Source organism: Nicotiana tabacum, chromosome 22, assembly GCF_000715075.1.
Source record: "Nicotiana tabacum cultivar K326 chromosome 22, ASM71507v2, whole genome shotgun sequence".
Classification (NCBI taxonomy): Eukaryota; Viridiplantae; Streptophyta; class Magnoliopsida; order Solanales; family Solanaceae; genus Nicotiana; species Nicotiana tabacum.
Window position 1 is genome coordinate 224,363,910 of NC_134101.1, and position 72,089 is coordinate 224,435,998.

The window sequence follows — 72,089 nt, forward strand, 5'->3', positions numbered from 1 at the left end:
GGTTAGACTCGTGAGAGTGTGAGGATTCTGAAAATATAAAAATCACCCGATTCTAAGATGTGGGCCCGAGGGGCATTTTGGTCATTTTACATAATTTCCTCTATTAGCTTAGACTTTAATTGTAGAATCAGTTACTTGAAGTGTTATTCACATTACACAATTGAATTGAATACATTTGGGCCATTTGGAGTCGAGTACTCGTGGCAAGAACGTGGTCTCGGGTTGATTTTGAGCCGGTTCGAGGTAATTGTCTTGTCTAACCTTGTGTGGGGGACTTTCCCTTAGGATTGATATATTTGGTAATTGAAATGCCTTGTACATGAGGTGACGAGTACGAACTTGTGCTAATTATTGGAAATATGGTTTTCTTTGAGTAATTACTAGTATGTTTCCTTTCCTATCTTTATTACTTGCACTATTAAGCATGTTATTAGCTTAGGAAAGGCATGTCTAAGTGACTTAATTGCTATATTTGTTCAACCTATTTTACCTGAATTTTGTGCAGCAAGCTAGGCTAGAATTACTGGTTTGCCTTAATATGAAATTTGCCATTTAAGAATATATTTTCCTTTTGCTGCTGTGTTTTTATTTTGGGACTACAGATGTAGGATTCCGATAGCTCCCCCTTGTCTATTTATTTTGGGACTATGGATGTGGGATTCTGGTAGATCCCCCTACACAGTTATATAGAACTACGGAAATGGACCCGGTAGATTCCCCCAATATTGGGTATTTACATTTGGGACTACGGATCGGGATTCCGGTAGATCCCCGCGCACTATGAGTTGGACTACGGGACGGTATCCTGGGAGATCTATTGGATATGTGTAAGGCCCCGTAAAAACTTTTGCTAAAGGAATAATGATTGTTATGATTGGTGCTGAGCTATATTTCCTTTCCGTGTTTACCTTGTTTCTATATAGTTGTTGCTGTCCTGTAGATCATGTGTTATTTCACTGCTGTATTTAATTATACTGTTCTATTCTATACTGTTGACCTTATTATTTTATATAACCTCAGTAGGGCCCTAACCTTCCTTGTCACTACCCAACCAAGGTTAGGTTTGGCACTTATTGAGTACCGCTGTGGTGTACTCATGCCCATTTTGCACATGTTTTTCATGTGCAGATCCAGGTACCGCTACTCGGGCGTACCATCCTTGAGGGAGGCAACCGCTCTAGAGACTTTGAGGTATATCTGCTGCGTCCGCAGACCAAGGAGTCCCTTTCTATTCTAGCTATTAAACATTGCCCTTCTGTATTTTCTTCCTTGTTAGATATTCTGGATTTATACTGTTAGATATTCCAGAGGCTTGTGTTTCCGTGAGTTTTCTGGTTTTGGGATAGTGTACTTGGTTTTGAGAATGTTGTGTTGTATATGCCGAGCGACATTATAACTATTGTTTCCAGTCAGTTATTTTGATTTTTTGATTATTTCTTCTGCAAATTTTGTTTATGTTTCGCATTTTTTAGGCTTACCTAGTCGTAGAGACTAGGTGACATCACCACAGTTCACGGATGGCAAACTGGGGTCGTGACATGTTGGTATCAGAGCTCTAGGTTCATAGGAGTCATGAATCGCAAGCTAGTTTATTAGAGTCTCGCTGATCGGTATGGAGACGTCTGTACTTGTTTACGAGAGGCTATGTAACTGTTAGGAAAATTTTACTTCATTTGATTTCCTTGTCGTGCAATATTTTTGACATCAAAATTCTAAACTTTTCTCTTCTATTCTCTCACAGATGGTGAGGACACATTCTACCCGAGATGATTAGGCACCTGCGCCCCCTATTGCAGCTGTTAGAGGCCGGGGCCGGGGTAGAGGTCGAGGACGCGCATGCGGTGCAGCTACATCACCTGCACAAGCTATCGCCGAGGTACCACTAGCAGTTCCAGCCGAAGTCTAGGAACCTAACACGCCTACTGCTACCGCTACTCTAGCTCTTCAAGAGACTTTGGCACAATTCATGAGCATGTACACCACCATGGCTCAGGTAGGGTTGCTTCCCCTTACTGCAACTATATCTTAGGCGAGGGGAAGGAGCATAGACTCCCGCCGCTCGCACTCCTAAGCAGCGAGTGCATGTTGAGCAGGTCCTTGAGATTATTCATGTATCGCCTGCAGTGCTAGTTCAGCCCGAGGACAGGGCAGCGACTTCCGAGGAGAAGCAGCTGAGGCTTGAGAGGTTCAAGAGGTACAAGCCTCCTGTATTCAGTGGTCTAGCATCGGAGGATGTTCTGGGATTTCTAGATGAGAGTTACTATATTCTCCGTACCATGGGTATATCAGGATCGATCTGGGTTTCCTTCACTACCTTCTAGCTTCGAGGAGCCGCCTATAAGTAGTGGCACACTTATGAGTTAGATAGTCCGGATGAGGCTGCTTCACTGACTTGGACTCAGTTTTCAGTTCTGTTCCTGAGAGAGTATGTTCCTTAGAGCCTCAGGGATGCATGACACATAGATTTTGAGCATTTGTGCCAGGGTACTATGCCTTTCTCAGAGTATGCAGTCTGTTACACTAGTGTGGCTAGGCATGCACCAACCTTGGTTTCTACTATTTGCGAGAGGGTTTGCCTGTTTATTTAGGGGCTTATTCCCAGCATCAGGTCTACCATGGCTCTTGAGTTGGAGATGGTCATTTCTTATCAACAGGTGGTGAGCATTGCTAGGAGGATTGAGGGTATGCATGCTAGGGAAAGAGAGGAGAGGGAGGCCAAGAGGTCTCGAGAGTCGGGCCATTATTCTGGTGCCCGTGCCCCAGCTGCAGGTCGTCATGGTAAGGGTTATATGAGTCGCCCTGTTCATTCAGCTCTTCCAGCAGCCAGTGGTATTCCAGCTCCTCCTAGACCTCAGGACCCTTATTATGCATCTCCAATTTCTAGCGCCTCCTGCGCGGGGTACTTTCAGAGGTCAGTCCAGCGGACCTGGCCCGAGCCAGTCATAGCCGCCACATCCTCCTAAAGCTTGTTTTGATTATGGTGACACACTCCATATGGTGAGGGATTTCCCTAGATTTGGGAGGAGTGCACCTCCACAGACTTCTTAGCGATAGTGTGCCTCGTAGAGTTCTTAAGATATGATTACAGCTCCAGTTGCTACCCCACCTGCTTAGCCAGCTAGAGGTAGAGGTCGGGGAGGTAGAGGTCACCCTAGAGGGGGAGGCTAGGCCATATACTATGCCCTTCCTACTCGTACCGAGGCTGTTGCCTCTGATTCTATCATCATAGGTATTATACTGGTTTGTCATAGAGATGCATCGGTTCTATTCGATCCAAGCTCCACTTACTCTTATGTGTCTTCTTATTTTGCTCCGCATTTGGGTGTACCTCGGGAATCTTTGAGTTCCCTTGTTTATGATTATACTTCTATGAGAGATTCTCTTGCTGTGGACCGCATTTATCGATCGTTTTTGGTTGCTCTTAGTGGTTTTGAGACCAGACCCAATTTATTATTTCTCAACATAGTAGATTTTGATACTATCTTGGTCATGGACTGGTTGTCGCCCCATTATGCTATTCTTGATTGACACTCCAAAACCGTGACGCTGGCTATGCCACGTGTGTCGCGTGTTGAGTGTAGGGGTACTTTAGATCACACTCACAGTAGAGTTATTTCTTTTCTTAAAGCTCAACATATGGTTGAGAAGGGGTGTGACACGTATTTAGCTTATGTGAGGGAAGTCAGCATTGATACCCCTTAAGTTGATTCAGCCCCAGTAGTATGGGATTTTTTCGATGTGTTTCCAGCTGATCTTCCGGGCATGCCGCCCAGTAGAGATATTGATTTTGGAATTGATCTATTGCCGGGCACCCAGCCCATTTCTATTCCTTCGTATAGTATGGCTCCTCCTGAATTGAAGGAGTTGAAGGATTAGTTACAGGAATTTCTTAATAAGGGTTTTATTCGGCCCAGTGTATCACCTTGGGGTGCTCCTATCTTGTTTGTGAAGAAACATTATGGTTCTATGTGTATGTGTATTGATTATTTCTAGTTGAACAAGGTTATAGTGAAGAGCCATTATCATTTGCCTCGTATTGATGATCTGTTTGACTATCTTCAGGGTGCACAGATATTTTCTAAGATTGATTTGTGCTCAGGTTACCATCAGTTGAAGATTCGAGAACTAGATATCCCGAAGACTGCTTTCAGGACTCGGTATGGTCATTACGAGTTCCTTGTTATATCATTTGGGCTGACCAATGCCCTAGTAGCCTTTATGCATTTGATGCATAGTGTGTTCCAGCCGTATCTTGACTCATTCGTCATTGTCTTTATTGATAATATTATGGTGTATTCTCGGAGTCGGGAAGATCATGAGCAGTACCTGAGGACAGTGCTTCAGACCTTGAGAGAAAAGAAGTTATATGTTAAGTTCTCGAAAATGTGAGTTTTGGTTGGATTCCGTGGCATTCTTAGGCCACGCGGTATCGAGTGAGGGTATTCAGGTGGATCCAAAAAAAGTAGAGGCCGTGCAGAATTGGCCTAGACCATCCTCAACTACAGACATTCGCAGTTTCCTTAGCTTGGCGGGTTACTACCACTATTTTGTTGAAGGGTTTTCATCAATTGCAGCCCCTATGACCAGACTGACCCATAAGCGTTTTCCGTTCCAGTGGATCGAAGAGTGTGAGGTGAGCTTTCAGAAGCTCAAGACAGCTTTGACTACAACACCAATTTTGATACTACCTACAGGTTCAGGGTCTTATACCGTCTATTGTGATGCCTTGGGGATTGGCCTCGAAGTGGTATTAATACAGGACGGTAGGGTGATTGCCTATGCGTCCAGATAGTTAAAGGTACATGAGAAGAATTATCTGATCCACGACCTTGAGTTAGTTGCCATTGTTCACGCCCTGAAAATCTGGTGTCATTATTTGTATGGTGTTCGTTGTGAGATTTATACTGCCTATCGGAGCTTGCAGCACTTGTTCAAGCAAAAGGATCTAAATTTGTGCCAGAGGAGATAGTTAGAGTTGCTGAAGGACTCTGATATCACTATTTTGTATCACCAAGCAAGGCCAATGTGGTGGCCGATGCCTTGAGTCATCGAGCAGAGAGTTTGAGGAGTTTGGTTTATTTACCAGCATCGGAGAGACCTATGGCGATGGATGTTCAGGCCCTAGCCAGCCAGTTTGTGAGATTGTATTTTTCGGAGCCTAGTCGGGTTCTAGCTTACGTGGTTTCTCGGTCTTCCTTATTTGATCGTCTCAGGCAGTGACGATATGATGACCCTCATTTGCTTATCCTCAAGGACAAGGTTCAGCACGGTGATGCCAGAGATGTGACCATTAGTGATGATGGGGTATTGAGGATGCAGGGTCGGATTTGTGTACCCCATGTTTATGGGCTTCGAGAGTTGATTCTAGAGGAGGCCTATAGCTCGCGGTATTCCATTCATCTGGGTGCCGTAAAGATCTATCAGGATTTGAGGCAGCACTACTAGTGGAGGCCGATATAGTTGGAATTGTAGCTCAGTGCCTTAACTGTCAGCAGGTGAAGTATGAGCACCAGAGACCGGGTGGGTTGCTTCAGCAGATAGAGATTTTGGAGTCGAAGTGGGAGCGGATCACCATGGACTTTGTAGTTAGGCTACCAAGGACTTTGTGAAACTTCGATGCTATTTGGGCAATTATGGATCTACTGACCAAGTCCGCTCACTTTATTCCTGTGTGTACTACTTATTCCTCAGAGCGGTTGGCAGAGATCTATATCCTGGAGATTGTTCGTCTGCATGGTATTTCGGATTCCATCATTTCAAATAGAGGTACGCAGTTCACATCACGGTTCTGGAGAGCCGTTAGGCATGAGTTGGGTACTCCGGTGGAGTTGAGTATAACATTTCACCCCCAGATGGTTGGACAGTCTGAGCGCACTATTCAGATTCTTGAGGATATTCTCCATGCGTGTGTGATTGAGTTTGGAGGGTCTTGGGATTAGTTCTTGCCATTGGCAGAGTTTGCTTACAACAACAACTATTAGTCCAGCATTCAGATGACACCGTATGAGGCTTTATATGGTAGGCGATGTAGATCCCCGGTGTGTTGGTTTAAACCGGGTGAAGCTAGATTATTGGGCACAGACTTAGTTCAGGATGCCTTGGAGAAGGTTAAGGTGATTCAGGATAGACTCTATACAGCCCAGTCCATACAGAAGAGTTACGCGAACCGAAAGGTTCGTGATGTTTCCTATATGGTTGGAGAGCGGGTTCTACTTTGGGTTTTGCCTATGAAGGGTGTTATGAGATTTGGGAAGAAAGGGAAGTTTAGTCCAAGGTTTATTGGCCCTTTTGAGATATTGAGGCGTGTTGGGGAGGTTGCTTATGAGCTTGCTTTACATCCCAGCTTGGCAGGAGTTTATTTGGTATTTCATGTTTCGATGCTCCAGAGGTATCACGGTGATCTGTCACACGTATTGGATTTCAGTTCAGTCCAGTTGGACAAGGATCTATCCTATGTTGAGGAGCCAGTGGAAATATTGGACATGCAGGTTAGGAAGCTAAGGTCAAAGAACATTGCATCAGTAAAGGTTCAGTGGCGGGGCCAGCCGGTCGAGGAGGTGACCTGGGAGACCGAGCAGGATATGCGTAGCCGTTACCCTCATCTTTTTACTACTTCAGGTATGTCTTTATGCTCGTTTGAGGACAAACGAATGTTTAAGTGTATGAGGATGTGACGACCCGACCGGTCGTCTTAAGAATTTATGCCTTAATCCCCCATTAACTACTTTCCCCAAGTTTATTTCTACTATTTTGATTTTCCGGGATGTTCAATTTTGCGTTTTGGAGAGTTTTGGGACACTTTTCCCTTTAAATGAGAGCTTAAGTGTTGAAAAGTTGACCGTAGTCGGAACAGTATGAAGACGGCTTCGGAATGGAAATCCGATGGTTCCGTTAGATCCGTTGGGTGATTTTTGGCTTAAAGGCGTGTTCGGATTGCATTTTGGAGGTCCATAGCTAATTTAGGCTTGAAATGCTGAAAGTTGAATTTTTGAAGTTTCTGGTTTGATAGCGAGATTTTGATCTGAGGGTCGAAATGGAATTCCAGAAGTTGGAGTAGCTCCGTAGTATGGTATGTGACGTGTGTGCAAAATTTCTGGTCATTCGGACGAGGTTTGATAGACTTTTTGATCAAAAGCGTTATTTTAGAGTTTTTGGAATTCTTATGCTTGAATCCAATGAGAAATAGGTGTTTTGATGTTGTTTTGTGCGTTACAAAGGTTTGAACAATTTCGAATGAGGTTATAGGATATGATGGTATGTTTGGTTGAGGCCCTGGGGGCCTCGGGTGAGTTTTGGGTGGTTAACCGGACCATTTCTTGATGTTTGAAGTTGCAGAAAAACTGTTGGTATGTTGCAGACCAGTTGTTCTTCGCGTTCGTGACTGGCCATCGCGTTCACGAAGGGTTAGGACGTGGAGCTAAATGTTTTTCCTTCGCGTTCACGAAGGCTTGGGGCCTTCATCTACACATTTGCGAGAAGGGAGCTGCGTTCGTGGTGAGCTGGGAGCTGAGCCTTTGTGTTCGCGAAGAAGGAAAAATGGTCAACTCCAATTTGTGCTTCGCGAACGCGAAGTTTTGACCGCATTCACGATTAAGGGAATCCCTGGGAAGATTTTTAAAACCCAAAATTGAGGGTTTGAGCAACAATTCATATTTTGGACTTGGGAGCTCGGGAGATTGCGATTTTTTGAAGAGATTTTTACCTGGGCGATTTGGGTAAGTAATTCCTACTCGGTTTAGACTAATTTCCATGTATCAACACTTAAATCCATCCTTTAATTTCGAAATTTTTGTGGAAATTGAGGGAAACGTTCTTAGACCAAGAAATTGAGTTTTGATTGGTGATTTGATATCGGTTTGGGATAATTTTGATATGGTTAGACTTGTGAGAGTATGAGAATTCTGAAAATATAAATTTTACCTGATTCCAAGACATGGGCCTGAGGGGCGTTTTGGTCAGTTTACATAATTTCGTGTATTAGCTTAGACTTTAATTGTAGAATGAGTTACTTGAAGTGTTATTCACATTATGCAATTGAATTGAATAGATTTGGGCCATTTGTAGTCGAGTACTCGTGGCAAGAACATGGTCTCGGGTTGATTTTGAGCCGGTTCGAGGTAAGTGGCTTGTCTAACTTTGTGTGGGAGACTTTTTCCTTAGGATTGGTATATTTGGTAATTGAAATGCCTTCTACGTGAAGTGAGCAGTGCGTACTTGTTCTAATTGTTAGAAATCCGGTTTTTTAAAGTAATTACTAGTATGTTTCCTTTCCTATCTTTATTACTTGCACTATTAAGCCTATTGTTAGCTTAGGAAAAGCATGTCCAAGTGACTTAATTGCTTTATTTGTTCAACTTGTTTTACCTGAATTTTGTGCAGCAAGCTAGGCTAGAATTACTGGTTTGCCTTAATATGAAATTTGCCATTTAAGAATATATTTTCCTTTTGCTGCTGTGTTTTTATTTTAGGACTACAGATGTGGGATTACGGTAGCTCCCCCTTGTCTGTTTATTTATAGGACTATGGATGTGGGATTCTGGTAGATCCCCCTACACAGTTATATAGAACTACGGAAATGGAACCGGTAGATTTCTCCCGTACTGGGTATTTACATTTGGGACTATGGAATGGGATTCCGGTAGATCCCCCCGTAATATGAGTTGGACTATCGGACGGGACCTGGGAGATCCATTGGATATGTATATATGGGACTACAGGACGATATCCTAGGAGTTCCCCGATTGTTATTATTGGTGCTGAGTTGTAATTCTTTTTCGTGTTTACCTTGTTTCTATATAGTTGTTGCTGTCCTGTATATCCTATGTTATTATACCTATTGTACTTAATTATATTGTTTTGTTTTGTACTATTGACCTTATTATTTTATTTTACCTCAGTAGGGCCCTGAGCTTCCTTGTCACTACCCAACTGAAGTTAGGTTTGGCACTTACTGAGTACCGATGTGGTGTACTCATGCCCATTTTGCACATGTTTTTCATGTGCAGATCCAGGTATCGCTACTCAGGCCTACCATCCTTGAGGGAGGCAACCGCTCTAGAGACTTTGAGGTATATCTGCTGCATCCGCAGACCAAGGAGTCCCTTTCTATTCTAGCTATTAAACATTGCCCTTCTGTATTTTCTTCCTTGTTAGATATTCCAAAGGCTTGTGTTTCCGTGAGTTTGTGGGTTTTGGGATAGTGTACTTGGTTTTGAGAGTGTTGTGTTGTATATGCCGAGCGACATTATAACAATTGTTTCCATTCAGTTATTTTGGTTTTTTGATTATTTCTTCTGTAAGTTTTGTTTATGTTCCGCATTTATTAGGCTTACCTAGTCATAGAGACTTGGTGCCGTCACGACAGTTCACGGAGGGCGAACTGGTGTTGTGACAAAAATAGACTGTCACTATACAAAAATTATACAAATAGGATGGTCTTTGTATTATTTATATACAATAGACTGTCACTATACAATAAATATACTAAATCGACTTCTACTATATAAAACATATACAAAATAAATCGTCGCTATACAACAAATAGACAAAATAGACAAAAAAATATCAATTGAACCCGTCGATAAATGGCTACATCCGCTCCTACTCAACAATGGTAGTACATTTTTTTGATAAAGGCGCCAGGGGACGCTCATTATTATTAAGCATTAAAAGTAAAGAGAGTTATTATAGTGCTGGACTTATCTTATCGAAGTAGTCCCTAGTTTTTCTTTGCGGAAACTAGATAAAGAAAATAAAGATGGTTTACTCTAGAAGTGCTCGCCACACTCGGTATTAGTATGTGAGTTGCAGTTGCTCCCAAACTTCTCTAGTGTGTGTGCCACTTAGTTTCCTTCGCGGTAGACATGCCTAACTTTCGGTTGGTTCAGAGCTTCTAACAGGAACCAACAATAAAGTAGAAGATTCCTATTAGCTTTACGAGAGAATTGTCATGCAATGATTGTAGTAATACATGGCTATTTGTTTCCACTATAAATGAAATTTGATTTTTTGTGAACACAAGTTCTAATACTTTCAGAAGGGTGATTATTTCAGCTTGGATGGGGGATTAGGCCATTGTGTGGTAAGAGAAACTATCAATCCATTGACCTTCGTAGTTTCTGATGATTCCGCCTGCTCCTCCGCTATCAGAGTTTTTTTTTGGTATGCACCATCTATGTTGAGTTTATAGATGTTGTGTGGTGGGGGTTCCATTTTATTAGTGTTTTGTTATCATAAGATGTTTGAAGTTCTGACTTGTGAGATAGAAATATTCCATAGCATACATAATTATTTTCCTAGTATCAATGTGGTGGGAATCGTTATTGAAGAGGTTGTGGTTGCGGTTTAGCCAAATATACCAAAGGATAATAGGGGTTATTATTGCCATTGTTTGGTAGTAGGATGCTCGCATCTAATGTACAATATTCTTTTATCCAGTCAAGGTGATTTGAGGGTGGTGGTGGCCTGAGCAACACTCTCCATAAGGCCCACTAGACGAACAAAATCATCCTGCAGCACTAGGGTGGCTATGAACCCCTCTAAAACCTAAGAAGGTCCGGCAGGAATAGTCTGGGCTGGAACATAATCATCAAACTCCACTTGAGGCTCTACTACTGGTGCTGCTGCACGAGCTCTAGGCTGAGCCTTGCCCCCACCTCGGCCGCTAGCATGGCCTCGTCCTCTTCCCCTCATAGGAGCTGCCACTGGGGGCTCTGGCTGCTGCTCGGCTGAAGTTACGGTGCGTGTTCTCGCCATCTGCGAGAGAACAGAACAGAAGAGTTCAATTAGCATTGAAATAACAAAATCGCACGACAGATAAGAATAGAAATGAAACTATTCCTAACTCCATAGCCTCTAGAAGATAAGTACAAACGTCTTTGTACCGATCCTCCAGACTCTACTAAGTTTTCTCATGAATTATAAGAACTAGGCAACCTAGTGCTCTGATACCAACTTGTCACGACCCGAAATTCCTACCTTCGGGACCGTTATGGCACCTAACATTTCACTTGCTAGGCAAGCCAAAGTTAGAGAGTTCACAAATCAACTTCAACAAAATTTTAATAATAGAATTTAATTAAGTCAATTAAAAGCTAAACATAGTTTGTGGAATATTATAAAACCTAAAGTAACTGAAACATTTAGGATCTGGAGTCACAACTCACAAGCTACTAAGATTTACTAAATACAAAAACTGAAAGATATTACAATGTTCTGGAAGAAAGAAACAGTAAAGTAACAAGTCTAGGAAGAGACTCTAGGATCTGGGGATGCCAGCAGATCTACTTTGGTCTCTCGTCGATCAAGTCCAGCTGCTAAACTCGGGGTCAACTCAGGCCAGTACCAAAATCTGCACAGAAAGTGCAGTGTCAGTACAACACAGCCTAAGTACTAGTAAGTGTCAAGCCTAACCTAGGCAAAGTAGTGATGAGGCTAGGACAAGACACATACATAAATCTGTGCAATTAAATAATACACGAGCACAATAACAACTAATAGAAGCTAAACAGATAATAATGGGAGGGAGGGGGGAACATGCTAAGGGGTTTACAAGATAAAGAATCACAGAAGTAAAGAAATTTAAGCAGCTAGTACACCTTGAACCAGTAATAACAAGTAAACACAACAATGGAAAATGCACGACATCACCCTTCGTACTTTTACACTCAACCTCACCAGATAATCAATAGAAACGGCACAACATCACCCTTCGTATTTTTACTCTTAACCTCACCATATTAATCAAATAAGAATGACACTGCATTACCCTTCGTGCTTTTACTCTCAACTTCACCAAATAAATCAAATAAGAATGGCACGACATCACCTTTCATGCTTTTACTCTCAAACTCACCAAATAAATCAAATAAGAGCAGTACGACATCACCCTTCGTGCATTAACACTCTCCCTCACCAAAACAAGGAACAATAATAATAGGGAGATAGAAGTGACAACAATAAATCTTACTGTAACATTTTTTTCCACAATATCAACCTCAACTTTGAGTCAATACCTAATCAATACCAAAATTCGTACATATGATAAGAACGATCAACATAACAATAAACTAGTCTATACATGGATAATATAATCACGGAAAGCTCAATTTTATGAATAAGACTCACTAACATGTTATTGAAAGAAAATGGTTTGGAATCACTCACCAACACTTTGGAGAAGAAATTATCTTGAGAGAATCGTCCCTAGGTCGTTTGGCTTTTGAAAATTTGAAAGAATGGCCTATGTCCCGTAATAGTATTTTTAATAGCTGGGTGACAGTATTCATCGCGTTCGCGAGGACATTGTCGCATTCGCGAAGGGCAGCCTCCTAATGACTTATGCGGTCGCGGGAGGCACTATGCGTTCGCGGAGGTTTAGCCCGCCTCACCTTCGCGTTCGCGAGACAAGGATCGTGTTTGCGTAGAGTTTCCTGGGTCCCCTGCCCAGCCTAGATAGAGCTACGCATTCGCGTTCGAAGGGTCACGTTCGCAACAACCGGACGTCCGAATCACGTCAAATGGGATTTTCACAGACAAATCGGACGTCCGAATCACGTCAAACCAACTCCGTTTCTCATCAAATTTTCACAGATAAGTCTTAAATATCATAATGAATCTGTACCGGGCTCCAAAACTAAAATACGGACCCAATACCAATGAGATCAAATATTAAACAAATTCTTAAAACCATTTAATTTTCAGATCTTCAATTTTCATCAAAAATTCATATCTCGAGCTAGGGACCTCAGAATTTGATTCCGGGCATACGCCCAGGTCCCATATTTCGATACAGATCCACGGGACTTTAAAAACACGAGTCCAGGTCCGTTTACTAAAAACGTTGACCGAAGTCAACTAAATCAACTTTTAAAGGCAAAAATTTTTATTTTCATCAACTTTCAACATAAAAGCTTTTCGAAAACTTATCCGGACCGTGCACACAAATCGCAGAGGAATAAAATGAGGGTTTAAAGACTTCGGAACGCATAATCGAGTTCTAAAACTTAAGATGACCTTTAGGGTAATCACACAAATGCGATATAACCTTTTGGTTAACATAAATACAACCAAAGACCGATAAAAAGGGAGAATAAGAACATTTACTGTGTATTCTTCTAATTTTTTTTTGGGTAACATTCACTGTGTATACCTAATCGTTTACAAACTAGGAATAAATGTAGCTAGAGATAAGTGCATAGAGAAAAGTCTTTGGCACTTGAGGCAAAAAAATAGAAAGACTTGTAAACTTAATTTGGAGGCTGATAAGGAGAAACAAGTTAGGTATGCCTAACTCACATAGCTAATATTTGATAATAGCCACAAAAATTAAAATTCTATGGCTATTTGTAAAACTATAAAATTTCTTTGCCACAAAAATTAAGTTGATAAAACTAATTCCTCGTATTAGCTACAATTGCAGTAATCGTGGCAATAACTATCTAAATAACTATAAATTTATTGCTAAAATAAAATTTGATAGCTAATCATAATTTTTTGCCATGAATCAATAGTTACTGTAGCAATAGTTACTTCTTAACCACAATAAATTATTTAAAAAAAAATATTGTAACTAAATAAATATTTTTGCTTTAAGTTCTAAATTGTTGTGGCAATAGTTAAATGATATAGTCACATATTTATTGGTATAATTGAATTATATAGCTAATTCTTAATTTTTTGCCACGAGTTGAAAATTACTATAGCTATAGTAACTTTTTAATCACAATAAAATATTTGAAAGAAAATATTGTAGCTAAATGAATATTTTTGCTTCAAGTTATTAAAAGTTGTGGCAACATAGGTTAAATTAGTCACATGTTTCTTCCTTTAATAGAATTTCGTAGCTAATTAGTAATTTTTGCCACGAGTTGAAACTTAATATAACAACAATAACCTTTTAGCCACAATAAACCTTTTAAATCAAATATTACTAAATAAATAACTTTGCTTCAAGTTCTAAAAAGTCATGGCAATAGTCATCACGATAAAATTATATAACCATGAATTTATTGCAACGATAAATTTCGTAACTAATCATTAGTTTTTGTCACAAGGTAAATTTTTCGCCACAGTCGCAATCTTCTAGCCACATTAAAAATTTGAAACAAAATTTTTTAGTCAAATAAATATTTATCTTCTTATTTTAATAAAATAAAAATAGTTAGATAATAGTTACTACTATTTGTCATGAAAAAATCAATAGATACAAATTTAAAGTGACGATAAATTTACGAGTTTATTATACTTTAGTCGTACAACTATGATTGTCATTGCAATAATAGTATTTTAACCACAATAAGTTATATGTACAAAATTTCATAAGTGAATAACTTTTTTTCAATGACAAAAATAAGAGTTGCTCAAACAATATCAAGTTATAAAAATTTAATTTTAACTATAAAAGTTTTATTTTCCCAAAATAACATAAACTATAGTAATTATTATATAGTTTGAAGTTTTAATAAAATTTAAATATGCAAAAGTTAATTTTAATAAACCATTTGTATGCCTACTTGTAGCCTCTAAACTTATTAATTTACTTTATTTATCAAACTAATATTTTATTTTATTGCACCTTGTTAGTTTTGGACGTTAATTATATATATTTGGTGTAAAATTTAAAATATATTAACATTTGTGGAGAATTTATGTATGTCTGATACTTAACTATTTTTTTTATATAAGTAGTTAGAGTAATTTCTTATATTTCAGTATTTATTTTTAAACAAGTCCTCATAAATTGAAGACTTTAAGAGTTTTTAGTAAGTACTTAGAATAATTTCATATATCGAATGATTCATTTTTAAATAAGTGCTCATACATTGAAGAACTTTGTGATGGTTTTGGTGTATTTAATTTTGATAAATAACCAAAGCTACAAATACATATAAACATATATATTACACTACAAACAATTTTACGGTGTTATAATTCATATTAATAGTTATATAATTCTGTTAAAACTATTTCAAAGAATTACGAAATTAATTGATACTTAAGTCCAAGGAAAACTAATTATATTATAATTCTTATTCAATATAGTGGTATTATAGCTAAATAATGTGTCGATGACTAATTTTATAGAATTTTAAAAATTATAATCTTGCACCAATTACATTTTACATTGAGAATTAAATATGATAAAAATACATCTTTTGCCGCGTAATATCCCTTTGTGGCTAAAGTATAGAAGATAGCTACAAAATTGATTTATCGTGGCAAAAGAATAAAATCATTAGCTATAAATATATATTCTTCATGGCAAAATATTTTATTAATATAGCTACATCACAAAAGTCTTGTAGCAATAAGTACTAATCCTTAGCCACGAAATATTAAAGTTTGTAGCTAACTTTTAGTTACGCTACTTCTAGCTACGGATGCTACGGAAAAAATTACTGTAGCTAAAGTGTTTAGCTACAACGTAGTTCATAGTTATATATGTATAATCTTGTAGTGAATATCCATGTTTTCACTTTCTGAGTGTACTAATTTCATATCATTAGCCTTATTTTTCGGGCAGCCGCATTTGAATGTATATTTCTTTCTTCTATTAAAGCAAATTTCAAAAGGCACGATGAAGCTTGAACCTTGAATAAATACTGATGGACCACTTCACCTTTGGAATTATGTATGCTTATTTACGTATTTTTGCCTTTTATTCGTTTGAAAAGAAAATTATCCGCGCGATTTTTTTGTATATGCAGAAAAGTCAATAGTTGCAAAAATAATTCTTTGTAACTGTTGACAGTGTTGTTTGTAATGCTTCATTACATACTAAGAGCTTCACCGTGATGACTTGTTTTAAAACAAAATTTTCGTGTTCTGATGCCTTGAAAACCTTATTTAGAGTGACCTTAATTTGCGTGCGCAGTCCGAGCACGTAGCCGGAAAGCTTAAATATGATAATCTGTGAAAAATGATGAGTTTTGATTATAGAATGAGCTAATTTGACTTCGGTCAACGTTTTGGGAAAACGGACCCGGACCCGCGATTTGACGTCCGGAGGGTCCGTAGGAACATATGGTACTTGGGCGTATGCCCGGAATCGAATTCCAAGGTCCCGAGCCCGAAAAATGAATTTTCAAAGAAAATTATTTTCTGAAATTGTTTAAAGAAATTTGAAATGAAGTTTGATTAGAAAGAGATCGTATCCGGCCCATATTTTGGTTATGGGGCCCGGTACAGGTCTTATATATGGTTTAAGTCATTTCTGTTGAGATTGGTTGAAAACGGACGTCGTTTAACATGATTCAGACCTAAATTACTAAATTTGATACTTGATGAAGTTTGAGAATAAAAAAGTTCTTGATTTTGAGGTTTGATTCATTGTTATTGAGGTTATTTTGGCGATTTGATCGCACAGATAAGTTCGTATGATGTTGCTGAGTTAGTACGTGTGTTTGGTTTGGAGCCCCGAGGGCTCGAGTGTGTTTCGGCAAGTTTTGAACTTAGGAAAAAGTTGCAGATTCAGAGAAGTTGCAGGCCTTTGAAGCCAGGTCTCGCGGTGGAAACTTCGAGGCCGCGGTGGGGACTCCGTGACCGCGGTGGGTTTTGTGCCATCCGCTGTGAGCAAGGCCAAGCCTTCGAAACCGCGCTTGATTTCTTGCGGCTTGCGGTGGAGGCCTGTGCGGCCGCGGTCCATTTCTTGCGGTCCGCACAGGGCACTGGACCGCAGTACCTCAGGAAGGCCTGTGCGGCTGCAATCCATTTTGTGCGGTCCGCACATGGGGACTGAGAGGGTTATAATAGACGGGATTTCCAGTTATTTTCATTTTTCAAAATATCAAACCCCTAAGAGGCAATTTTTCAAACAACCTTTCTTCTTTAAATCAAATATATGTCATTTTTAACTAGTTTTCTTCAATCATTAACATCTTTTAACATGATTTCAACTTCAAATTAATTATTTTCATGGGGGAAATTGGGTGATTGGGTAGAACCTAGGTTTCTTAAAAATTGGGGATTTGGACCTCGATTTGAGGTCCGATTTCAAAATAAATTATATATTTGAGTGCGTGGGGAAATAGGTAATCAGGTTTAGGTTCGAACTTCGGGCTTCGACCACGTGGGCCCAGGGGGCGATTTTGATTTTTGGGTAAAACTTTGGAAAACTCATTTTTCATGCATTCAAATAGATTCATTTAGCGTTTATTAATGTAATTAAGTAATTTGTGGCTAGATACGAGCGAATTGGCGGAGGAATCAAGGGGTAAAGCTATAATTGAAGCTTGAGTTGTGTTGAGGCATTGAGGTAAGTGTTTAGTCTAACCTTATCTTGATGGATTTGGAGTTGTGTCCTATTTGCTATTTGCTTCTTGTTGAGTACAACGTATAGGCGTGGTGACAAGTTTCTATGCATTGGTGTCAAGCACGACCGTGTGTCTTATATTGTGAATTTCAGGTTCTCGTTGTATTATTCATGCCTTGGCAAAGATTTCTATTTATTGTGTAAAGTTTTGCAAAGAATTTTGACCTATGAACATTAAGAAGCGTTGGCTCCAGTTGTATAACGAATTGTGAAAGTATAAGTGATAATTGAAACTTTAGGGCATTGGCTCGAGTTGTGAAGTGAATTGTAAAGTAAAGTGAGAAAGAGAAGAGATCATTGTGTTTCCCCCTTGCGTGGCTATTGTTGAGTTGAGGTTCCCTTGCATTGTGTTCTTAAGTGATATTATGGATGCTTAGGTTGATGATTCTTCGTGTTAGGTGTTGTAACAAGTTTAGTTATAGCTGAGGTAGTTAGATGTTGAAACTAGTTGAGTTATAGTTGAGATAGTTAGATGTTGGAACAAGTTTGATTATGGTTGTTTCTCCTTTGCTGGGACGTATGTACTTGTACTATTAAGTTTCTTTGTTGGGATAGTGTAGTCTATTGTTGATCCCTTGCCGAGATGGTTAATTTTGATTACTGTTGATTGTATATTTGGAACAGGTTGCACGTCGCAGCAGATATTATATTGGATCGGGTTGCATGCCGTAACAGATATTATATTGAATCGAGTTGCACGCCGCAATAGATATTATATTGGATCGGCTTGCACGCCACAACAGATATTATATAAGATCGGGTTGCACGCCGCAACAGATATTATATTGGATCGGGTTCCACGCCGCAACAGTTATATATGTGGAACGGGTTGCACGCTGCAACAATTTTAAAGGATAAGGAATCGGGTTGCGCGCCACAACAGTATTGTCGTTGTATTGATTGGAGACATCGAGTGTTCTTTCATACTTTATTAAGTTTCTAATAGAATTGATATGTTTCCCCGAAGCATGTTTCCCCCTTCCCTTTAAAACTGTTGTTACCTGTTTATATTTCTTTTGTATATTATATAACTGCACAGGTTTATCTGGAGTCTAGTCCTAGCCTCATCACTACCTCGCTGAGGTTAGGCCAGGCACTTACTAGCATATGAGGTCGGTTGTGCTGATACTACACTCTGCACTCTGTGCAGATACTAGAGTAGCCTTTAGTCAGCAACAGTAGCTCGGGAGCCAGCCTTCAGTCCACCAAGACATTGAGGTAGCCTTACAGGCGTCCGCAGGCCTGACGTCCGTAGTCCGTGGATGTTGTGACACCGGGTTCTGGTTAGAGGCACGTGATGGTCTGTGAGACATTTTCGTTTCCTATTGATTTAAGACTTCCGCTAAATTTCATATTCCGCTATTATTTAACTGTTTATTCCTTTGTTAATATAATTGGTAAGAAGTTTTAAAATAAAGGAGTTAATGATTTCTAAGTTCATTGCTTGCCTAGCTTCTACGAGTAAGCGTCATCACGACTCCCGAGGATAAGGAAATCCGGGTCGTGACAAGTTGGTATCAAAGCTTTAGGTTACATAGGTCTCACAATTCACGGACAAGCTCAGTAGAGCCTGATGGATCGGTGCGGAGACGTCTGTATTTATTCCCAGAGGCTACGGAGTTAGGAAAACTTCACATTTGTTCTTTCTCGTCGTGCGGTTTTGTTTATCAATGCTAATTGAACTTCTACTCTGTTCCCTCGTAGATGGCGAGAACATGCGCTTCATCATCTACCGCTCAGCAGACCGAGCCCCCAGCAGTAGCTCCTACGAGGGGCAGAGAGGGAGGCCGAGGCCATACCAGAGGCCGAGGTAGGGGTAGAGCTCAGCCCCGAGCAACAGCTTCAGTAGCGGAGCCTCAGGTTGACTTTGATGACGAGGTTCTAGCTCCAGCAGCTCCGGTGGGCCCAGCTCAGGTCCCAGAGGGGTTTATTGTCACCCCAATCCTTTAGGACTCTCTTGTCCGATTACTGGGCCTCATGGAGAGTGTCACCCGAGCGGGATTGCTTCCTCTACACCAGCCGTCTCTCAAGCTAGAGGAGGAGCCCAGACTCCTACTACTCGCACTCCGGAGCAGGTAGCTCCCTAGATTCATACTCCAACGGTTTAGCCAGTTGGAGCAGTTCAGCCGGGTGTGGTAGCTCAGACCGGCGATGGAGCGGCTATGTCCGCCGATACTTTGTGGAGGCTGGATAGGTTCACCAAGCTCTTCACTTCTACTTTCAGCGGTGCATCTACTGAGAATCCCCAGGATTATTTCGACAGCTGCTATGAGGTACTCAGGAACATGGGCATTGTTGAGACCAATGGGGTCGATTTTACTATATTTCGCTTGTCTGAATCCGCCAAAACATGGTGGAGGGATTATTTTTTAGCGAGACCAGCCAGATCTCCAGCCTTGACTTGGGAGCAGTGCACAGTGTTGTTTCTGGAGAAATTTCTCCCCATTAGTCAGAGAGAGGCCTATCGGAGGTAGTTTGAGTGCCTCCAGCAGGGTTCCATGACTATTACCCAGTATGAGACCAGGTTTCATCGACGTAGCTCACCATGCTCTTGTCATACTTCCTACCGAGAGAGAGAGGGCGATGAGGTTTATTGATGGTCTTATTCAGCCGATTCATCTTTGGATGGTTAGGGAGACTGGGAGTGAGATATCTTTTTAGGAGGCGGCCAATGTGGCTAGGAGAGTGGAGGTGGTTCTGTCGCGTGGAGGTGGTCATGGGTTAGACAAGAGGCCTCATCATTCAGGTAGATTCAGTGGTGCCTCGTTTGGAGGCAGGGATTCATATGGTAGATGCCATCCTCCTAGGCCCTTTCAGTCAGCTCTTCAGGTCTCTCATGGCGCTTCAGGTAGTCGTGGTCCACATATGTGGTATTCCGATCAGTAGTCATATAGTGCACCACCAGCTCCTATCAGTGCACCACCGCTCCAAAGTTTTCGGGGTGGTCATTTGGGTCGCCAAGGTCAGTCTCAGTTCCCTCAGCCACATCATTTAGGTGGATGTTTTGAGTGTGGTAAGTATGGTCATATCAAGAGAACTTGTCCGTGGTTGGTGGGTACTCAATCGTAGCAGCAAGGTTTCCATGTCATGGTCTAGGCACCGGGTGTTCCACAGACCGCCTAACAAGCTAGGGGTGGGGGCAGAGGTGCTAGAGGTGGAGGTAGAGTATTTAGAGGTTGAGCTCAGGCCGCTAGAGGTAGAGGCCAGCCAGTTGCAGGCCGTCCCAGAGATGGAGCCTAGGGTGGTAGGGCCCACCCCAATGTTATGCTCTTCCAGCCAGGCCCGAGGCTGAGGCTTCATATGCGGTTATCACAGGTACTATTCTGGTTTATGATAGAGATGCTTCAGTGTTATTTGATCTAGTGTCCACCTACTCGTATGTGTCATCTTATTTTGCACCGTACCTGGTTATGCCCAGTGATTCATTGAGTGTTCTCGTTTATGTATCTATACTGGTGGGTGATTCTATTATAGTAGATCGAGTCCATCATTCTTGTATTGTGGTGATTGGGGGTCTTGAGACTCGTGTGGATTTATTGCTTCTAGACATGGTCGATTTCGATGTTATATTGGGGATGGACTGGTTATCACCTTACCACGCTATCTTGGACTGTCATGCCAAGACTGTGACCTTAGCCTTACCGGATTTGCCCCGTTTAGAATGGAGAGGGACTCCTAGTCATTCTATCCATAGTGTTATCTCTTATGTGAAGGCTCGGCGTATGGTCGAGAAGGGGTGTTTGGCCTATTTGGCATATGTTTGTGATTCTAGTGCTGAGGTTCCTTCTATTGATTCTGTGCTCGTTGTTCATGAGTTTCCTGAGGTTTTTTCCTTTCAGACCTACTAGGTATGCCACCCGACAAGGATGTTGACTTTTGCATTGATTTGGCTTCGGGCACTCAGCCCATTTCTATTCCACCGTATCGTATGGCCCTGCCTAAGCTAAAAGGGTTGAAGGAGCAGTTGCAAGACTTGCTTGAGAAGGGTTTTATTAGGCCGAGTGTTTCGCCTTGGGGTGCGCCAATGTTGTTTGTTAAGAAGACGGACGTATCAATGAGAATGTATATTAATTACCGGCAGTTGAACAAGGTTACAATCAAGAATAAGTACCAATTGCCGAGGATTGATGATTTGTTTGATCAGCTTCAGGGTGCCAAGGTGTTTTCAAAGTTTGATTTGAGATCTGGCTACCATGAGTTGAGGATTAGGGCATCTGATGTCCCTAAGACTGCATTTCGCACTCGGTACGGGCATTATGAGTTCTTGGTTATGTCGTTCGGGTTGACAAATGCCCCAGCAACTTTTATGGATTTTGGTGAACTGTGTGTTTAGACCTTATTTGGATTCATTCGTGATAGTCTTCATTGATGATATTTTGATATATTCCCGCAGCCGGGAGGAGCACGAGCAACATCTCAGAGTGGTTCTTCAGACTTTGAGGGATAGTCAACTGTATGCTAAACTTTCGAAGTGTGAGTTCTGGTTGAGTTCAGTTGCATTCCTGGGTCATGTTGTGTCAGCAGAGGGTATTCAGGTTGATCTGAAGAAGATTGAGGCAGTCAAGAGCTGGCCCAAACCAGCATTAGCTACAGATATTTAGAATTTCTTGGGATTGGCAGGCTGCTATCGCCGGTTCGTGGAGGGGTTTTCATCTATCGCAGCCCCGATGACCAGGTTGACCCAGAAAGGTGCCCAATTCAAATGGTCGGACGAGTGTGAGGCGAGCTTTCAGAAGCTCAAGGTAGCTCTGACTACGGCACCAGTGTTGGTTTTGCCCACAGGTTTAGGGCCTTATATAGTTTATTGTGATGCTTCTCGTATTGGGCTTGGTGAAGTGTTGATGCAGGATGTCAAGGTCATTGCCTATGCTTCACGACAGTTAAAGATTCATGAGAAGAACTATCCAATTCATGATTTAGAGTTGGCAGCCATAGTTCACACATTGAAGATTTAGAGGCATTATCTGTATGGCATGACATGTGAGGTGTTCATGGATTACAAGAGTCTTCAGTATTTGTTCAAGCAAAAGGAGTTGAATTTGAGGTAGAGGAGGTGGTGGGAGTTGTTGAAGCATTATGATATCACTATCTTATATCACCTGGGAAAGGCCAATGTGGTGGCCGATGCCTTGAGTAGGAAGTCAACCAGTATGGGCAACCTTGCTTATATTTCGGTCGGTGAGGCGCCGCTTGCTTTGGATGTTCGGGACCTGGCCAATCGGTTCGTGAGGTTGGATATTTTTGAGCCTAGTCGGGTATTAGCTTGCATGGTTGCTCTTCATCTTTATTGGAGCGTATCCATGATCGGCAGTATGATGAACCCCGTTTGTGTGTCCTTAGAGACACGGTGCAGCGCGGAGGTGCCAAGCAGGTTACCTTAGATGATGATGGAGTTTTGAGATTGCAGGGTCGAGTTTGTGTGCCTAATGTGGATGGACTCCGAGAGTCGATCTTATAGGAGGCCCATAGTTCCCGGTACTCTATTTATCCGGGCACCGCGAAGATGTATCAGGATTTTCGGCAGCATTATTGGTGGCGTAGAATGAAGAAGGATAACGTTGCATATGTAGCTCGTTTTTGAATTGTCAGCAGGTTAAGTACGAGCATTAGAGGCCTGGTGGGTTATTTTAGAAGATTGTGCTTCCGGAGTGGAAGTGGGAGCGGATCACTCTGGATTTTGTTATTGGACTCCCGCAGACTCGGAGAAAGTTCAACGCAGTATGGGTCATTGTTGATAGGCTGACCAAGTCAGCGCATTTCATTCCTATGGCAGTCTCCTATTCATCATAGAGGTTAGCTAAGATCTATATCCGGGATATTGTTTGTCTTCATGGTGTGCCTGTATCTATCATTTCGGACCGAGGTACGCAATTTACCTCGCATTTCTGGAGAGCAGTTCAGTGAGAGTTGGGCACCCAAGTTTAGTTGAGTACAACATTTCATCCTCAGATGGATGGGCAGTCCGTGCGGACTATTCAGATTTTGAAGGATATGCTACGAGCTTGTGTCATCGACTTTGGAGGCTCGTGGGATCAATGTTTGCCTTTAGTAGAGTTTGCCTACAACAACAGGTACCAGTCGAGTATCCAGATGGCTCCTTACGAGGCTTTATGTGGTAGGAGGTGTCGATCTCCGGTTGGATGGTTTGAGCCAGGAGAGGCTCGATTATTGGGTACGGATCTTGTTTAGGAGGTTTCGGACAAGGTCAGGATTATTCAGGATAGGCTTTGTACAACACAGTCCAGGCAAAAGAGTTATGCAGACCGCAAGGTTCGAGATTTAGCATTCATGGTAGGTGAGTGAGTATTGCTTCGAGTGTCGCCTATGAAGGGCGTGATGAGATTTGGGAAGAATGGCAAACTTAGCCCTAGGTTCATTGGTCCGTTTGAGATTCTTGATTGAGTGGGAAAGGTGGCTTATAGACTTTTATGCACTACTGCCGAGTTTATCAACCGTATATCCATTGTTTCATGTGTCCATGCTTTGGAAATATTACGGCGATCCATCCCATGTGTTAGACTTCAGCACTATCCAGTTGGACAAGGACTTGTCTTATGAGGAGGAGATGGTAGCTATTCTAGACCGACAGGTTTGTCAGTTGAGGTCGAAGAGTTTTCCTTCTATTCGTGTTCAGTGGAGAGGTTAGCCTCCTAAGGCATCAACCTGGAGTCCGAGTCCGATATGCGGAGCCGTTATCCCCATTTTTTCCCCGACTCAGGTACTTCCTTCTTCTGTCCGTTTGAGGATGAACGGTTGTTTTAGAGGTGGAGAATGTGATGACCCAAAAGGTCATCACTTGTTTTAAGATGAAACCTCCGTTTTCTGAGGCCTTGAAAACCTCATTTAAAGTCACCTCAATTTACGTGCGCAGTCCGGCGCATAGCCGGAAAGCTTAAATATGATAATCTGTGAAAAACGATCAGTTTTGATTATAGAATGAGATAATTTGACTTTGATCAACTTTTTAGGAAAATGGACCCGGACCCGTGATTTGACGGTTCGGGGGGGGGAGGGTCCGTAGGAAAATATGGGACTTGGGCGTATGCCCGGAATCAAATTCTGAGGTCCCGATCCCGACAAATGAATTTTCAAAGAAAATTATTTTCTGAAATTGTTTAAAGAAATTTGAGATGAAGTTTGATTAGAAAGAGATGGTATGGGTCCTGTATTTTGGTTCCGGCACCCGGTACAGGTCTTATATATGGTTTAAGTTATTTCTGTGTAGTTTGGTTGAAAACGGACGTCATTTGATGTGATTCAGACCAAAATTGCTAAATTTGATACTTGATGAAGTTTGAGAATAAAAAAGTTCTTTATTTTGAGGTTGATTCATTGTTATTGAGGTTATTTTGGCGATTTGATCGCACGGATAAGTTCGTTTGATGTTGTTAAGTTAGTACGTGTGTTTGGTTAGGAGCCCTGAGGGCTCGAGTGTGTTTAGGATATGTTTCGGCAAATTTTGAACTTAGGAAAAAGTTGCAGATTAAGAGAAGTTGCAGGTCTCTGAAGCCAGGTCTCGCAGTCCGCAGTAGAAACTTCGCGGCCGCAGTGGGGACTCTGCGATTGCGGTGGGATTTTTGCGGTCCGCGGTGAGCAAGGCCAAGCCTTCGCGGCCGCGCTTGATTTCTTACGGTTCGGCCATGGTCCATTTCATGCGGTCCGCATAGGGGGCCTGAGAGGGGTATAAATAGACAGGATTTCCAGTTATTTTTATTTTTCAAAACCCCAAAAACCTAAGAGGCATTTTTTCAAACAACCTTTCTTCTCCAAATCAAATGTAATTCGTTTTTAATTAGTTTTCTTCAATCATTAACATCTTTTAACATGATTTCAACTTCAAATCAATGATTTTCATGGAGAAATTGGATGTTTTGGGTAGAACCTAAGTTATTCAAAAATTAGGGATTTGGACCTCGATTTGAGGTCCAATTTCAAAACAAATTATATATTTGAGTTTGTGGGTGAATGGGTAATCGGGTTTAGGTTCGAACCTCGGGTTTTGACCATGTGGGCCCGGGGGCAATTTTGATATTTTGGGTAAAACTTTGGAAAACTCATTTTTCATACATTCAAATTGATTCATTTAGCGTTTATTGATGTAATTAAGTAACTTGTGGCTAGATACGAGCGAATTGGCGGAGGAATCAAGGGGTAAAGCTATAATTGAAGCTTGAGTTATGTTACAGGCATAGAGGTAAGTGTTTGGTCTAACCTTAGCTTGAGAGATTAGGAGTTGTGTCCTATTTGCTATTTGCTTCTTGTTGACTACGACGTATAGTCATGGTGACGAGTATCTATGCGTTGGTGTCAAGCATGACCATGAGTCTTATATTGTGATTTTCATTATCTCGTTGTATTATTTATGCTTTGGTAAAAATTTCTATTTGTTGTGTAAAGTTGTGGAAAGAATTGTGACCTATGAACATTGAGGAGTATAAGTGATAATCGAAACTCTAGGGCATTGGCTCGAGTTGCGAAGTGAATTGTGAAGTAAAGTGAGAAAGAGAAGAGATCATTATGTTGCCCCCTTGCCGGACTATTGTTGAGTTGAGGTTCCCTTGCTTTGTGTTCTTAAATGATATTACGGATGCTTAGGTTGATGATTCTTCGTGTTAGGTGTTGTAACAAGTTTAGTTATAGTTGAGGTAGTTAGATGTTGAAACTAGTTGAGTTATAGTTGAGATAGTTAGATGTTGGAACTAGTTTGGTTATGGTTGTTTCTCCCTTGTCGGGACGTATGTACTAAAACTATTGAGTTTCCTTGCCAGGATAGTGTAGTCTATTGTTGATCATTTGTCGAGACGGTTAGTTATGATTATTGTTGACTGTATATTCGGAATAGGTTACACGCCACAATAGATATTATGTTGGATCGGGTTGCACGCCGCAACAGAGATTATATTGGATGAGGTTGCACGCAACAACATATATTATATTGGATCGGTTTGCACGACGCAACAGATATTATATTGAAATGAGTTGCACGCCATAACAGTTATATATATGGAACGGGTTGCACGCCACAACAATGTTAAATGATAAGGGATCGGGTTGCGCGCCGCAACAGTATTGTAGTTGCATTGATTGTAGACATCGACTGTTCTTTCATACTTTATTAAGTTTCTGATAGAATTGATATGTTTCTCTAAAATATGTTTTCCCCTCCCTTTTAAAACTATTATTACTTGTTTATATTTATGATGTATATTATATAACTGCACAGGTTTATCTGGAGTCGGGTCCTAGCCTCATCACTACCTCGCCGGGGTTAGGCTGGCACTTACCAGCACATGGGGTCGGTTTTGCTGATACTACACTCTACACTCTGTGAATATACCGGAGTAGCCTTTGGTCAGCAGCAGTAGCTTGGGAGCCAGCCTTCAGTCCACCGTGATACCGAGGTAGCCTTGCGGGCGTCCGCAGGCCCGACGTCTCCTCTATCTTATTTTATATTTTGTTATCTCATGTATTCGAGACAAACAGTGTTATATTTCTTTCAAACGGTTGTATTTAGTACTCTTATTAGTCCGTGGATGTTGTGACACCGGGTTCTGGTTAGAGGCACGTGATGGTCTGTGAGACATTTTCGTTTCCTATTTATTTAAGACTTCCGCTAAATTTCATATTCCGCTGTTATTTAACTGTTTATTCCTTTGTTAATATAATTGGTAAGAAGTTTTAAAATAAAGGAGTTAATGATTTCTAAGTTCATGGCTTGCCTAGCTTCTACGAGTAAGCGTCATCACGACTCCCGAGGATAAGGAAATCCGGGTCGTGACATTTACTCACAAAAATTACTAAAAACAAAGTTTACCTTTCTCCCAAAAGTAAAATTCATATTTGGCTCCACATAATGTGTTCAATGAGTCAAGTGAAGTACTTTTCATTGACAAAAAAAAGTTGCTGAAAAATGCATATCTCATATTTTTTTTTTAGAGAAATCCCATTTCTTGCCTAAACGAAATGCCTATAAAAGAGCATATATTTGCAACAACAGTTTGCAGAAACTATCAAGTCAAATAATCCCCCCTTTAATTCCCTCCCAAAATGCAGTTCTTCAACTTCTTTTCCCTTTTCCTTTTTGTGTCATTCCTCTTTTTATTTAAGAAATGGAAGAATTCCAATAGCCAAACCAAAAGATTGCCTCCAGGTCCATGGAAATTACCTATTCTTGGAAGCATGCTTCATATGCTAGGTGGACTTCCACATCATATCCTTAGAGATTTAGCCAAAAAATATGGACCAATTATGCACCTTCAACTAGGCGAAGTTTCTCTAGTTGTTATTAGTTCTCCTGAGATGGCAAAAGAAGTACTAAAAACTCATGACCTCGCTTTTGCAAATAGGCCTTTACTTGTAGCTGCCAAGATTTTTTCTTATAATTGCATGGACATTGCCTTTTCTCCTTATGGCAATTACTGGAGACAAATGCGTAAAATTTGTCTCTTGGAATTGCTCAGTGCCAAAAATGTCAAGTCATTCAACTCAATTAGACAAGATGAAGTTCATCGTATGATTAAATTTTTTCGATCATCTCCTGGTAAGCCAGTTAATGTTACAAAAAGGATTTCACTTTTCACAAACTCTATGACATGTAGATCAGCATTTGGACAAGAATATAAGGAGCAAGACGAATTTGTACAACTAGTCAAAAAAGTGTCAAACTTAATAGAAGGGTTTAATGTGGCTGATATATTCCCTTCACTGAAGTTTCTTCATGTGCTCACTGGAATGAAGGCTAAAGTTATGAATACACACAATGAATTAGATGCCATTCTTGAAAATATCATCAATGAGCACAAGAAGACTTCAAAAGGCGATGGTGAATCAGGAGGTGAAGGTATAATTGGTGTACTGCTAAGACTTATGAAAGAAGGAGGCCTTCAATTTCCAATCACTAACGACAACATCAAAGCTATCATTTCTGTACGTACTATATACTGCATATTTCTATCTTCGTTATTAGTACTCCTTCTATTCTATTTTTTGGGGAACTTGTTTTTATCCTATTCCATAAAGAATGACGTATTTCTATATAAGAAATAATTTAACTTTAAATTTTCTATTTTACCTTTAATGACATATTTTTATAGCCATAGGAATTTCATGGCATATTTAATATCACAAGTTCGAAAATTATTTCTGTGTTTCTTAAACTTTGTATCTAATTATACCGTGCCATATAAAGTGAAATTGATGAAGTATTATGATTTATCTTTAATACTAACGTTCTCAAATTGCATAATTAATTTCTGTACTTAAAGAGTCACTTTAGTTAGCTTTCAATTAGGACAACTAATCTTACTTTCGTCATAAAATTTACACATTTGAAAATTACAACAAATGTTATTTCAATCACCACAACTTGGCATTAGGATAACGAAACAAGTAGCAAAATAACTTGATATTTTTTTTTTTTGGGTTTTTGGCATTGAAAATGTCACGGCCCGGATTTTCCACCATCGGGAGTCGTGATGGCGCATATTAATGTAAGCTAGGCAAGCCAATCCTTAACAGCTTACTTCATTAACAAATCACTTCTTTTAACGATTATCCGTGATAGCATAAAAACAACGGAATTTAATAAATGTACGGAAGACTTAAATTAAAGAAACAGAACAATAATCCGGAAATCAACATATGCTTCTACCCAAGAACTAGTGTCAAATTACTCACGAATTTCTAAGAGTACTAAATATAACCGTTTGAAAGAAAAATATAAACTGTTTGTCTCGAATACATGAGATAACAGACTGAAATAAAGATAGAAGAGACGTTGGGCTTGCGGACGCTTGCAAGGCTACCTCGGTGTCTCACTGGACTGAAAGCTGGCTCCCGCGCTACAGCTGCTATCCAAGACCTGGATCTGTGCAAACGAGCACAAAGTGTAGTATCAGCACAACTGACCCCATGTGCTGGTAAGTGTCTGCCTAACCCTGGTGAGGTAGTGATGAGGCTAGGACTAGACTCCAGATAAACCTGTGCAGTTATATACTATATGGCGGAAAAGTAAACAGGTAATAAGAAATCAAAGCTGGGAAAGGGGAAACATGCTTTGGGGGTAGCAGATAAAACAGAATACCAAAGAATAGTAAGGAAACTACAATTTAGCTTCTAACACGGATAAAGAGAAATAAGGCAACTTTCACTTTCAGTTTCATCTTGTTGCAGGCGTGCAACCCGATCCCATTTCTCATTTTTGTGGTAGGGGTACCACCTGCTCTCAATTCAGTATATCTTGTAGTAGGCGTACCACCCGCTCCCATTTCAGTATATCTTGTGGTAGGCGTACCACCCGCTCCCATTTCATTATATCTTGTGGTAGACGTACGACCCGCTCCCTTTTACATTTCATCACACAATCACAAAAAATCCTGGCAATGGAACATAAATAATGTAATAACTTCCCGGCAAGGGAACACAACAATGTTATAATTTTCCCGGCAAGGGAACAACAATATTTAATTATTCATCCCGGCAAGGGAGAATCAGCTATAACCAACCTCAACTCAACTTGTACTCAGTTCGATTATTGAAAATACTCAATCATAGAAGATCATTAAGTAAAGCACTCAAGTGTCATTTAAGTACACAACAACATTCAATTTAAGACTCATGGTCATGCTTAACACCAACGTATAGATACTCGCCACCATGCCTATACGTCGTACTCAACAAGAAGCAAGTAGCAAGTATGACTCAACTCCTAATCCCTCAAGCTAGGGTTAGACCAAACACTTACCTCGATGCCTTGATCACCACTCAAGTCTCAACTATAGCTTTACCCCTTGATTCCACCACCAATTCGCTCGAATCTAGTCACAAGTTAATTAATTACATTAATAAGTGCTAAATGAATCAACCCCAATGCATGAAAATGAGTTTTCAAATGTTTTACCCAAAAGTCAGAAATCACCCCTAGGCCCACGTGGTCGAAACCCGAGGTTCGGACCAAAACCCGATAACTCATTCCGCCACGAATCCAAATATATAATTTGCTTTGAAATCGAACCTCCAATTGAGGTCCAAATCCCCAATTTTAGAAAACCTAGGTTCTACCCTAAACACTCAATTTTCCCCATGAAATTCTTTGATTTGAAGTTGAAATCATGTTAAAATATGTTAAGGAGTGAAGAAAATGAGTTAGAAATCACTTACCAACGTTTTGGAGATGAAAGATTGTTTGAAAATCGCATCTTATGTTTTGGGGTTTTGAAAAAGTAAAAAATAACTGAGATTCCCGTTAATTTATACCCCTCTCAGATCCCCTGTGCGGATCACATCAAATGGACCATGACTACACAGTCTCCACTGCGGACCGCACAAAGGCGACAGCGGCCGCGCTGGCCCCTCCCTGAAGACCTGCAGTTCAGCACCCTAGGCGGACCGCACAAAGGCGATTGCAGCCGCACAACCTCCACTGAGGACCGCAAAAAGGCGACCACGGCTGCGCTGGCCCCTCCGCGGACCGCACAGCCTCCACCGAGGACCTAAGCCTAAGGCATTCCGGAACCCACTCGAAACTCACCCGAGCCCTCGAAACTCCAACCCAAGTATGCACACAACCTCAAAAATATCCTACGAACATATTCGTGTACTCAAATGACCAAAATAACATCACGAACATCGAATTAAACCTCGAGATCAATAAAATTTCTCAAAACTCTTTTAAACATTAAATTTCTCAATTAAGGTCTGGATCACGTCAAATGACGTCCGTTTTTAACCAAATTTAACAGGAATGACTCAAGTCATATGTGAGACCTGTACCGGGTGCCTGAAATAAAATACGGGCCCGATACCATTACTTTCTAATAAGTTTTCACTTCAAATTTCCTTAAACAATTTTTGAAAATAATTTCACTTAAAAATTTATTTCTCGGGCTAGGGACATCGGATTCCGATTTCGGGCATACGCCCAAGTCCCATATTTTCCTAGGGACCCTCCGGGACCGTCAAATTATGGGTCCGGGTCCGTTTACCCAGAATGTTGACCAAAGTCAAATTTATTCATTTTAAATTCAAGACTTAACATTTTTCACAGAATTTCATATTTAATCTTTCCGGCTACGCGCTTGGACTGCGTACGAAAATCAAAGCAACTTTAAATGAAGTTTTCAAGGCCTCAAAAGCACATAATGGATAAAAAAACAGGTGATGACCCTTTGGGTCGTCATAGAAAATTTATAATTCCTTTTGGTGTAAGAATAAAGGTAGTAGCACAAACGTAGTACAAATATGTTATTTGAATATTTCAGTAGAAATTTGTCAAGAAGTTTGCAAGAGAAGTGAATATTGTAACTTGCTCGAAAATGAAGGACATCTTTGGTGGGGGAACAAAAACTTCATCAACAACAATTAATTGGGCCATGGTCGAAATGATGAAGAATCCAAGTGTATTTTCCAAAGCTCAAGTAGAGGTAAGAGAAATCTTGAGAGGGAAAGAAACTTTTGATGAAATTGATGTCGAGGAGTTCAAATACCTAAAGATGGTCATTAAAGAAACTTTCAGACTCCATCCTCCAGTACCTCTTTTGCTTCCAAGAGAATGTAGAGAAGAAACGGACTTAAACGGCTACACTATTCCATTTAAAACAAAAGTCGTGGTTAATGTTTGGGCAATGGGAAGAGATCCAAAATATTGGGATGACGTAGAAGCTTTAAACCTGAGAGATTTGAACACAACTCTATGGATTATATTGGTAATAATTATGAATATCTTCCCTTTGGTAGTGGAAGGAGAATTTGCCCTGGAATATCATTTGGTTTAGCAAATGTTTATTTTCCACTAGCTCAATTATTGTATCACTTTGACTGAAAACTCCCAACTGTAATCAATCCAAGTGAACTGGACTTGACTGAGGCGGCTGGAGCAGCTTGTGCCAGAAAGAATGACCTACACGTGATCGCAACTGCTTATCAACATTGTGAAGAGTGATCTCATGGCGTCAAACCTTTTCTTAAAAGAAGAATCTTTGCAACTGAATTTCGTTGGCAACCCCACCATTGTACTTTCTTCCGTTGGTGTTTATTATTTATAATATTTGTGTCCTTTTTCATATATAGATATATCATTATAGCTTTCCACGCAAGCTGTCAAATAAGACTTTCTGTTGTTTTTATATTTTGCAATGTAGTGACATGCTATCCGTGTGAACTAAATATACTACTTACATCCCTCCATTATAAAGAAAAGATACTAGAGGGACACCACAGGTAGGGGTGGGCATATTTCGGTCGGAACCGAATAAACCGACCGAACCGAATTTTTTTTAATTTCGGTTTCGGTTATTCATTTTGTTCGATCGATTTCGGTTTAAAATTTTAAAATTTTGGTTTTTCAGTTCGATTTTCGGTTATTCAGTTTTTTAATTCAGTTAACCGAAAAACCGAATTATTAACATATATGTTCTTTAAGTTATACATAGGCTAAGCCCATAGGTAATAAATCAATACTATTAGGTCCAATCTATCAAAGGCTCAACCCAATTAACTAAGTCCATCAACTTTCCAATCTTAAAGACTTTCAGTCTATTAAAACTTCCATAGCATATGTGATAGATACCGGGAGAATTTCACACAGAGTTGTAATTTACACTATGTTTGAATTTTATGATCCATACAGTGTGCAAAGTTTAGTCTATTTTTTTCTATAAACACAATATTTCCAACAATTTCGAAGTTTTGCGAAAAATCAACAAATTCGTCGGTCGTATTATTACATAGAAGGAGTCCAATATGATAATGTTCAAACCGAAAACCGAACCGAAATAATCGAACCGAAATTAGAATAACCGAACTGAACCGAACTTATTTCAGTTTGGTTTCGGTTACTACTTTTACAAAACCGAAAACCGAATAACCGAACAGAATTTTTTCAAACCGAACCGAACCGACCGAATACCCACCCCTAGCCACAGGTCAAACACTCCTATAGGGAGGGTAATGGCATTGCGGGAGCTTTGGCATGTTGTAGATTTTGATAACCCTCCACCCTTTTTATTACCGCGCTTACTTTTGGACTCGCAGGGGATTGTAACTCTACGTTCAGCCCCCTCTTTGTAATCCTTTATTCCCTCTTCAATAAATAAAATGCCTGGTTTTGGTAACCAAAAAAAGATAATATGATGATTAGGTTTTAGTAACCAAAAAAAGATAATATGATGGAATCATCATATTTTGTTTTGTGTATTGTTGATCTTGAGCTATGTGAGGTTTGATGAATAACAACGAAAAGTTCTTGCCAGTTACTGTTGGCCAAGTAAAGGTGAAGTTTAAGGAACTCGGATATGGACCGGGTCTATCTTGTGAAACACAGTTGTGATACATGTGAGATGTACGTGAAGGAGACAAACCTAACTTATCAGAAGTGATATCTCCTCATCATGATCGAAAATATTGCATATTGGATAAGGAGAAAGACTCCTTAAACAAAGAGAACACGGTTTAGGAAAAGGATAGAGTTAGAGTATGAGATCAACTAGAACTCTTCCACCATGGAAGAGTAGCATCGGTATCCTAGTCAATCTCTAATTGCTAACTTCTTAAATATTAATGTTGTTCTCTTTTACAGGTGATGCACATAAGCAGAAGTTAAAAATGAATTGAGAGTAAAATAGCAAGGCAATTTTGCAAGCAATTTATATGTGATTCAAGCGTGCAAACCTGAAGCTACTTGAACCAGATAGAAGAATCAGTTCCAAGTGTCTATCTTTTATTCTCGTTCAATTGTAGTAGGTGATTTTACATTGTACCTTTCAAATTATTTAGAAGCAATTGTATTAGGTACTTAGAGTTTTCAAGTTACAGTTAACTTGTAGTTGTCGCAACAGTTGAGGCTGTGTGCCACAACGGGATTAGAGTTTATCCTAGGTTTACAAAAGCATTTTTTGTAAATGCACTTTTTGGCTCAGTGATTTTAGTGGAGAGTTTGAGAAATTCTACTGAAAGGTGGGTTGTGATTTTTTCATCTTTTGAGCCTGGTGTTTTTCACATAAAATATTTATGTTCTTTATTTTCTGTATTTATTATTCTACAACAGTAGCAGTTAGAACTCATAGAAGAACCAGGTCCTTCTATAATCAAGTTAAGCGAAAATTCGGTACCAGACAAATCACCTCCCCCCCTTGTGTGGTATTGAAGTATAAAACATCAATTGGTATCAAAGCAGATTTTCCTTGAAGACGCTAACACCTTAAGAATAGATCAAGATGAGTGCACTACCTGGAAACTGGGAAGGACAATCTACTGCTAGGCCTCCATTCTTTAATGGCCAGTACTATTCTTGGTGGAAGAATAAGATGAGAGACCACATCATCGTATAAGACTATGAACTTTGGGACATTGTTACTGATGGTCCCCTGGCTACCACAAAGAAGAATGCTGAATGAGTAGACGTGTCAAAGAGAAGAGCTGACTGTACTGCTGAAGATTTGGAGAAATGGGAAAAGAATGTCAAGACCAAGAAATGGCTTGTGTGTGGACTAGGTTCAGATGAGTATAGCAGAATTCAAAGATGTACTACTGCTAAGGAGATCTGGGACACTCTATAAGTGGCCCATGAAGGAACTCCTCAAGTAAAGAGATTAAGAGGAACACTGGTGTATTATCTATATGAGAATTTCACCATGAAGGAAGGTGAAACCATCCAAAAGATGTACACAAGGTTCACAACACTAACAAATGAACTTAAGTCTCTTGGACGAATTATCCTTGAAGAAGACAAGGTTGAGAAAATCTTGTCAAGGGTCTTGCCAGTAACTTGGGAAAGCAAAATCACTGCTCTTCTGGAATCAAAGAACATTGCTACTCTCAAGTTGAATGAGTTGATTGGAAATGTCACTGCCTATGGACTGAGAAGGCAAACCATGAAAATGGATGCACCCAAGAAGGAAAGAAGTTTGGCTCTTAGAATAACTGAAGGTGCAAATTTAGCGGATGATGAAATGGATATGATCACAAGGGATTTCAAGAAGTACCTAATGAGAGGAAAGGGTTCTTCAGGAGGTGCAACCTTCAACAAACCAAGGGCCCCTAAAAACAAACTAGCGAAGGCTGCTACAAATGTGGTAAAACTGACCATATGATCAAGAATTGTCCTTAGTGGGAAATTAAATGGAAGAAAGAAAGGGCTAACTGAATAGGAAGAAGGAACAGGTTCAACCCAATAAGAACAAAGGATCAACAAAGGCTATGGTTGCTGCTTAGGGAGAAAGCTCAAATGAGGATTCAGAAGATGAAGTTGGAGATAAAACAACACTTATGGACATTGGAGAATCAGATGATGAACAAGAGGTAAATGTGATTCATCTCAAAGACAAGATTAAATTTTTGTCTAAAGAAAAGCTATCTGAATTACTTCTAGACTTCATTGATGAGTCTAAGGTCATAAACAATGAGAAGGAACATCTGTCTAGGGAATGTGTGATCCTAAAAGCTAAGTGCAAAAATCAGGAACTCAGGGCTAGTGAAAGTGATAGTAAAAATACTGAGTTTAAGAACTAGGTTCTTGAACTTGACACCACTATCTTAGAACTTAGATCTGAAAATTTAAAACTGAAATTAGGAATAGGTACAAAGAAAGTTGATCACACACACCTCACCTTAGAAGAAAATCTAGGAAAAATGAAGGATGAGTTGTACAAGAGATATGAGTAGATAAGAGTCCTAAAAGAAGATTTAGGCAAGGTGAAGCATGAACTAGATAGAACGTGCAAATGGAATAAGTATTCTAATGCACTATCCTGGATAACAGAGCATCATAGTAGAAATAAGAGAGGACTTGGTTATGGGACCCCGACACCTAAGTGGGATCACAAAAGCAAGTACATCACACTTCCTGAGAACAAAATCTACACACACTGTGGCAAGACTGGTCATTACAAAAGTGAATACAATGCAAAAGAAAAGGCCAGTCAAAAGAACAAAATCTTTGTTCAAGAGAAAAATAGGCTGCCTGGATGGGCTAAAAAGAATTCAATTCAGTCATTTGCCTATAGAAAGGGACCCAAACTAGTTTGGGTTCCTAAGACTAACCCCTGATTTCATTTTACATGTCAAAGTGAAGGGAAGTAGCCAAATATGGTACATGGATAGTGGCTTCTCAAAGTATATGACTAGAAGTATGAACGAGTTCCTTTCACTTGAGGACCTAAAATGAGGTAATGTCTCCTTTGGAAATGGTAAGAAAGGTGAGATCATTGGGGTTGGAAAGGTAGGTAAGACAGAATCAGATTCCATTAAGAATGTCTACTTGATAGATGACTTAAAATATAGCCTAATCAGTGTATCACAACTGTGTGACAGAGGTAACCTGGTAGCATTCACCTCTACCAAATGTTTTGTGATTAATCATACCACTCACAAGATTGTTTTGCAGGGAAAAAGAGTTAACAATATTTACATTGTAGATTTTTCTACTCTTTCAGAAAACGAACTCACTTTTTTAAGTGTATTGGACAATGATCCCCTCTTATGGCACACAATACTTGGTCATGCAAGTCTAAATCAACTCAACAAATTAGTCTCCAAGGACCTGGTGATAGGGTTACCTAACATCAAGTTCAAGGAAGACAAAGATTGTGAGGCCTGTGCAAGGGGGAAGCAAGTAAGATCCTCTTTTAAAAGCAAGAAAGCGATAAGCACGACCAGGTCGATGGAACTGGTTCATATGGATCTCTATGGTCTAACGAGAACATTGAGAAGAGGTGGGAAGAAATATATGATGATGCTTGTTGATGATTACTCTAGGTTACTTGGGTATTGTTTTTAACATCTAAGGATGAAACATTTGACATGTTTATTGTGTTTGTTAGAAAATCTCAAAAACAACTAGGTAATCAACTTGCATCAATTATGTCTGATCATGGAACTGAATTTGAAAATGCTAAGTTTGCTGAATTTTATGATGTGCATGGTGCAGATCATAATTTCTCTGCCCTAGGACTCTTCAACGGAATGGAGTAGTTGAAAGAAAGAATATGACTCTTGAAGATATGGCTAGGACTATGCATCTTTCAAGTAAACTGCCCCATAGCTTCTGGGCAGAGGCTGTAAATACTGTATGTCACATCATTAATTGGTGTATGACTAGACCGCTTGTAGAGAAGACTCCTTATGAGTTACTTAAAGGGAGAAAACCAAATATATCCCATCTTAGGGCATTTGTATACAAGTGCTTTGTGCACAATAATGGAAAGGACTCCCTAGATAAGTTTGATCCCAGAAGTGATGAGGGAGTATTCTTAAGATATTATTCACATAGTACAGCTTATAAAGTGTACAACAAAAGAACTTTGTGTGTAGAAGAAAGTGTACATGTAGTTCTTTTTGAAACAAACATTCTTTCTGAGAGACAGGAACATGAAGATGAAGCTATTGGGCTGGTAAAAGAATTGAGTAAAATCACAGCTCAAGCTGAAGCTACACCAAAAGAAGGAACAGGTGATGGAACAGGTTCTTCCATCTAGGGCAACCTGACAGGGGGAACAGATTAAAGAAAAAATGAATCTAATTTCCATATGGAACCTGTCCATGAGCTTGTTCCTCAGCAACAGAACATAAGAGAAACTTCAAATAGAAATCAGTTGGTGGTGAAACCTTATAAGTATCAAAGTTCTTATCCCATTGAGAACATCCTTACTGACCCAACTTCTGGAGTTAAAACCAGGTCTCAATTGATGAATTTGTGCGCTTTTGATGCATTCTTATCTCTTATTCAACCTAAAAATATTGCTGAAGCTTTGTAGTGTTCATACTGGATGAATGCAATACAAGATGAACTCAATCAGTTTGAAAGAAGTCAAGGGTGGCATATGGTCATAAGACCCAAGGACAGATCAGTAATTGGAACTAAATGGGTCTTCTGAAACAAACTTGATGAACATGGAACGGTTACAAGGAACAACGAAAGATTAGGGGTCCAAGGATATAGCCAAGAGGAGGGCATACACTATGATGAGACCTTTGCTCCAGTTACAAGACTGAAGGCTATAAGACTCCTCATAGCCTTTGCAGCATACATAGAATTTACCCTTCACCAAATGGATATGAAGAGTGCCTTCCTAAATGGCTACTTAAAGGAAGAAGTCTTTGTCAAACAACCTCCAGGGTTTGAAAGTAAGGAGTGTCCAGAACATGTATACAAACTAGACAAGGCCCTATATGGACTCAAGCAGGATCCTAGAGCATGGTATGAACTCCTATCCAAATTCCTACTTGAACATGGATACAAAAGAGGTAAGGTTGACAACACTCTATTCTTGAGAGAAAAAGGTAAGGATCTACTAGTATTACAAATATATATTGATGGCATAATATTTGGGGAAACCACTGAAAAATTGAGTAAGGAATTTGCTAAATTAATGGGGAGTGAATTTGAAATGAATATGATGGGTGAGCTTAACTTCTTCTTAGGCTTACAGATCAAACAAAATCCAAATGGAACCATGATCCATCAGCAGAAATATGCAAACGAAGTGTAAGACGTATAAAATGGATGAATCAAAGGAAATAGACACACCCATTGCAACTGCTATTAAATTATACATAGATGAACAGGTTCATCTGTTGATCAGAAGTTATATAGGGGTATGATTTGTTCACTTTTGTATCTTACTGCTAGTAGATCTGACATTAATTTCAGTTAAGGGCTTTGTGCTCGTTTTCAAGAAAATCCTAAGGAATCCCACTTGACTGCTGTCAAGAGGATACTGAGATATTTGAAAGGCGTTACTGACCTTTGCCGCTGGTACCCTAAAGGTAGTAACTTTAATCTAGTAGGATATGCTAATGTTGACTATGCAAGTTTCCTTGTGGATACAAAAATTACCTCAGGTGTGGCTCATTTTCTTGGTTCATGTCTGGTATTATGGGCCACTAAAAAGTAGAATTCAGTGGCCTTATCCACTGATGAGGCTGAGTATGTTGTTGCTGCCTCTTATTGTGCTCAACTATTGTGGATCAAACAGCAGCTGATGGATTTTGGCACTGAAGTTGGTTGCATCCCTATATTTTGTGATAACACTAGTTCTATTAGTATGACTAAGAACTCAGTTCATCATAAGAAGACTAAGCACATAGATGTTAGACATCACTTCTTAAGGGACAACTATAAGAATGGATTGATTACTATAGAATTTTGTGCTACTGATAAACAGATAGTTGATATCTTTACTAAAGCACTAAGTAGAGAAATCTTTGAAAGGAACAAGTTAAAATTAGGGATGATTAAGATAACCTAATAGGACCATCTCAGAATGCACAATGAAAAAAATGAAAAAATAATTTGGTTATGAAATCTAGAACTTGTGTAAATATCTAGATTAATTTTTACTCAGTTTCATACTGTAAATAGTATACTCATGTGACATGTGTTGATATGACTCACTAATCTCTAACAACATTTTCTCTATTTTGGTAAATTGAGGCATGATCAAGAGGATTCTAAATGAAGAACCTGCTTCATCAATATTGATTCATCTGAATAATGAGGTACGTTTTTTATACTTTACACAATTGGAAATATAAATATTTAAATCATGAGCAGAGTCCTACCTATGTTCAGAAACATCAAAAAATCCTATTCGTTTATTTTTTGAACCAGTTCCGTCTCTATTAGAATTCTCACCACAAAAATTGCCTAAAATCTAGGTAAGCTTAATCGCTCATTCAACCTGAAATTTCAGGTTGATTGTACTTCTAATTGACTGCAAAAATCTATCGTTAGTCATTAATTAAGTTTCTCTCTTTAAAAACCCATCATTACCATCTGCCTAGACCGTCAAAATTTCTTTCACTCTAAATTGTTCTCTCTTCCAAAAGCCAAACTCCAAAATTCTCTCACGAAATCAGTCACAATGTCGAATCCTCAAGATAACCCAGACACTCCTCCACAACCTACCTCTTCTGATTCCTCTACACCTCCTCCACCAAGTACAACCCCCCAGCCTAGGAGGAAATATGTTAAGATGTTCGCTCGTAAAATTGTGGCTATAGGTGCACTATCAAAAAGATTGAACGCACAATTAAAGGCTAGCCAAGCCCAAGAATCTGAACACTTAGATGATTCCTTCAAGTCTACAAGTGAGGGGGAAGGAGCTGGGTCTTCTGATTCTGAGAAGATTCAGAGTTCCCCTTCTGAGGTACGTTATGGTTTTGTTGAAAATGTAAATAATATGTTTTTTCTTGTTGGGTTTATTAGAGATGTGGAAATGCCTGAGTTGAGAAGGAGCGGAGGTAAAAAAATGAAAAAGAGAGAGAGAGAGAGGGTGCAAGTTGTGATGTGAGAGGAACAGGGGTAGAAGTGGTTGATTCGTCACCCACATCTAAGATGATTAAACCAGCAATTTGTGGGACTGAGGATGAAATTGTAGGAGAAAGTGGCAAGAAAATAGGGGAAGTGGATTAGGGGAGGCTGCTGAGGGTTTGGTAAATTTAAGTTTTCATATGGATGAACCTGGTTCATCTATTGAACAAACCCTAGCAGACCTTCTGAAGAAAGTAGGTGCCAGTTATAATCCCAAGAAAAGGAGAACTCCAACACCTAAAGTTCCAAGCACTACAAAGAACACCAAAAGAAGAAAGGCCAATTCCCCAACAACTGCTAAAATTCCCTTTCCAAAGAGGAGAGTCACAAGAAGTATTGTGAAATAGAGTGAGGGTGAATTACAAAAGGTTTTAGCTGAAAGCAAGAAGAAGAGGATAGATAAAGGAAAACATAAGGTTGCAGAGACTTCTGAGACTGTTGATGTTGAGGAGATGGGACACGTCCATCAGGAGGAATATACATATGTGGAGGTTCAGACCCCCAAGCCTAAAAAGACCAAGACTTCTTCCAAGAAGTCTTCATCAGGGTCTAAGGTTACTGAATCTTCATTGGCCAAGAAGACATGGTCTGCAATGAAAAACAAACCATTTAGAATTGCTGAGGATGAGGGATGGAGTGATGAGTAAGAAAGTGAGTCTGATGGTGAACAAGACAAGCTGGCCAAGTTTGGCAAAAGAAAATTTTTAAAGGGGAGATTGCTGAAAGACTTGGTAGAACTAGGAATGGTTCGATTGGTTGGTGCACTAGCTGCTCAACGCTGGAAGGACATGGTCCTTCAGATAGATGGAAGGCTAGCTCGAAATGAAATCATTGAATTCATGGCCAATGTAGAAGTCAATGATGATAGAGTTACCAGCCAAGTGAAAGGGGTTCAAGTGACCTTTGATCCAGAGAAGCGAGGTGAGATTCTTGACATCCCAGCTGAGGGATATGGTGACTACACTAGGCAAAGATAGCCAAGTCTGAATTCCTTTCCTCCTGCCCTTGAAATCACTAGGAGATTCTATGATGTTGAAGAAGAAGTGAATGAGACCAAATTTGTGCACAAGAGTGAAATGAAGCCACAATACAAAGTCCTATTTGAGTTTGTCAACAAGTGCCTACTACCTAAGCAGGAATGAAGGCACATTGCTAACTATATGGACTTAGTTCTGATGGAGTGTCTTGAAAGTGGAAGGCAAATCAACTGGCATGCATTCATCATCAAGCTACTGGACAGGGTTATCAATGGCTCTAAGGTCCATGCCACCCCTTATGGATTTATTGTGACTACTGTTCTGGATCGATGCAAGGTGCCTCTGAAGAAGTGGGAAATAGCCACAAGAAAGGACCATTTTGGCATTAATACTTTGATTTCTTGTGACTATTTAGTCAATGCCATTCCGAATGAACCTGGTTCATCCAATAAGACACCTCTCAATAGTAAAGTTAGGTTTCTAGTTCAGGAAAGTGGGGCCAAGGATGTTGAGATAGCTAGGCTGAAGGCTCACTAAGTAGAGGTTGAATCTGAGAGGTATGCTCCCAGAACTGAGCTCACCAAGGAAAAAGAGAAGAATGATGGTATTCTTCAAAATATGTTGAACCTTCTCCAAGCCCAAAATCAACCCTCTAGCTCTCCCAAGCCTTAGGACTTCTAGCCTTCATCTCCTGAACCTTTCTAGTACCACCAGTGACCCAGATTAGGGATTTCACTTTTTTTTTGCTCATATTTTGAATATTTTAGCTTTCTTTTTGTGGATTGTGTAACAACATATCTTCTATCAATGAAATCTACTAATTTTGCTCTTGTTGATTGTTAATATTTTCTTAATAGTTTGAATGTGTTTGCTTGATTACAGATGATTAATCCATGATTGCACTTGCAGTTGCCCCAGTGGCCATGAGTAATTGTTAAAATTCTGGGACTCACACTTTATTTATGCAACTTTTCGATGATGCCAAAAGGGGGAAGAGATACTGTGCTTTATATATTCTGAATAAGTGATGTTTATAACCTAATGAACTTGGTCCTTGATGATAAGTAAATTTTTCAAACTTTGTATTGATGAATAAACTGAGTTCTGATAGGGCCTAAGTGAGTGAAAAGTATAGAGTTTGTCATCATCAAAAAGGAGAAATTTGTTGGCCCAAGTAAAGGTTAACTTTTGAAGAGTGACAAAGGAACTCAGACATGGACCAAGTCCATCTTGTTAAGCACAGTTATAATTAACTCAAACATGTGATATACACGTGAATGAGACAAACCTATCATATCAGAAGTGATATCTCCTAATCATGATCGAAAAGGTTGTATATTGGATAAGCAGAAAGATTCCTTACACAAAGAGAACACGATTTAGGAAAAGAATAGAGTTAGAGTATGAGATCAACTAGAACTCTTCCACCATGGAAGAGTAGCATCAGTATCCTAGTCAATCTCTAATTGCTAACTCCTTAAATATTAGTGTTGTTCTCTTTTATAGGTAATTCACATAAGAAGAAGTTAAACGTGAATTGAGAGCAAAATAGCTAGGCAATTTTGCAAGCAATTTATATGTGATTCAAGCATGCAAACCTGAAGCTACTTGAACCAGATAGAAGAACCAGTTCCAAGTGACTATCTTTTATTCTAGTTCAATTGTAGTAGGTGATTTTACATTGTACCTTTCAGATTGTATTAGGTATCTAGAGTTTTCCAGTTAGAGTTAACTTGAAGTTATCGCAACAGTTGAGGCTGTGTGCCACAACGGGATTAGAGTTAATCCTAGGTTTACAAAAGAGTTTTTTGTAAATGCGGTTTTTGGCTCAATGATTTTAGTGGAGATTTTGGAAAAATCTTACTGGAAGGTAGATCGTGTTTTTTTCACCTTTTGAGGCAAATGTTTTCCACGTAAAATCTCTGTGTTCTTTATTTTCTGTATTTATTATTCTGCAACAGTAGTAGTCGGAACACATAGAAGAACCAGTTCCTTCTATAATCAAATTAAGCAATAATTGGATACCACACAAATCACCCTCCCTCTTGTGTGGTATTGAAGTATAAAACATCAGTTACTTATCGACATAGACCCAAATGAGTTTAAAATCTGAGTTAATTAATTGGATTTTTACATAAATAGCTTACTGGATTCATTGTTTACTTTTCATAATCAGTATATATAGATTATACACGGTTATACACATATTTTGTATAAATTATTTATATACTATATATCCTCCGGCTATCTTTAATTAAAGTGGTTGGACGAATGGCTTTAGTTTAATTCTTCTTAATTAATTGGGTATGATAATTATAGAATAGGAAGTGTGAAGTACCAGGAAGGTTATGTGTTACATCGTTCCTGTATGAATAAGAGTGTCAATGTATATTTATAGTTGGTCTAGGACTTGTACTTGCACGTATTAACTCGTTTCTCGACATGTTAGTAGTAGAGAGAACACTATTAGTACTGATCAAATTAACCTTGAAGCTGAAGTAAAAATTTAGTGAAAGTCGAGTCAGTTAGAGAACTAGAAAAGAACGAAACGCTTCAAGATAGTTTGAACAACATTAATCTACAAGACAAAGGACCCACTATCATTTGCTGGGAAAATATCTGGAAATAATGGACCTCTTGTAGGTATGGCAACAAGAAAAAATTCAATTACAACACTATGAGGTACCAAGGGATCTGGATTATCAATGCATGCAATTGCTAAGGTTATACCTAGTGTGGAAAGCCAGGTCCAGTGCCCTATTTACCGTAACAAGATAGAAAGACTCAAACATGTACAAATCTAGAATCAAGTCACGTGGCAAACACCTCCTACGGGCATACTCAAAGTCAACACTGAAGGTAGCTTCATCAAAGAAAATATATACAAAGATATGACTGTATATAGTTTTATTCTTGAACTCGACTCCCTAATTAGTGCAAATATGACGACCAATAGAATGACCAACAATACGAAGAACAAACAGATTGCAAGACAACATCATAAATGAGGCAAACATCGGAGTGTATCATTATTTTAGGGAAAGGTACTTAGTGTTGGAAAAACTAATATCCCACTTATTCACGGTATATAACAATGACACAAGAGAATAACAACGATACCAAATATTTTTACGGGATAAATTACAATACCCGAGTGGAGTAATATAATACCACTATAATATTATAATTTGGTAGTGTTAAGAGACTACTACAACTTCAAAAGAAATAACACTCTTTATTTTAAACACCTCAACTACAATATTATTCCCACTCAATATTTATCTCATAAATTATAATCTGTGGATTACTCTCTCTGGCTTCCCTCATTTTTGGTGTACTTGAAATGAAACAGAATGACTCTATTCATAAGCCAAGGAGCCGTCCAACTGAGCCAATCAAATTCATTCGTTGCAATTTGCAGCAATCTGCAAATTGCCATCTTGTTATCGTCCATTTCAACTTGTTGCATTGCAACATGTTGCCAACTTTTGTTTTGCTTTTTCTTTTATTTATTTTTTATTTTAATAGGTCCCATAACGCTATCCATTAATTTTGATTTTTTCTCTTTATTCCAAGACATGATCTCAATCTTTCAAAATCTTCAAACTTGAGAGGTTTTGTGAAGATATCTGCAATTTGATCATGAGACTTCACATACTTGAGCTCGACTTCCTTCTTAGCAATGTATTCTTTGATGAAGTGATACCTTGTGTCTATATGCTTGCTTCGATCATGATACACCGGATTCTTCGCGAGTGCTTGTGCAGATTTGTTGTCAATACAAATCTCTATAGCTTCAATTTGTGGAAAATTGAGTTCCTTCAATAATCTTCTTAGCCAAATAGCATGACAGGTACATGATGTTGCTGTTACGTATTCGGTTTCACAAGTCGAGAGTATAACAATGGATTGTTTCTTTGAACTACAAGAAATAACAAAATCACCCAAGAAAAATACAAAACTAGTTGTACTTTTTCAATTATCAATATCTCTCGCATAATCACTATCACAAAATCTCATAAGATTGAAGTCATTAGAAGAAGAATAAAATAACCCAAATTCAATCGTACCTTTCAGGTAACGAAGAATACTTCTAGTGACTATCAAATGAGTGGAGGTAGGAGCTTCTATGAAAAAGCTTACTATTCCAACTGCAAAGAGTGTATCTGGCCTTGTACAAGTCAAGTACCTCAAACTTCTCACAAGACTTTTGAAAATGTGAAATCAACTTTAAAACTTGGACAATGTTGTCCCACTCTCCATCGGCGTGTTCACGGGGTTGCAATCGAGCATGTTGAACTTCTTCAATATCTCTTTTGTAAAGTTTTTTTGAGAGATAAAAATTTCATCCTCCATTTGCTTCACTTCTAGGCCCAGGTAGTATGACATGAGCCCTACATCTATCATCTCGAACTCATGGGACATATCCTTCTTAAAAACTTCAAACAAACATGAGTTATTACCCGTAAAAATACGATCATCATCATAAAGACAAACAAGAAAGATATCTCCATTAGTATGAAATTTAAGGTAATGAGCATATTGTCAACTTATCTTAAATCTCAATGCATGAGTTAGAAGATAATCTTATTGTCAAGCTTTATCACACGATCAGGAGTGTTGAAGAAGGGTAACATTCCTAAATGCCCATATAGCCTCCAACTTATAGATGTGGTCGACAACACACCGATAAGAAGGACTCTACTAGACACGGCTCTGAGACATCCTAGGACACTTTAAAACCTTAGACTCTGATACCAAGTTTGTCACGCCCCAAAATCCGAGGAGCGCGACCGACGCTCAACTGAGTAACCCCGACTAAGCAAGCATGTTAGATTTCATACTACCCAATTTTGTTTTTGAATAAAGAGGAAATGTACACCATTAATCAAATTCTATAAATATGTCATTAACAATTCTATTTCATTTCCATTATCAACTTCGTTCACAATTTGGAAGATATTACAAGTTTTATACATCATTGCGAATCATCAATATTTTTACTTTAATTCCAATACCCGACACTACCCACAACCTATCTTCGGAGCCTCTAAATACAACTGAAGAGTAATATAGAAATGCCGGCAATAAGGCTCCGGCTATACCTCAAATACAATGTACATGATAAATAGATGAAACATGACCCCGAAACGAAGTGGGTCTCACCAAGTCAGCTGAAAAGATGATGGGGCACTAGTTGTGACCAACATTGCATGCTATAGAAACACCTACATCCATTTAAAGACATAGCACCCGGGCAAAAGGGACGTTAGTGCCATCGAATAGCACTAGTATGTATAAATATACACCGTCTTATTAGAAAGAACAACCATACAAAGACAAAGAAATCATAAGGATTAAACAAAGGCTTTAAACAACCACTACATCATCAGATAAAAGGAATCACAATTTTCACATAATTTCCACAGCTTTAGTTTGGGTCTTTTAATACTGTTCATCATTATTTACAATACCACCGCTTTCTTGAGCGGAGTCCGATCACGGTACGATCGGCTAAGCTGTCTTTCAAGACGTTACCCTTATTTCAGTCTCATTTTCCAGTTTCAATTATCATTGCATTATCACCATGTGTGTATAACATGGCGTCCGATCACGGACCGATTGGCTAAGCCGTCTTACAAGACGTTACCCTTTTCCGTTAACCATCTCACTTCAATCTTTGGTTTCACATGTATTAGTTTATCGACACTTGGGGCCACAATTATCACATCATACTTGGCACTAGGCCATATTTCATAACTCTCATTCCACATCACTTTCACTTTCAATATCAAACTTGCAGTTTAAGATAATGGGCTCATATAAGAGCAATTCATGTTATAAGCATATAGGGGAATTCTCATGATTCAGTATAATAATCACAATTTAGCTTGACTTAAAATCTAGGTAATTTAGCATATTATTCACATTCTTCACATATCCTCAATTACCAAGAATAGCACTTTGAACACATTGAGACACACCTTTCACATATATTCTTGCAACACCAAATCCCTTGAAATAGCAAATACTTCATAAATCAAATTCCGGACTTACAACATATGCGGGGACACCATGGGAGCTCAATTTCTAAGAAGAGGGGTTTTTAGCCATACATACCTGAAATTTGCCCCTTAATGATATTATAATGATCCAATACACTTAATCAACTTCAATCTACAATACAACATTCAATAGTGCAATATTAGTAATAAATTCCATAACTTATGCCATTTAGGCATATTATCAAACACCTTGTAGGTATAGATCTTTACACCTCATAACTATAGTATTGGTTCATCCAATTATCACCATTAACCAATAATTTATTGCACCATCATTCCTACCCAATTTATAATTTCCAATAACATATGTATGACCATCCATTCACACCCAACCAACAAATCTTATCAAATAATCACCTTTCAATCTCTAAAATAATTATATATTTATATTGGAAACTTATGGCTCCCAATCACCACACCAAGAGTACAAATACTTAATTCATACTCATATTCTCATAATATAACCATATATGTAAGTCTAAGGGTGTAGGATTTACCTTTTGGAAGAAATCTTGCAAACCCTCCTTTGAGTTCTTGAAGGAATTTCTTGACTATCTATGTGTTTCATGAGTAGATTTCATCGATATTAGTGTAGAAATGATGGAATTTTACACCAAGTAGGGTTGGAGGTTTTGAGAGAGTGGAGGAAGACCCTAAGAGTCGTCCAAAAGAAATGGGAGAAAATGAATCCCGAAATTGTGTTTGTAAGCCCAGATTTCGGATGCTGCCTCGGATGCATCCTCATTTCACTCCACTCAGGAGCTTGGATGTTGACCTAGATGCTTTGGCAGCACTTCACTGCCAGCTCCTCTTTTTGGATGCTGCCTCGGATGCTTCGCTTCCGTGCAGTCCTCCTCCAGCCTTTGGTAATGTGGTCATAACTTCTTGTAGGAAAGTCCAAATGACGAACGGTTTGAAGCGTTAGAAACTAGACTCAAAGGCCTTTCATGTTATAGGCTGTGCATCATCTACTACATTATATTATTTGGAGTTTTAGTCTATCATGCAATTTTTTCAACTTGGCTTAGACTTAAACGCTTATTAGCATATCCAATTGATATCCATTATATCATGAATCCTCATTTGCACAGAAAATAAAATAATTAGCCTATCTTGGCACCACAAAATCTTAAATTGCTTAGCAAAATTTTTCGGGACTTTACAACTAGCAGATGCCCTAGCCTGTTGCTGAGTAGCTACCAACTATACCAACAAATGTACCGCACTCCTCAAGTCCTAATCTGATGGAAGCGGAGGGGGAACTGGATGTATGGCCTCCCTAGGAATCTCCTCAGGTGGTGAAGGAGCCGGTAATCGCTAGGTAGAGGTCTCTCCATGCGACTCCGATTGGGCCCCATCTGTTGGGGGTACCCTGCTTGTCCCCTCACCTACTGTTGTTTCTCTCCTCTGGCTAGCCGTAGCCTTCCTAGTTACCGTCATCTATGCATGCAAACGTCAACACGTAAGCTTAACTCAAATTTCATATAACTCAGTGCTACAACACGATTTAGATTTGAAAGAAGGGTAACTAACTCCTAAATGCCTTGTAGTCCCCTGCTTATATAATGTGGTGTACCACACATCTATAAACAAGACCCTATTAGATATGGCTTGTAGACTCCCTAGGATAGAACTGCTCTGATACCACTTTTGTCATGCGCCTCACCTATCCTTGCATACCACTTGCGACTAAGAGACTTTAAACTTGTAATGTCATATTTTCCCAATGGGTCACATTTCAAGATAATGTGCGATGCAAAATATAAAACTGAATAGAGACTAACGCTCACTAAACGTCAACATAAACATGGGCCGGCAAGGCCGTCATAATTACTACAAATGACAAGCCAACAAAATATACATACAAGGCCTATAAGCCCAATATACTGCACTAACTGACTTGATATATCTACAAGCCTCTATTGATGGATGTACTGTGATCGAAACAGGGCCCCAACCTACCCTTAACCCAGCTACATATATACATAAGATGTACTCCAAACTGCTAGACCCGGCAACTCCGAAAGCCGGGGAGCTTACCTATGAGGCTAAAATCAAGAATACACCTACTGAGGAGGTCTACTCGTCTGTATGTCCGAACCTGCACGCATTAAATGCAGTGCCCCCAGAAAGGGACGTCAGTACAAAATAATGTACCGAGTATGTAAGGTAATATACTGAACGTGAAACTTAACTAATAAAAGTATAACTGAAAACAAATGGGAGTGAAAGAAAATCTAAAAATATGCTCATCTGCTGATACTGACTCAACTCTCTCAATATAGTCAGTAAAATAGTTGTCCGGCCCTATAAGGCATGGTATCCATATATATATATTCTGCCGTAGTAGGCTCGCTCATAAGCGCTCGGCCATACTAGGCTCTGTATCTCGACCAAATGGGCTCACTCGTAGGCGCTCGGCCACAGCAGGCTCAGTATATAACTTACCATATGATCTGAGGTTGCCCATAGGGGCCTGCCCATCGATTATAGCTTGATGGTAATGAAAATACTTTTAATACTATGCATATGTAAATTCTCTACTCTATTGACTAGAAGAAGAAAATACTCAATTGAATATGAAGTCCCAATAAGGAGAATATTGTAACTTACAAAACTAGGAAAATATATGTAAATTTTGGGACATGAATTTTTCTTTATGTCTCATTATCAAACTTGTGTAATTACGGAATCATGCAAAATGAAGGAAGAGCTTAGCCTTAACATACCTGAAGTAGGAACAACTCCGTATAATTATCCCGTTGGAAACCTTCGTGGATTGAATTTAGGATCCAAAAATCTGATTTAAGTATCTGCGCTTTGAATTTGAACGAATGGATTCTGTTCTTGTTTCTTCAACGTTTTTCTTAAAGACCAAGTGACTTTGAAACCTTTCCAAAAATCAAACTTTTTACATCAAGGTGATTCCTAATATTTTGTTCAAAATAATGGAATCCAACACTCTTATGTCTTTAGTTAAGACTTGCTTTTCACATTCTTTTGTCTTTTGGGTAAGATTTTGCAAGACTTATTTTAAGACTTATCTTCAAGATACCTATACATGAATCATCCTTCCTAATTAGTGACCTTGTGCCACGTGGGAGGGTGATAGAATTTATAATTTTTATCCACTTATTAGTTAATTGAGTAATGTCTTGTTACCCAAAAATTAATTAATTACCCGCATAATCTAAAAATTGTCCGAAATTAATAAAAATCCTAATTATTTCTAAACATACTTCATATATATTTTATATATTATACTACCACAGTCACATGGTATCTTGCATGGTACTAGTTCATAATTATCGGGTATTGTTGCTTGACCCATATTTTATTCCAAATTGTCCACTTTCAACGAAACTCGTTTTCTTTAATCCTTGTACTCATTTATCCTTCATGACACTTATTTATCGCTTGTATAAATAGTGTAAATATACAAACATCAAAATTATCTCACCCTCGAGTCTACGTCAATTAACTTAAGGCAAAACTTTAACGTAGGAAAAATGTGAGATGTAACAACCATCTATATTTAGCTTATATCAACCAAAATGAGGTCTAATCCAACTGATTGTTAGGTTGATTTTCCTATCCCAATTGGATTCTTTATCTGTTAATAGAATATATTCGATAGATTGGTTAATGATCTTATTAAGGGATAGTGGAATGGTAGTATTGTTTATATTGTTATTGTTCCTTGTAAGCCAAATATTCCAAATTACAAAAGGGAATAAAGTATTCCAAGTCAGAATTTGGCTTGGAATTTTTGGATTTTCCTATGCAAGAGATTGAAGCCAATTTTGGCATTTTGGTTGGAATTTACTAGTATTAATGCCTAGTTTTTGCCATAGAGTATGGACATGAGGGCAGGTGAAGAAGATGTGCATAAGAGATTTTGGTTCTTTACGACAAATTGTGCACTGATCATATATGTTCAAGCTTATTTGGGATAGATAATTTCTATATGGTAGTCTATTGAGGTTACAAGGCCATAAGAAATATTTGATTTTGTTAGGGCAATGCAAGTTCCATACCTAGTTTGAGTTTATTTGAGGAGGATTTTTACCTTCAACTAGTTCATAACAAGAATTAGTCGTGATGATCCCATTCGTATTGCTATCCCAGGATATGGAATCCTTATTGTTATCGCATTGAGAGAATATTGCCAACTATCTCATCCGGGATAACAAAGGTAATTTTTTCCAATTTTCTCCTATTTTCGGATCTAACATCACATATTCTAAGAGAGTCTTCCTCTTTGGTTAGGGGACCAATGACATAGCTTCTTAGGGTATTTGAGTTTGGGATCCATCTATTTTCCCACAGATTAAGAGAGGAGAAATTGTGGATGGACCATGTCATACCTTTTTGGCATATTTTCCATCCCTTAATGATATTATTCCAAATGAACGAGCGGTTTTCACTTAGCTTATGAGAGTACTTTCTAAGGAGGGTAATTGCCCATAAATTGGTGGTGTTGTTAGCTAATCTCTAGGCTAGACTGGCTAATAAGATTAGGTTCTTAGAACGAGCTTTTCTTAACCCTAATCCTCCTTCTTCTTTTTTTCTAGTAACCAAATCCAATTGCCAAGGTGAAGCTTCCTTTTATGATCACTTGTACCCCAAAGAACATTTCTTTGAATTTGGTCAATTTTCTTAAGAGTTTTAGGAGGGAGCAACGTGTATTGCATGTAATATGCTGGTAGACTAGAGAGAGTTGATGTTATTAAAGTACTTCTACCAGCCAGTAATTTATCACATTTTTACCCAGAACGTTTACTTCTCCTAGTGTGAATGATGAATTGGTAATCTTTGTGATTGGGGTTATTATTTATAATAGGGAACCCAACCATTTACCAAAAGTATTGTATACTTTTATCCCAAGGGAAAGTGAGATATTTGAGCTAGTTATTTTGTTACAATTTTTTGAGAAAACTATTTTGGATTTATCGTAGTTTGCAGTTTCCCCGGATAGGTCGCATAAGTTCTTAAAGGCAGACTGAATGGATGATGTGGTTATATTGTTGGCTTATCCAATTAAAACCAAGTCATCTACGAAGAAAAGATGAGATAGAGGAGGGCTATCTTTGCCCATCGTAGCAAGATCCTATGTCCTAATGTCCACTAGATGGTTTACGTAATTTGATAACATTTACATGAACAATATAAATATATAGGGGGACATTGGGTTACCATGCCTGCCCCTACATGGGTGGAAAAACTTGGTTTTTCTTCCATTGACTAGAACAGATGAGGATGTTGTAGATATACATGACATAATTAGTTTGGACATTTTTGGGGGGATTTTGAAGTATAAAAGGGTCTTGTATATGAAGGACCATTCTAACTTATCGAATACCTTTTCAAGGTCAATTTTGACCAGCATTTTGCCATTATTTCCTTTTATTTTTTTGAATTGATGAATAAGTTCTTGCATAATAATGGCATTGTCACGAGCCCTTCTATTTTTTAACGAAGCTAGATTTAGTAGGGCTTATGAGAGTAGTAAGCATTGGCTTTAGCCTGTTTGCAATAATTTTTGTGATAATCTTGTAAATAGTATTGCGTAGATTAATTGACCAAAAATTATTGAGGTTTTTTGCATTGGGAAATTTTGGAATTAGGCAGAGATAGGTAGTATTGATCTTTGGAGGGATGGCATGTTCACTAAAAATTTTGTGACAGAAAGCCCTACAGAGATTCCTAAAAAAATTCAGTATTTTTGATTTAAAAAGGGTGTAATGCATCAGGCCCCGGAGATTTAAAAGGCTTGAACGAAAAAATAGCTGTATTAATTTCACTATCAAGTAAGGCATTATCTAATGGTGTAAGGTCAACATTATGAAAACTAGTTGAACTATGTAACATATGAAAACTAGTTGAATTATCTTAAGGATATCTTGGTGATTATCTAGTCATGCGCCTTCATTGTTCCTAAAGAAGCTAATGTGGTTTTGTCTCTTCCTATTAGAGGTACTAATTTGGAAAAACCTAGTGTTAGCATCTCTCTCATTTAGCCAATTAATTCTAGACTTTAATTTTCAATAGTCTTCTTCAAGTTTAAGTATGTTATTGTAGTCTTTGAGAAGGTCCTCTTCCAACTCTTGAAGAAAGAAACTATGGTTATAATGAGGGGATTTTTGGATACCGTTTAATCTAGCTAGGAGTATTTTTTTTATCCTTAATTATATTGCCAAAGTGTTCTTTATCCCAAATTTTAATATAGTCAGTAAAGATTTTGATAGCCTCATTTATTTTTATGTTTTTTTTTTAAGATTATGACGTCTGAACTTGAATGCACATCTGAATATTAAAATATTTATTAAGATCAAGGCATCTGAATCTGAATACACATATAAATATAAAAATGTGTATTAAGATCTGAATACTAAACGATTAAGACTGTTTGATTTTTAACATCTGAATGTATACAATTTATCTTTATTGGAAAATTAATAAACAAAAAATTTAAATGAAATACTAATTAATATATTCTATCAATAATTTTTTTTTTTAAAATATGGTAGTTGATGGTGGTGATGGCTAATGGTGGTGCTTGTGAATGTCGATTAGAGGTGTCGGTTGGTGGTAGGTTTGGTTGATGGTTGTGGTTAAGGATAGTAGCTAGTGGTTATTAGTAGTAGTGGCGATTATGATTGAGGATGGTGGTGGTGAGTGGTGATAGTTAATAATAGTAGGGTTAGTGGTAGTTGTGATTGAGGAAGGTGGTGGTGGGTGGTGGCAGTTAATAATGATGTGCAGTTTTTATGGTGATGGGGTGGTTAGTTGTGGTAGTTGAGGTGGATGAGTGTTGTTTGTGTTTGAGAATGTTGGTGGTGGGAGTGGTGTAGATGGTGGGTGTTGGTAATCGATTATGGTGGTGGCTATGATTGAGGATGATGGTTGTGGTGGTCGTGGTATGGTAGTGGTGGTGGTGGTGGTAGGTGGTGACGACAATTAATAATGGATATGGATGATAGAATCTTAATAACGACCTTATCCCCAGGTAGGGGTAAGGTCTACGTACACTTTACCCTCCATAGACCCCACATATGAGATTATACTGGGAATATTGTTGTTGTTGTTGTTATGGATCTTAATCATACAGACCTATTCAGACCCATTATTTGGCTGTGAAGTAAAAAAAACAAACACACTTAATGATTAAGATCTGATTAATTGAGATTCAGACTTTAAAAACAAACACACTTAATAACTAAGATCTGAATAATTAAGATTCAGACTTCTATTAAGTGCAAACAAATGAGGCCTTAGTCACAACTACTGCCACCACCCGCCATATTAACTATCACCACCACCATCCTTAATCATAATCGCCACTACTACCAATCACTACAAGCTACTAGCATGAACCACCATCATCAGCCAAAACTACCACCAACCACCGCATCTAGTCAACATTCACCCGTTAGCCATCACCATCAACAACTATTATATTTTTAAAAAGTATATATTGTATTGATAGAATATTAGATTAGTTAGTATTTCATTTGAATTTTATGTTTATTAATTTTCAAATAAAGTTAACTTTTATACATTCAAATGTTAAAAATCAAACAGTCTTAATTATTTAGTATTCAGATCTTAATATATATCTTAACATATTCAGATCTGTATTTAGATTCAGATGTCTTAATCTTAATACACATCTTGATATTCAGATGTGTATTCAGATTTAGACGTCTTAATCTTAAAAAAACAAATGAGGCCTAAATAGACTGTCACTGCACAATTTATATATAATAGATTGTCACTATAAAAAATTGTGATGACCCATCCGGTCGTTTGAAACATTTATGCCCCGATCCCCCATTAACTGCTTTTCCCAAGTTTATTTCTTCTATTTTGATTTGCCAGGATGTTTGGTTTTGAGTTTCGGAGAGTTTTGGAACACTTAGACCCTAAATGAGAGCTTAAGTGTTGGAAAGTTTATTGTAGTTGGAATAGTGTGAATACGGCCTTAGAATGGAAATTCGATGGTTTCGTTAGCTCCGTTGGGTAATATGGAACTTAGGGGCGTGTTCGGATTATATTTTGGAGGTTTGTAGCTAATTTAGGCTTGAAATGCGGAAAGTTGAATTTTTGAAGTTTCCGGTTCGATGGCGAGATTTTGATCCGAGGGTCATAATGGATTCTGGAAGTTGGAGTAGCTCCGTAGTGTTGAATGGGACATATGTGCAAAATTTCAGGTCATTCGGACGAGGTTTGATAGACTTTCTGATCAAAAGCATATTTTTTATAGTTTTTGGAATTCTTAGGCTTGAATCCGATGAGAAATAGGTGTTTTGATGTTGTTTTGTGCGTTCCTAAGGTTGGAACAAGTTCGATTGAGGTTATAGGATATATTGGTATGTTTGGTTTAGGTCATGGGGGCCTCGGGTGAGTTTTGGGTGGTTAACCAGACCATTTCTTGATGTTTGAAGTTGCGGAAAAACTTTTGTTGTGTTGCAGACCAGTTGTTCTTTGTGTTCACGACCGGCCATCGCGTTCGCCAAGGGATAGGATGTGGAGTTGAAGGTTTGGCCTTTGCGTTTGAGAGGGAGGTCTCGCGTTCGCGAAGGGCTGGGGTCTTGACCTACGCGTTAGCGAGAAGGGAGCTACGTTCGCGATGGGCTGGGAGCTGAGCCTTCGCGTTCGCGAAGAAGGGGACGCGTTCCCGAAGAAGTAAAATGGTCAACGTCAATTTGTGCTTCGCGAACGCAAAGGTTTGACCGCGTTTGCGATTAAGGGAATCCCTAGGAAGATTTAAAAACCCCAAAATCGAGGGTTTGGGCCATAATTCATAATTGGAACTTAAGAGCTCGGGAGATTGCGATTTTTGAAGAAATTTTCACCTTGGCGATTTAAGTAAGTAATTCCTACTCGGTTTAGAATAATTCCATGAATCTACACTTAAATTCATCCTTTAATTTTGAAGTTTTGGTGGAAATTGGGCGAAAAGTTCTTAGACCAAGAAATTGAGGTTTGATTGGGATTTGATATCGGATTGGGATAATTTTGATTTGGTTAGACTCGTGAGAGTGTGAAGATTCTGAAAATATAAATTTTACCCGATTCTGAGACATGGGCCCGAGGGGTGTTTTGGTCATTTTACATAATTTCGTGTATTAGCTTAGACTTTAATTGTAGAATCAGTTACTTGAAGTGTTATTCACATTATACAATTGAATTGAATAGATTTGGGTCATTTGGAGTCGAGTACTCGTGGCAAGAAGGTGGTTTCGGGTTGATTTTGAGCTAGTTCAAAGTAAGTGGCTTATCTAACCTTGTGTGGGAGACTTTCCCCTTAGGATTGGTATATTTGGTAATTGAAATACCTTGTACATGAGGTGACGAGTGCGTACTTGTTCTAATTGTTCGAAATTCGGTTTTCTTTAAGTAATTACTAGTATGTTTCCTTTCCTGTCTTTATTACTTGCACTATTAAGCCTATTGTTAGCTTAGGAAAAGCATGTCCAAGTGACTTAATTGCTTTATTTGTTCAACCTGTTTTACCTGAATTCTATGCAGCATGCTAGGATAGAACTACTAGTTTGCCTTAATATGAAATTTGCAATTTCTTAATATATTTTCCTGTTGCTGCTGTGTATTTATTTTGGGACTACGAATGTGGGATTCCAGTAGATCCCCCTGCACAGTTATATAGAACTATGGGAATGCACTCGGTAGATTCCCCCAGTACTGAGTATTTACATTTGGGACTATGGAACCGGATTCCGATAGATCCTCTTGCACTATGAGTTGGACTACGGGACGGGACCCCCGAAGATCCATTGGATATGTCCATATGGTACTACAGGACGGTATCCTAGGCGATCCCTAATTGTTATTATTGGTGCTGAGCTGTAATTCTTTTCTGTGTTTACCTTGTTTCTGTATAGTTGTTGTTGTCCTGTATATCCTGTGTTATTTTACCGTTGTACTTAATTATACTGTTCTGTTCTATACTGTTGACCATGAGGGAGGCGACCATTCTAGAGATTTCGAGGTACATCTGCTGCGTCCGCAGACCGAAGAGTCTCTTTCTATTCTAGCTGTTAGACATTGCCCTTCTGTATTTTCTTCCTTGTTAGATATTCTGGATTTAGACTGTTAGATATTCCAAAGGCTTGTGTTTCCGTGTATTTCCGGGTATTGGGATAGTGTACTTGGTTTTGAGAATGTTGTGTTATGTATGTCGAGCGACATTATAACTATTGTTTCCATTCAGTTATTTTGGTTTTTTGATTATTTCTTCTGCAAGTTTCATTTATGTTCTGCATTTGTTAGGCTTACCTAGACATAGAGACTAGACGCCGTCACGACAGTTCACGGAGGGCAAACTAGGGTCGTGACAAAAATAGACTGCCACTATACAAAAATGATACAAATATGATGGTCTATGTATTATTTATATACAATAGACTGTCACTATACAATAAACATACTAAATAGACTGCCACTATACAAAAAATATACAAAATAAACCGTCGCTATAAAACAAATATAAAAAATAGACAAAAAATATCAATTGAACCCGTCGATAAATGGCTACATCTTCTCCTACTCAACAAAGGTAGTACATTTTTTTATAAAGGCGCCAGGGGACGCTGATTATTATTAAGCATTAAAAGTAAAGAGAGTTATTATAGTGTTGGACTGATCTTATCAAAGGAGTCCGTAGTTTGTCTTTGCGTAAACTAGATAAAGAAAATAAAGATGGTTTACTCCAGAAGTGCTCGCCACACTCGGTGGTAGTATGTGAGTTGCAGTTGCTCCCAAATTTCGCTAGTATATGCGCCACTTGGTTTCCTTCGCGGTAGACATGCCTAACTTCTGGTTGGTTCAGTGCTTCTAACAGGAACCATCAATCATGTAGAATATTCCCATTAGCTTTAGAATTGCCATGTAATGATTGTAGTAATACCTGGCTATCTATTTCCACTATAAACAAAATTATTTTTTATGAACACAAGTTCTAATACTTTTAGAAGGGCGATTATTTCAGCCTGGATGGGGATGAGCTCATTGTGTGGTAAGAGAAACTATCAATCCATTGACCTTCGTAGTTTCTAATGATTCCTCCTGTTCCTCCGTTATAAGAGTTTTTTGGTATGCATCATCTATGTTGAGTTTAAAGATGTGTGGTCAGGGTTCCATTTTATCAGTGTTTTGTTATCATAAGATCTTTGAAGTTCTGATTTGTGAGACAGATATATTCCATAGCATACATAATTATTTTCCTAGTATCAATGTGGTGGAATCGTTATTGAAGAGGTTGTGATTGCGGTTTAGCCAAATATGCCTAAGTATAATAGGGGTTATTATTGCCATTGTTTGGTAGTAGGATGCTTGCATCTGATGTACAATTTTCTTTTATCCAGTTAAGGTGATTTAAGGGTGTTGGTGGCCTGAGAAACACTCTCTATAAGGCCCACTAGACGAACAAAATCATCATGAAGCACTAGGATGACTATGAACCCCTCTAGAACCTGAGCGAGTCCGGCAGGAACAGTCAGGGCTGGAACCTCATCATCAAACTCCACCCGAGGCTCTGCTACTGGTGTTGCTGCTCGAGCTCTGGGCTGAGCCTTGCCCCCGCCTCGGCCTCTGGCATGGCCTCGGCTTCGTCCTCTGCCCCTCATAAGAGCTGCCACTGGGGGCTCTTGGTGCTGCTCAACTGAAGATATAGTGCGTGTTCTCGCCATCTGCGAGAGAATAGAATAAAAGAGTTCAATTAGCATTGAAATAACAAAATCGCATGACAAAGAAGAATAGAAGTGAAACTATTCCTAACTCCATAGCCTCTGGAAGATAAGTACAAACGTCTTTATACCGATCCTCCAAACTCTACTAAGTTTGCTCATGAATTATGAGACCTAGGCAACCTAGTGCTCTGATACCAACTTGTCATGACCTGGAATTCCTACCTTCGGGACCGTGATGGCGCCTAACATTTTACTTTCTAGACAAGCCAAAGTTAGAGAGTTCACAAATCAACTTCAACAAATTTTTTGTAATAGAATTTAATTAAGTCAATCAAAAGATAAACAGAGTTTGTGGAATATTATAAAACCCAAAGTAACTGAAACTTTTAGGATATGGAGTCACAACTCTCAAGCTACTATGATTTACTACATACAAAATCTGAAAGAAATAGTAAAGCAACAAGTCTAGGAAGAGACTGTAGGATCTGCGGACGCTAGCAGATCTACTTTGGTCACTCGTCGATCAAGTCCAGCTGCTAAACTCGGGGAAAACTCAAGCCAGTACCAAAATCTGCATAGAAAGTGCAGTATCAGTACAACCCACACCATGTACTAGTAAGTGTTGAGCCTAATCTCAACGAAGTAGCGACGAGGCTAGGACAAGACACATACATAAATATGTGCAGTTAAAAAATACATGAGCACAATAGCAACTAGTAGAAGTTAAACAAATAATAACGGGGGGGGGGGGACATGCTAAGGGGGTTACAAGATAAAGAATCACAGAAGTAAAGAAATTTAAGCAGCTAGTACACCTTGAGCCAGTAATAACAAGTAAACACAACAATGGAAAATGTACGACATCAACCTTCGTGCTTTTACTCTCAACCTCACCAGATAATCAATAAAAACAGCACGGCATCACCCTTCGTACTTTTACTCTCAACCTCACCATATTAATCAAATAAGAATGGTACGGCATTACCCTTCGTGCTTTAACTCTCCACTTCACAAAATAAATCAAATAAGAATGGCACGACATTACCCTTTGTTCTTTTACTCTCAACCTCACCAAATAAATCAAATAAGAATAGCGTGCCATTACCCTTCGTGCATTAACACTCTCCCTCACCAGAACAAGGAACAATAATAATAGGGAGATAGAAGTGACAACAACAAGTCTTACTTTAACATTTTTTCCCACAATATCGACCTCAACTTTGAGTTAATACCCAATCAATACCAAAATATGTACATATGATAAGAATGATCAACATAACAATAAACTAGTCTATACATGGATAATATAATCATGGAAAGCTACAATTTTATGAATAAGACTCACTAGCATGTTATGACTCAACAACAACGCATAGGTACTCGTCACTACACCTATGCGTTGTACTCAACATTCAAACACATAGAAAATAGGAAAATAAGACCTAATCTCTCAAGCAAAGGTTAACCACGACACTTACCTCACTCTGCGAGCCACTCAATGCTCAATTATAGCTTTTCCTCTAGTATTCACATCCGAACCACTCGTATCTAGCCCCAATTAACTCAATAACATTAATAATTACTAAAGGAATAAACTAGAATACGTGAATTTAGATTTCCCAAACCTTCCCCCAAAAAGTCAAAAATCAACCCCGGGCCCGCTTGGTCAAAATTCAAGGTTCGGAATAAAATTTATTTACCCATTCATCCCGAGCCCGAATAGGGAATTAGTTTTGAAATTCGACCCCAAATTGAGGTCAAAATGCCAGTTTCCCAAAAATCCCTAATTCTACCAAACCCCCAATTCCTACCATGGAAATCCTAGATTTTAGGTTGTAAATTCATGAAATGCAATGGGTAATTGAAAGAAATGGTTTGGAATCACTCACCAACAGTTTGGAGAAGAAACTAGCTTGAGAGAATCTTCCCTAGGTCATTTGGCTTTTGAAAATTTGAAAGAATGAGCTATGTCCCATAATGGAATTTTAATAGCTGGGCGACAGTATTCATCGCGTTCGCGAGGACATTGTCGCATTTGCGAAGGGCAACTTCCTAAGGACTTACGCGATCGCGGGAGGCACTACGCGTTCACGAAGGTTTAGCCCGCCTCACCTTCGCGTTCGCAAGACAAGGCTCGCGTTCGCGTAGAGTTTCCTGGGTCCCTGCCCAGCCTAGATAGAGCTACGCGTTTGCGTTTGAAGGGTCGTGTTCGCGTAGAGCAACTCCCCCCAATGCTCCTCATTCGCGACCAGGGTCTAACGTTCGCGTAGAGTAATATCCTCCCCAGCCCAGATTCCCCTTCGCGATTGCGAAAATGGCTTCGCGATCAGGAAGCAGAAAATAACAGCACACCAGCTGCAGCAAAACACACCAAATTTCTAAGTCTAAAATATCTCGTAGCCTATCTGAAACTCACCCGAGCCATCGGGGCTCCAAACCAAACATGTACACAAGTCTAAAAACATCATATAGACTTGCTTGCGTGATTAAATCGCAAAAATAACACCTAGAACTACGAATTTAGCACCAAATCATATGAGATTCTCAAGAACACTTTGAAATTCCTATTTTTACAACCGGACGTCCGAATCACGTCAAACCAACTCCGTTTCTCATCAAATTTCACAGACAAGTCTTAATTATCACAATGAATCTGTACCGGGCTCCGGAACTAAAATACGAACCCGATACCAACGAGATCAAATATTAAACAAATTCTTAAAACCATTTAATTTTCTGATATTCAATTTTCATCAATAATTCATATCTCGAGCTAGGGACCTCGGAATTTGATTCCGGACATACGCCCAGGTCCCATATCGATACAGATCCACGGGAATTTCAAAATACGAGTCCGGGTTTGTTTACTCAAAACGTTAATCGAAGTCAACTAAATCAACTTTTAAAGGCAAAAATTATTATTTTCATTAACTTTAAACATAAAAGCTTTTCGGAAACTCGCTCGGACCGCGAATCGCGAAAGAATAAAATGAGGTTTTAAAGACTTCGAAACGCAGAATCGAATTCTAAAATATAAGATGACCTTTTGGATAATCACACAAATGTGATATAACCTTTTGGTTAGCATAAATATAACCAAAGACCGGTAAAAAGGGAGAATAAGCACATTTATTGTGTATTCTTCTAATCTTTTTTTTTTTTGGGTAAAATTCACTGTGTATACCTAGTCGTTTACGAACTAGGAATAAATGTAGCTAGAGGTAAGTGCCTAGAGAAAAGTCTTTGGCACTTGAAGCAAAACAATAGAAAGACTTGTAAACTTAATTTGAAGGCTGATAAGGAGAAACAAGTTAGGTATGCCTAACTCACGTAGCTAATACTTGATAATAGCCACAAAAATTATTTGCAAAATTATAAAAAAATTTGCCACAAAAATTAAGTTGATAAAGCTAATTTCTCATTTTAGCTACCATCGCTAGTAATCGTGGCAATAACTACCTAACTATAAATTTATTGCTACAAATAAAATTTGGCAGCTAATCATAATTTTTTGTCATGAATCAATAGTTATTGTAGCAATAGTTATCTCTTAGCCACAATAAATTATTTAAAATAAAATATTATAGCTAAATAAATATTTTTGCTTTAAGTTCTAAAAGGTTGTGGCAATAGTTAAATGATATAGTCACAGATTTATTGGTATAATTGAATTATGTTGCTAATTCTTAGTTTTTTGCCACGAGTTAAAAATTACAATAGCTATAGTAACTTTTTAATCACAATAAAATATTTGAAAGAAAATATTGTAGCTAAATGAATATTTTTCCTTCAAGTTATTAAAAGTTGTGGCAATATAGGTTAAATTAGCCACATGTTTCTTGCTTTAATAGAATTTTGTAGCTAATCATTAACTTTTACCACGAGTTGAAACTTAATATAACAACAATAACCTTTTAACCATAATAAACCATTTAAATCAAATATTACTAAATAAATAACTTTGCTTCAAGTTCTATAAAATCATGGCAATAGTCATTACGATAAAATGATATAACCACGAATATATTGCAACGATAAATTCTGTAACTAATCATTAGTTTTTGCGACGAGGTAAATTTTCCGTCACAGTAGCAATCTTCTAGGCACATTAAAAATTTGAAACAAAATTTTGTAGTCAAATAAATATTTATCTTCTTATTTTAAGAAAATAAAAATAGTTAGATAATAGTTACTACTATTTGTCATGAAAATATCAATAGATACAAATTTAAAGTGACTATAAATTTACGAGTTTACTATACTTTAGTCGTACAGTTTGCAATAATAGTATTTTAACCACAATTAGTTATATGTACAAAATTTCATAAGTGAATAACTTTTTTTCAATGAGAAAAATAAGAGTTGCTCAAACAATATCAAGTTACAAAAATTTAATTTTAACTGTAAAAGTTATATTTTTCCAAAATAACATAAACTATAGTAATTATATATAGTTTGAAGTATTAATAAAATTTAAATATGCAAAAGTTAATTTTAATAAACCATTTGTATGCCTACTTGTAGCCTCTAAACTTATTAATTTACTTTATTTATCAAACTCATATTTTATTTTATTGCACCTTGTTAGTTTTGGACGTTAATTATATATATTTGGTGTAAAATTTAAAATATATTAACATTTGTGGAGAATTTATGTATGCCTGGTTCTTAACTATTTTTTTTTATATAACTGGTTAGAGTAATTTCTTATATTTCAGTATTTATTTTTAAATAAGTCCTCATAAATTGAAGACTTTAAAAGTTTTTGTGTCATTCCTCTTTTTATTTAAGAAATTGAAGAATTCCGCTAAATTTCATATTCCGCTGTTATTTAACTGTTTATTCCCTTGTTAATATAATTGGTAAGAAGTTTTAAAATAAAGGAGTTAATGATTTCTAGGTTCATGGCTTGCCTAGCTTCTACGAGTAAGCGCCATCACGACTCCCGAGGATAAGGAAATCCGGGTCGTAGCATTCACTCACAAAAATTACTAAAAACAAAGTTTACCCTTCTCCCAAAAGTAAATTTCATATTTGGCTCCACATAATGTGTTCAATGAGTCAAGTGAAGTACTTTTCATTGACAAGAAAAAGTTGCTGAAAAATGCATATCTCATATTTTTTTTTTTTAGAGAAATCCCATTTCTTGCCTAAACGAAATGCCTATAAAAGAGCATATATTTGCAACAACAGTTTGCAGAAACTATCAAGTCAAATAATCCCCCCTTTAATTCCCTCCCAAAATGCAGTTCTTCAACTTCTTTTCCCTTTTCCTTTTTGTGTCATTCCTCTTTTTATTTAAGAAATGGAAGAATTCCAATAGCCAAACCAAAAGATTGCCTCCAGGTCCATGGAAATTACCTATTCTTGGAAGCATGCTTCATATGCTAGGTGGACTTCCACATCATGTCCTTAGAGATTTAGCCAAAAAATATGGACCAATTATGCACCTTCAACTAGGCGAAGTTTCTCTGGTTGTTATTAGTTCTCCTGGGATGGCAAAAGAAGTACTAAAAACTCATGACCTCGCTTTTGCAAATAGGCCTTTACTTGTAGCTGCCAAGATTTTTTCTTATAATTGCATGGACATTGCCTTTTCTCCTTATGGCAATTACTGGAGACAAATGCGTAAAATTTGTCTCTTGGAATTGCTCAGTGCCAAAAATGTCAAGTCATTCAACTCAATTAGACAAGATGAAGTTCATCGTATGATTAAATTTTTTCGATCATCTCCTGGTAAGCCAGTTAATGTTACAAAAAGGATTTCACTTTTCACAAACTCTATGACATGTAGATCAGCATTTGGACAAGAATATAAGGAGCAAGACGAATTTGTACAACTAGTCAAAAAAGTGTCAAACTTAATAGAAGGGTTTGATGTGGCTGATATATTCCCTTCACTGAAGTTTCTTCATGTGCTCACTGGAATGAAGGCTAAAGTTATGAATACACACAATGAATTAGATGCCATTCTTGAAAATATCATCAATGAGCACAAGAAGACTTCAAAAAGCGATGGTGAATCAGGAGGTGAAGGTATAATTGGTGTACTGCTAAGACTTATGAAAGAGGGAGGCCTTCAATTTCCAATCACTAACGACAACATCAAAGCTATCATTTCTGTACGTACTATTTACTGCATATTTCTATCTTCGTTATTAGTACTCCTTCTATTCTATTTTTTGTGGAACTTGTTTTTATCCTATTCCATAAAGAATGACGTATTTCTATATAAGAAATAATTTAACTTTAAATTTTCTATTTTACCTTTAATGACATGTTTTTATAGCCACAGCAATTTCATGACATATTTAATACCACAAGTTCGAAAATTATTTCTGTCTTTCTTAAACTTTGTATCTAGTTATACCGTGCCATATAAAGCGAAATTGATGAAGTATTATGATTTATCTTTAATACTAACGTTCTCAAATTGCATAATAAATTTCTGTACTTAAAGAGTCACTTTAGTTAGCTTTCAATTAGGACAACAAATCTTATTTAATCTTTCCGGCTACGCGCTTGGACTGCGTACGAAAATCAAAGCAACTTTAAATGAGGTTTTCAAGGCCTCGAAAATACATAATGGGTAAGAAAACAGGTGATGACCTTTTGGGTCGTCATAGAAAATTTAGAATTCCTTTTGGTGTAGAATAAAGGTAGTAGCACAAACGTAGTACAAATATGTTATTTGAATATTTCAGTAGAAATTTGTCAAGAAGTTTGTAAGAGAAATGAATATTGTAACTTGCTCGAAAATGAAGGACATCTTTGGTGGGGGAACAGAAACTTCATCAACAACAATTAATTGGGCCATGGTCGAAATGATGAAGAATCCAAGTGTATTTTCCAAAGCTCAAGCAGAGGTAAGAGAAATCTTGAGAGGGAAAGAAACTTTTGGTGAAATTGATGTCGAGGAGTTCAAATACCTAAAGATGGTCATTAAAGAAACTTTCAGACTCCATCCTCCAGTACCTCTTTTGCTTCCAAGAGAATGTAGAGAAGAAACGGACTTAAACGGCTACACTATTCCATTGAAAACAAAAGTCGTGGTTAATGTTTGGGCAATGGGAAGAGATCCAAAATATTGGGATGACGTAGAAAGCTTTAAACCTGAGAGATTTGAACACAACTCTATGGATTATATTGGTAATAATTATGAATATCTTCCCTTTGGTAGCGGAAGGAGAATTTGCCCCGGAATATCATTTGGTTTAGCAAATGTTTATTTTCCACTGGCTCAATTATTGTATCACTTTGACTGGAAACTCCCAACTGAAATCAATCCAAGTGAATTGGACTTGACTGAGGCGGCTGGAGCAGCTTGTGCCAGAAAGAATGACCTACACTTGATCGCAACTGCTTATCAACACTGTGAAGAGTGATCTCATGGTGTCAAACCTTTTCTTAAAAGAAGAATCTTTGCAACTGAATTTCGTTGGCAACCCCACCATTGTACTTTCTTCCGTTGGTGTTTACTTATTTGTAATATTTGTGTCCTTTTTCATATATAGATATATCATTATAGCTTTCCACACAAGCTGTCAAATAAGATTTTCTGTTGTTTTTATATTTTGTAATGTAGTGACATGCTATCCGTGTGAAGTAAATATACTTACTTACATCCCTCCATTATAAAGAAAAGATACTGGAGGGATGCCACAGGTAGGGGTGGGCATATTTCGGTCGGAACCGAATAAACCAACCGAACCGATTTTTTTTTAATTTCGGTTTCGGTTATTCATTTTGTTCGATCGATTTCGGTTTTTCGGTTCGATTTTCGGTTATTAAGTTTTTTAATTCAGTTAACCGAAAAACCGAATTATTAACATATATGTTCTTTAAGTTATACATAGGCTAAGCCCATAGGTAATAAATCAATACTATTAGGTCCAATCTATCAAAGACTCAACCCAATTAAGTAAGTCCATCAACTTTCCAATCTTAAAGACTTTCAGTCTATTAAAACTTCCATAGCATATGCGATAGATACCGGGAGAATTTCACACAGAGTTGTAATTTACACTATGTTTGAATTTTATGATCAATACTATGCAAAGTTTAGTCTATTTTTTTTTTCTATAAACACAATATTTCCAACAATTTCGAAGTTTTGGGAAAAATCAACAAATTCGTCGGTCGTATTATTACATAGAAGGATTCCAATATGATAATGTTCAAACCAAAAACCGAACCAAAATTAGAATAACCGAACTGAACCGAACTTATTTCAGTTCAGTTTCGGTTACTACTTTTACAAAACCGAAAACCGAATAACCGAACCGACCGAATGCCCACCCCTAGCCACAGGTCCAACACTCCTATAGGGAGGCTAATGGCATTGCGGGAGCTTTGGCATGTTGTGATAGCCCTCCACCCTTTTTACCGGGCTTACTTTTGGACTCGCAGGGGATTGTAACTCTACGTTCAGCCCCCTCTTTGTAATCCTTTATTCCCTCTTCAATAAATAAAATGCTTGGTTTTGGTAACCAAAAAAAGATAATGTGATGATTAGGTTTTAGTAACCAAAAAAATATAATATGATGGAATCATCATATTTTGTTTTGTGTATTGTTGATATTGAGCTATGTGAGGTTTGATGAATAACAACAAAAAGTTCTTGCCAGTTACTGTTGGCCAAGTAAAGGTGAAGTTTAAGGAACTCGAATATGGACCAGGTCCATCTTGTGAAACACAATTGTGATACATGTGAGATGCACGTAAAGGAGACAAACCTAACTTATCAGAAGTGATATCTCCTCATCATGATCGAAAATGTTGCATATTGGATAAGGAGAAAGACTCCTTAAACAAAGAGAACACGGTTTAGGAAAAAGATAGAGTTAGAGTATGAGATCAACTAGAACTCTTCCACCATGGAAGAGTAGCATCGGTATCCTAGTCACTCTCTAATTGCTAACTTCTTAAATATTAATGTTGTTCTCTTTTACAGGTGATGCACATAAGCAGAAGTTAAACATGAATTGAGAGTAAAATAGCAAGCCAATTTTGCAAGCAATTTATATGTGATTCAAGCGTGCAAACCTGAAGCTACTTGAACCAGATAGAAGAATCAGTTCCAAGTGTCTATCTTTTATCCTAGTTCAATTGTAGTAGGTGATTTTACATTGTACCTTTCAACTTATTTAGAAGCAATTGTATTAGGTACTTAGAGTTTTCAAGTTACAGTTAACTTGTAGTTGTCGCAACAGTTGAGGTTGTGTGTCACAATGGGATTAGAGTTTATCCTAGGTTTACAAAAGAGTTTTTTGTAAATGCACTTTTTGGCTCAGTGATTTTAGTGGAGAGTTTGAGAAATTCTACTGAAAGGTAGGTTGTAATTTTTTCATCTTTTGAGCCTGGTGATTTTCACATAAAATATCTATGTTCTTTATTTTTTGTATTTATTATTCCGTAACAGTAGCAGTTAGAACTCATAGAAGAACCAGGTCCTTCTATAATCAAGTTAAGCAAAACTTCGGTACCACACAAATCACCCCCCCCCTTGTGTGGTATTGAAGTATAAAACATCAATTGGTATCAAAGCAGATTTTCCTTGAAGACGCTAACACCTTAAGAACAGATCAAGATGAGTGCACTACCTGAAAACTGGGAAGGACAATCTACTGCTAGGCCTCCACTCTTTAATGGCCAATACTATTCTTGGTGGAAGAATAAGATGAGAGACCACATCATCGGAGAAGACTATGAACTTTGGGACATTGTTACTGATGGTCCCCTGGCTACCACAAAGAAGAATGCTGAATGAGTGGACGTGTCAAAGAGAAGAGCTGACTGTACTGCTGAAGATTTGAAGAAATGGGAAAAGAATTTCAAGACCAAGAAATGGCTTGTGTGTGTACTAGGTTCAGATGAGTATAGCAGAATTCAAAGATGTACTACTGCTAAGGAGATCTGGGACACTCTATAAGTGGCCCATGAAGAAACTCCTCAAGTAAAGAGATTAAGAGGAACACTGGTGTATTATCAATATGAGAATTTCACCATGAAGGAAGGTGAAACCATCCAAAAGATGTACACAAGGTTCACAACACTAACAAATGAACTTAAGTATCTTGGAAGAATTATCCTTGAATAAGACAAGGTTGAGAAAATCTTGTCAAGGGTCTTGCCGGTAACTTGGAAAAGCAAAATCACTGCTCTTCAGGAATCAAAGAACATTGCTACTCTCAAGTTGGATGAGCTGATTGGAAATGTCACTGCCTATGGACTGAGAAGGCAAACCATGAAAATGGATGCACCCAAGAAGGAACGAAGTTTGGCTCTTAGAATAACTTAAGGTGCAAATTTAGAGGATAATGAAATGGATATGATCACAAGGGATTTCAAGAAGTACCTAATGAGAGGAAAGGGTTCTTCAAAAAGTGCAACCTTCAACAAACCAAGGGCCCCTAAAAACAAACCAGCGAAGGCTGCTACATATGTTGTAAAACTGACCATATGTTCAAGAATTGTCCTCAGTGGGAAATTAAATGGAAGAAAGAAAGGGCTGACTGAATAGGAAGAAGGAACAGGTTCAACCCAAGAAGAACAAAGGATCAACAAAGGCTATGGTTGTTGCTTAGGGAGAAAGCTCAGATGAGGATTTAGAAGATGAAGTTGGAGATAAAACAACACTTATGGACATTGGAGAATCAGATGATGAGCAAGAGGTAAATGTGATTCATCTCAAAGACAAGATTAAATTTTTGTCTAAAGAAAAGCTATCTCAATTACTTCTAGACTTCATTGATGAGTCTAAGGTCATAAACAATGAGAAGGAACATCTGTCTAGGGAGTGTGTGATCCAAAAAGCTAAGTGCGAAAATCAGGAACTCAGGGCTAGTGAAAGTGATAGTAAAAATACTGAGTTGAAGAACTAGGTTCTTGAACTTGACACCACTGTCTTAGAACTTAGATCTGAAAATTTAAAACTAAAATTAGGAATAGGTACAAAGAAAGTTGATCATACACACCTCACCTTAGAAGAAAATCTAGGAAAAATGAAGAATGAGTTGTACAAGAGATATGAGTAGATAAGAGTCCTAAAAGAAGATTTAGGCAAGGTGAAGCATGAACTAGATAGAACTTGCAAATGGAATAAGTCTTCTAATGCACTGTCCTGGCTACAAGAGCATCATAGTAGAAATAAGAGAGGACTTGGTTATAGGACCCCGACACCTAAGTGGGATCCCAAAAGCAAGTACATCACACTTCCTGAGAACAAAATCTGCACACACTGTGGCAAGACTGGTCATTACAAAAGTGAATACAATGCAAAAGAAAAGGCCAGTCAAAAGAACAAAATCTTTGTTCAAGAGATAAATAGGCTGCCTGGATGGGCTAAAAAGAATTCAATTCACCCATTTCCCTATAGAAAGGGACCCAAACTAGTTTGGGTTCCTAACACTAACCCCTGATTTTATTTTACATGTCAAAGTGAAGGGAAGTAGCCAAATATGGTACATGGATAGTGGCTGCTCAAAGTATATGACTAGAAGTATGAACGAGTTCCTTTCACTTGAGGACCTAAAATGAGGTAATGTCTCCTTTGGAAATGGTAAGAAAGGTGAGATCATTGGGGTTGGAAAGGTAGGTAAGACAGAATCAGATTCCATTAAGAATGTCTACTTGATAGATGACTTAAAATATAGCATAATCAGTGTATCACAACCGTGTGACAGAGGTAACCTGGTAGCATTCACCTCTACCAAATGTTTTGTGATTAATCATACCACTAACAAGATTGCTTTTTAGGGAAAAAGAGTTAACAATATTTACATTGTAGATTTTTCTACTCTTTCAGAAAACGAACTCACTTTCTTAAGTGTATTGGACAATGATCCCCTCTTATGACACACAATACTTGGTCATGCAAGTCTAAATCAACTCAACAAATTAGTCTCCAAGGACCTGGTGATAGGGTTACCTAACATCAAGTTCAAGGAAGACAAAGTTTGTGAGGCCTGTGCAAGGGGGAAGCAGGTAAGATCCTCTTTTAAAAGCAAGAAAGCGGTAAGTACGACCAAGTCGATGGAACTGGTTCATATGGATCTCTGTGGTCTAACGAGAACATTAAGAAGAGGTAGGAAGAAATATGTGATGATGCTTGTTGATGATTACTCTAGGTTACTTGGGTATTGTTTTTAACATCGAAGGATGAAATATTTGACATGTTTATTGTCTTTGTTAGAAAATCTCAGAAACAACTAGGTAATCAACTTTCATCAATTAGGTCTGATCATAGAACTGAATTTGAAAATGCTAAGTTTGCTGAATTTTGTGATGTGCATGGTGTAGATCATAATTTCTCTGCCCTAGGACTCTTCAACGAAATGGAGTAGTTGAAAGAAAGAATATGACTCTTGAAGATATGGCTAGGACTATGCCTCTTTCTAGTAAACAACCCCATAGCTTCTGGGCAGAGGCTGTAAATACTGTATGTTACATCATTAATAGGTGCATGACTAGACCGCTTGTAGAGAGACTCCCTATGAGTTACTTAAAGGGAGAAAACCAAATATATCCCATCTTAGGGCATTTGTATGCAAGTGCTTTGGGCACAATAATGGAAAGGACTCCCTAGGTAAGTTTGATCCCAGAAGTGATGAGGGAGTATTCTTAAGATATTATTCACATAGCAAAGCTTATAAAGTGTACAACAAAAGAACTTTGTGTGTAGAAGAAAGTGTACATGTAGTTCTTTTTGAAACTAACAAT

At 38.3% G+C, this 72,089-nt stretch overlaps 2 protein-coding genes and 1 long non-coding RNA gene across 3 annotated transcripts; all 3 read left to right on the forward strand.

The window, feature by feature from the left end:
- Positions 1–26,056: 26,056 nt before the first annotated feature.
- LOC142176561 (uncharacterized) lies at positions 26,057–26,939 on the forward strand. Its single transcript, XR_012705230.1, has 2 exons — positions 26,057–26,115; positions 26,535–26,939. It is a non-coding gene; the product is annotated as an uncharacterized LOC142176561 (long non-coding RNA).
- A 356-nt stretch (positions 26,940–27,295) lies between these two features.
- On the forward strand, positions 27,296–32,347 carry LOC107774025 (premnaspirodiene oxygenase-like). Its single transcript, XM_016593470.2, has 2 exons — positions 27,296–28,237; positions 31,630–32,347. The coding sequence occupies exons 1-2, from the start codon at positions 27,359–27,361 to the stop codon at positions 32,080–32,082; spliced, it is 1,332 nt and encodes a 443-aa protein (XP_016448956.2). The 5' UTR covers positions 27,296–27,358; the 3' UTR covers positions 32,083–32,347.
- Positions 32,348–64,551: 32,204 nt separating this feature from the next.
- On the forward strand, positions 64,552–66,904 carry LOC107774026 (premnaspirodiene oxygenase). Its single transcript, XM_016593471.2, has 2 exons — positions 64,552–65,491; positions 66,134–66,904. The coding sequence occupies exons 1-2, from the start codon at positions 64,613–64,615 to the stop codon at positions 66,752–66,754; spliced, it is 1,500 nt and encodes a 499-aa protein (XP_016448957.2). The 5' UTR covers positions 64,552–64,612; the 3' UTR covers positions 66,755–66,904.
- The last annotated feature ends 5,185 nt before the right edge of the window (positions 66,905–72,089 follow it).

What these genes read in the sequence shown, in the direction of transcription:
- LOC107774025 (XM_016593470.2), top strand. Translation starts at nt 27,359, where the DNA reads ATGCAGTTCTTCAACTTCTTTTCCCTTTTCCTTTTTGTGTCATTCCTC. An exon ending in ACATCAAAGCTATCATTTCT is followed by an intron (nt 28,238 to 31,629) that starts GTACGTACTATA and finishes TCGAAAATGAAG; the next exon opens with GACATCTTTGGTGGGGGAAC.
- LOC107774026 (XM_016593471.2), top strand. Translation starts at nt 64,613, where the DNA reads ATGCAGTTCTTCAACTTCTTTTCCCTTTTCCTTTTTGTGTCATTCCTC. An exon ending in ACATCAAAGCTATCATTTCT is followed by an intron (nt 65,492 to 66,133) that starts GTACGTACTATT and finishes TCGAAAATGAAG; the next exon opens with GACATCTTTGGTGGGGGAAC.